This window comes from Zosterops lateralis (assembly GCF_965231275.1).
Source record: "Zosterops lateralis genome assembly, chromosome: 1".
NCBI lineage: Eukaryota > Metazoa > Chordata > Aves > Passeriformes > Zosteropidae > Zosterops > Zosterops lateralis.
The window spans coordinates 122,330,918-122,403,006 of NC_139762.1; the positions used below are offsets into that span (position 1 = coordinate 122,330,918).

General features: G+C 36.4%; 1 protein-coding gene across 1 annotated transcript; it reads right to left on the minus strand.

Moving 5' to 3' along the window:
* Positions 1-28,908: 28,908 nt before the first annotated feature.
* On the minus strand, positions 28,909-52,306 carry PEX2 (peroxisomal biogenesis factor 2). The gene is made up of 2 exons (XM_083870224.1): positions 52,223-52,306; positions 28,909-33,432 (listed from the first exon to the last, which is right to left on the minus strand). Exon 2 carries the CDS (start codon positions 33,411-33,413, stop codon positions 32,499-32,501), a length of 915 nt encoding a protein of 304 aa, XP_083726350.1. The 5' UTR covers positions 33,414-33,432; positions 52,223-52,306; the 3' UTR covers positions 28,909-32,498.
* Positions 52,307-72,089: the final 19,783 nt, after the last annotated feature.

Genomic DNA, 72,089 nt, shown 5'->3' on the forward strand with positions numbered 1-72,089 from the left:
AGAACCAAAATATTCCAAATCCTTTGTCAGTTCTGACCCAGATCATGAATACATTTGCCTGACTAAAGACTAAGTTTGAAAGTAATGTTCTAGCACTTAGCTCTGAACTTTATGCAAGTGTGTGAGTGTTGTACTAGATAGGACCTACATTCTTCAAGTTAAATAAACATAATGAACAGACACAAGTTATATCTTGGAACTCTATGCTTTCTTCATATTTTTAAATGTTAGGAGGATTAATTGGAATTGGGAACTTTTAATCACCTTTGTTGTAAGCCAATCTCTTCAAGGGGCTTCCGGAGCAAAGCAAGCCACAGCCTGATGGATCGTTTCTAAAGGGATTCCATTGGCCACACATGTACTCAAAGCTGAGTCTTTTATATTTTCTGTGACAAAAGTAATCCTGGTTAGGTTCACAAGGTGAATATAGAAAAAAACCCAAGAGAATGAGAACTAGAAGAAACTTGTATTTCTCATTTTCAGGCTTACCATACACAGTGTTTCCCACCTTCAGTCATATGGGAATTCCTCTCCCACAAAAATAACTGAGTAACCAAACCTTTTTGCTCTTCTTTTCTCAGGAGGCATGAAACAACTAGAAGCAGTCAGAAATGCTGGATAATCCTAAATAAGAAAACTCTGTGGAAAGCAAAAACAACTCTGAAAAACTTTACCTTCATCGTCTTCATGTAAAAATTGACTTTCTTGTTTAATGCTACACTCAGTTTTTAAAAAAGCAATAACAAAGAAGAAATTTACAGTTGTTTAAATACCATGGACAGGCTTTGCTAAGCTGCAGTGCTTTGGCTACTGATAAAACAAATTAGCATCAGAGTAAGAATAGGACAAGATAGTGCTATGACAGAAATAATATAAGGAATACTAAGAACCCAGGTGTACATAATTAAGATTGTAATTCAAGCAAAGGGTTCTGGTGACATCATTTATCAATGTCACTGCGAACTCTCAATGGAATTACAGCTTTGTATGTAGAATTCAGATATACGCGATTTGTTAGAATACATGAGGAATGTTTCTATTAAAAGTAGACAGACAATATGTTAACCTCAACTAGTGGTGGTGACAGGATGAGATAGAAAGAGAAGAGCTTTAGAGCTTTTTTCCCTATTCTAGCACAAAAGAAGGATGAAACAGTCAGAGCATTCCTAAGACATTTGGAAATTAAATTTATTTAAAATACTTACTAAGGATTTTTTCACCCCAAAAAGAAGAAGAAAAAGTTTCAGTTCTAATGCAATTGAACATGTCAATAAAAAACAGGGTTTTACTGAAAAAATGAAAAAAGCAGTAGCCAAAACTACTGATTTCTCCATTTCATTGTGTAGCACGAAATCACATTAAAATAAGCTCAAGAAAAAGATTTCCATTAAAAGGATGATATAAAATATTTACAATTAAACACACAGTAAGGCAAGTAGTAAATTATTAATTGCAAATTAACTCGGTTTTAGGAGGAAAAAGGAGTGAACATTGATGCTTGTAAATACATGTGCTGAAAGGAGATTACAATCTTTACTCTTTCTGAATGTCTGATTCTAGTTTTATTCTTATAACCAGAATACTTTTATGAACATAATTATGAAAGAGAGGGTCCTCAGTCTATGAGAATTTTTAAGGCCTTAATTGAACTTAAATGCTAATTAATGCAAAATCACATTCTTGTATTATGGTCCTAATATCATTTCAATACCAAACTACTTTTTACTCATTTACCTTGTGGATTTTTCAGCCTCACCCATATGACCACAGACCTTGCACAATAAAAGTGAATACTATCTCCTTGAGAAAGCATCACTCAGGAAATAGTGATCCAGAAATACAATGCAGAATGGTGTGAGGCTTGATGGTGTGAGATTTGACTATTAAATGATTAGAGAAAAAGATCCTAATCAATGCAGTGAAGAAAAGGTTTCTTTTGACTTGATAAACTTAGTACTAAATCTCACCTACATGAAGTGCCTACAGCTAAGCCATAAAAATTCATTAAATTAGTCAAGGCACTGTGGATTTTTCAGTTTTAGTCACTTTCTGAAGTACTTTAATTGAACCCTATAAATTGCATTCCATTTTATGTGTACAGCAAAACTTGTGATGCTCTTGAATACAATCTAAGATGTGTCTCTGGATTCTATATGGTCACTGATAATATCACCAATTTTTCAAGTTTGTCATTGCAATAATATCTCAAAAGATAATATATTCTCTGAAACTTTCAGGAAGTGCTGACTGACGTAATGCAGTCATGGAGTATTTAATTCTCATTAGAGAGTTGTGGGGGTTTTAGTTCTCTGTTGTTGAAGTGCATAACTCTTATGAAAAGAGAAATGCACAACAAATTGAGAATTTCTAGGGTAGCAACACTTCTAGTCCAAGTTCACAAGTCTCGAAAGTCTAGCTTTGTACATAATGCTTGAAGAGAATAACCTGAACAGTAGCAGTTTTGACCTTGAGTAACTTAATTTGGAAAGGAAATTTGGCCATACTAGCTCAATGCGGGAGTTCTCATCAAGGATTAATGCAGAGGATCAATATGAACTTTTTATAGCAGACTATTTTTGAAAGAGGACAACAAAAGGTTAGAGTACTTTAAAACTTGAAAAAGCAAATTAGTATGACTTAAAGTGGGCAGTATAGGAATGAGAATGGAAAAAGCAGGGATCTTGACTTCATGCCAGCGTTTAGTAATACCATACAACAAAAATACAGAGAAAACTGACTTTTAAATTATATTTTTGTATGTTTTTGCAACCATAGCTTAGTTTATAAACATTTGGCTACTCTGTCACCTCGTCTCTTCATGGTGGTGCTGAAGGACAAACACTCATGATTGCAATTGACTGATATTACTGTCACAATTTTTCTATTTTCTACAAGGTCAAAATTGCATATAAACATATGTCTTTATTTGAAAATTTAAAGACTTAATTATCTCCTAAACAAAAGAGTTATGGAAAACACATAAACATAGCTCTTCTTTGAGTTCCTGTACACACAAATTCCACTCCTGAAGTGTATGAGCTCCTGTAATGGGGAATCAGGCCCCTTAATAGCCCTGTCAGTAGCAACAGATATTTATGCATGACCTTACGTTACCTTACCTGAGGAGCTAAAGGACAGATTGATCCACTTACTTCCCCATCACTGTCTCCTTTCCCTTTGCCTCTCCCTTAACTACAAATCACATTCTAATATGGCTTCTTAGCCCAACTCACATCTGATGTTTTTCTCCACTGTCATGTGGCAGACCCACAAGAGCTGATTATCTCCCGATGGACCATTTCTGTTCAGCAAGCTCCATCAGCACTGGGGGTGTTAAGAAGGTCCCGAAGGTCCAGCTATCTGCAGCCATTCCAGTATAACTATCTGTGACAAATTCCAGTGCATTTTAATCCATTTTAGAATACTGCTACAAGCCTGGTTAACATCTTTGTAGATGGCACTAAATATTTTAAGAAATGTTATCCAAGCTTTATGCAAAATTAAAAATTTTCTAGCATGGCTATTTAATTTGGGGTCTCAAATTTTCTGTTTCTGACACTTGCTAAGGCAAGTTTACAAGTGTTTCCTTTCCTTAGGCCTCTTCAGTCTTGACCTGTGCTCTTTTGAATCAGAACAAGATAAGTTCCTTAAAGACAGCAAATGGATTTGCCAGATAAGCTATCTTCTTGAGATCTTCCTCTCATCTTCCCCTTACATGGGCTTTTTCCCTGAGGATGAGTCAGTGGCACCAATTCTCTTTATTCAAATGGGAGTGGGAGGGGAAAAGGGTATTTGTCAGACAATGAAATTTCAGTTCTTTGTTCTCCTTTTCCTCACTCATTTCTGTCTTTTGTAATCTCTGCCTCCCATTTGGGTTCCTATACCCAAATATTTGGTATTTCTGCCCTTTGGACTCCAGTACTTGTCTTCCCTCTCCTTGAAGCTGACTGTATGTTTAAACAGAGGTGAAGATATTTCAGGTGATGAAGGGGGAAAGACCATGATCCTTTTTCTCCAAACCTCTCCATTCTGGTTTGGAAGTTAACTGGGGTTTAGTGGTATTTTCAATAATGGCTGGTTGATGCACTGTTTCCAAATGTGAACTCTGCTTTCAACAGCAGAACAATAAAGATGTAGTGCTTAATAATGAAGAACAGCATTTTTTATTTTACAAAACAAGCCTCTCAGCTTCAGTGGTGTTATTCATGAATAACACCTTGTGCATATGCATTATGAGACAGTGCTTAATTGAATGATTGCATAATATGTTGTTCCACAGAATAAAATATGAAATATTCATTAGGCCAGAGAGGGAGTTACAATGCCTGGTGGTTAAATCACTCACCAGGGAAATCCAGCTCCTACTCCTTCCTTCTAGTGAATATGTAAATAGTTTATACAAAAAGGCTTTAAAAGCAATTAGGATTGTTTTCCCCAAAATCTACTATACCCTCATGGCTAGCCTGCTGTCCCAACAGGCAGGAGTATGCTCTGACTGGGGCATGGAAGGACACAGTTAAACACAGATCACCTACATCTTTTCAGGTAGTTAGATCTGCCTTTACCTGGCAACCGGGTTTAATGGAACCAAAAACTGTCTACTGTGTTTAGTTTTCAGGAAATTATTGTCTTGGTATAGGTGCTTCATTCAGGAAAGGATTCCCAGATGTGACTCCAGAACAGAAGGAAGAACTTTATGCAGTCTAAATCCACACTCAGTTAAGTCCCTCCGTGAAATATGGTGTTAGCAGTCTGTGCATGTCCTTAGCTGAGAGTGGAGGGTTCTCCACCCACTTTTCACTGCTTTGAGTCAACTGCCAGGAACCCAGCTCACTTCAGGCCTTGAATTGGGAAACAGGATGGTGGTAGGATACCAAATATATTGTAATAATCTAGTTGGTTATTGTAATAATTAGCTAGTTAGTTAGTTAGTTAAATCCTGTTGCAGATTTAACCTTTGCTAATCTGCGAGGTGGAAAGATCTTCAGGAGACATATTTAGGTAAAATAATACTTAAATAATGCCCCCAAGATTATGAGATCTTAGTTTGATGTCATAATCATTGTGCCTGTTGGAATCATAAGAAAGCTTATTGAAGACATAGGGGGAAAGAAGTTTGAAATGGATAAAATTAGGAGGAAAATAATGCTTTTTAAAAAAATTAATTGGAAAATTATTTACATCTCAGACAACAGTCAGCACTATCAAAAGATATGCATGTGCTTTTTGAGTTACTGGTAAATAGCAATAAAAAATGGTTTTTGATTTTGTGTGGGGTATCACAAAGAGGCAATCTCCTGGCATATTTATTTTTGCATTTATTCAGGAAATAAAAGAGAAAGTGAGATTGGGGAAATAGCTCACTCTGGGGAGATAGAATCAGTCAGAATAAATAAATATGCCCAAAACAATAACAGAAGCAAATGTGGCACCAAATATCACTGATAGACAAAGAATGCATTAATTCAGCATTGCAAATTACTTTTGCTTAAGGCAGATTTACTTGGTATACCCTCTTAATTATTGCTCTTCTCATCAGTTTGCAACTCAAAGCACATTCTCTCAGTAGCAATTAGGGAATGATATAATTATATGAAGCTTTAGGAACAAGAGAAAGCTTCTGAATCAAAATGATTGAGAATTTTTTTTAAAAAGTTTGCATTGTAACAGATGCTTCATGCAGTGCCCATCTGGAGAACCCATTCCACATCTTTGGAGGCTCAGGAAGCAATCTGCATTAACAGACATTTGATTTTTATATCATCTTTTCAACCCACCTTCTCTTTGAATGCACAGCCTCTTTCCAGGCATGGAGAAGACAGAAGTAGGTGGCTGGTGAATTAAAGGGTTCAGCTTCTTGGCTTTTGTTCATCCATGGACTGGTTTCCCTTGAGGACATTCTGTTTATATATACACATAGGCATCTATAGCTCTTGAGAAAATCTCTCTCACTACCTGACTGGTCCTAGAAGAAGCAGCTACTGTACAAAGGCAGGCAGCAGAAACATTTGTGTATTTATCTGTTTTTGTGTGTCCAAAGTATTAGAGGTCTATTAACATCTGTCTCTCACAACAGGAGGACAAAATCTGAGAGCACATCATCTGCCATCATCACCCAGGGACCAGGAGCCTAACTCACTCTTTTTTTCCTTCACTGACCTTCATGCACTGATGACCTCAAACATTATTAAGAACATTTCTGTCTAAATCCACCTTTTAGTAAGAAGTCCAGGTTGTTTCAGCAGATCAACCCAAAAGATATGCAGGTTCATAGAAATCCACTAATGTGAGTATTGATCAATATATGTGGACTGGCTAAAGTTCAAGGTTTTATGAAAGCAGTCACCACAGTGAACTTCTCCTCAGTTTAAGAGTTCATAAGAAGACAGAAGTTTGCTGCCTTATATTCTTTTGGCCAGTGAGTTTAGGATACTGTCCACAAATGAAAAATAGTGAAATGCCTTCTCTATTCAGTGCTACAATTAGTTAATTCAGCTAGAGACTAGAATAAATACTCAGTAAAGCTGTTATTACTGTTAAAATCATTAAGATGACTGCAGTGTTAAAAAAAAAATTAACTGCAGACACAGTACCTTTAATACTGTGGGTAGTCACTTTGAAACTGATACTTCCCCATCTGCTGTGTTTTACGTAATGACCAGACCCATTTTCTTCTTAAAGGCAAAACAAGAAATAGGGTACTTAATTTTGAAAGATCCTGATATTTTCAACTCTAAGAGTAGGTCTACAGTCAGCCATAACAGCCATTTAACATAGGTTTATATTTTATGGAGCAAGTAAATTTTCCCAGTTGCATAAGTAGCAGTAATTTGATTTTTAGAAATAGTAAAAAAGAAGATAAACATTTCTCAAATCAATCAAAGAGGGAGAGAGCTAAAGACTGGAAGAATTTGCCAGCAAAGAGCCTATTTATTTACAGCTGGACTCTGGAATCTTGATTTTTGGTAGAAATTTTGCCAACATGCAAAACATCTAGAAGTGTGTAAATATGAGTAACTTTATTCACCTGTCCTAAGTGGAGAAATCTGTCCTAAAATATTACAAATTTCCATATTTCATCTTTTTTTTTCTTTGGAATAAAAGGCAAGCTGTCATTGTTTTCTTTTGCACTAGCATTGATCATCATTATTTTAGGAGTATATCAGCCTAAGAGATACTTTAGACAAATTTTAGTAGGTCTAAGTTTGGGATAGTTGCAGAGTTTCTCAAGAACTGGCCAAAGAGAATTCAAGTGGAGCCTTGGCTTACGTATCTACAAATCAGACATATGAAAAATGAAGACAAGCTGCCTTTTCAGCTTACAATTCCTTTGTTTCTGAGAATATTGCTTTAAAAATAAATTTATGCATTATAGTAATGTAAGAGTTTCTCAAACTATTCACATGTGACAAGAATGCCATGCTACTGTTGCCTTCCATGGAAGGCAGTTAATTCATAGAGAATATTTTATTTCATGTCAATGTCAAAAACAGGTATTAGAGCCATTATCATCCCAAACTGCGTCCCTGTCCATTCTAAAATGATATTAATCTGAATCCAGCATGTCAATAGTAACCCAGAAGACTGTGGTTGGGACTGACAATGCCTGTGAGATGACACATGAATATGGAGTGGACAGTTCCAGTAATATCCATGTTCAGCCTATTTTTCAGAATGGTACGTCAGACTATAAACATATTGTCTGGCTGACAGTGTGCATTTGGCTTACATCAGAAATCCAGTTTTTCTGAAAGTTCATCTGTTCCCTTTCAGGTAGGTGTTAGCCCAAATGAGGACCATAGCAGGGAGTCAGAAGATAGCTCTGATTCATTCAGGATGAGGGATTGGCCCTATGAATGGATGAAGATAAATCCTGATAAAACATATGGAGGGGGAAATAATGGCAGAATTGAGAATAGGACAAGAGGTCATAAGTACAGCCAGATCATGTTACAGCAAAATGACTGTGATTTCAGGACACAACACCAGAAAGTTTAGGTGGAGGAATTTGGCTGATTTATAAATTAACTGAAAAGAAAAATCAGGTAACTACTCATTTGAAGTATGCTTTCAATAGAATTCTATGTTCTATTCAAAATTCTGACTTGAGAAGGAATTTAATGCTGGCTGCTCCAATGGAAGCAATTATTGATAATGTGGGAATTTGGCTGGGGTAGAAAAGCTGTTGCCTCACTGCAGCACATTTCCAGTGAAGCTCATTATTGACTAAGGATTCCACTTTATGATAAACTGTAAACAGAAATGAGAAGGGAAGAGAAGACTGCAAAGAAAGTTGGGGCTACATTTGAGTAAAAGATACAGCCTCCTTTTCCATTTTTCAGTCCTCTTCAGGGGAAGGGGGCCCATGGATCTCAGGAGTGATGCTAAGGCCATGTTAGCAGGGCGGAGGGCTGATGGCAGTTTGCCACCACGTGGTGTGGATTACAAAGGAAGTATGACCTGCACTGGACGAGTCATTGCCAGATGGTTCCCAGATGTGTTATTTATGAAGTCACGGCCTACTTAAACCACATTCCTGGTGTCTTGTCTTCTTTTCCTGCAATGTCCAAGACATTAATGAAGGAATGTATGAGAACCAAATAGCAGACCAGTTGTCAAAAACCAAATGGCAACAGAAATCCTTTCCTGTCTCTGGATATATGTAAATACATATTAGATTAACAAAACCAGCTTTAAACAGCTGATCTCTGAAGAGTCATAGAACTGGCAGCAGTGCAGTTTAAGGACAGTACTGATCTTCGCCTCATCATTCCCTCGTGAATCTCTACCATAAAACTTACCACATTATCCTTGATGAGTCTGTTCTTAAAACTTCTTCCTTCCAAAGAGCCCTCTCTCCCTAAGCTTCCTCAGTGCAGACAAAAAAAAAGTCTTATGTATAAAATCTAGGTCATTCTTTAAAATACCAAGTAAACCTGGATGAATGCTGTAGTGCTTCAGATGACCTGACAATGTCAAATATAGTTTGTGGGTTGATTGGTTGGTTGGTTGGTTTGCTTAGATTAGTCAGGTCTGGCAACATGCTGATGTGACTGACTGATCATGCAAGTTTCTTACCAGAAGGTAATTTATTCAGCTTGCGTAATGCGTCTGAGGCAATGCAGTAACGGTGCATTAGATCAGAATTTTCTATTGCTTCTGTTGGTGTGGGGTTTTTTTGTCTTTTGTTAGAAATGAATGGAATATGATTTGGGTTTGCTTTTTTTTTTCCCCCCCAGTTGCTATAGTTATGAGAAATGATTCCTGAGTCATTGCTAAGAAGGTAGAAAAGAACACTGCAAACAAGCAACCGCTTTGTAACATCCTAGAGACAGAACTGTAGCAATATGACTTGACATACAGAATAACATCACTTGGCACAAGTTTTATTGATTACTACCTACCATGTGATGGGCCCTCAGGTTTTAATAAATAAGCTGGAATTCCACTGGTACAAGGAGTAATAGAACTATGTTTAAAACAATTCAGAAATATTTATTCTGAATACAGAAAGCTCATGACAGATTATTTTGCATACAACATTTTTATGCAGCTATTCAAAACAGACAGCAACCTGTTTGCTTTCTATTCCCAGGAAGTATGGGATATATATTAACATTGATTTTTCATTACAGTGAGCTGTGTTTCTTTCTCAATTTATTCCCTTGGTGAGCAGCTTTCCTAGGTGGAGGCCAGTGTAAATGAAATCTGAATATGTCTATAATATGAAATAGTGCTGCAAATATATTTAGGGTCAATGGGATTTTTCTATTTATGTAGTATTCTACTTTAATGTAGATACCAAGAAAAATGAACTCCTATAATCCCTCAGAAAAATACAGAAGAGCTAAAAAGGATGTGTGCAGCACATTTTGTATGAGTACAAGCACTCAATGATAGAGATTGGTCGTCTTCATTATGACAAAACATTTTATATCATTCATTTGGCTGTTAGAAGAAGAGAAAAAAAGATTGTTATCATTATAGAAAAACTATGGAATCTGTTAGTTCCTTGTTAGAAAGATTATCCTTTGTTAATACTCTACGAAGCTAATACTGTATGAACTTGGGAAGGGAACAGTGATACACAGATATCTATGTTTAGGCTGAAGGCATGTGGCATTTTATGCACACATTAGAGGACAAAGAAATCACAGATTAAGAGCTAATAATTTGACAAAGAAGTGAGGGAGTAATTTATTGAAACAAAACCAAACTAACTATCTGGCTTTTACCATTGTTTGAAATACAACCTTCATGCACAGATATGCAAGCCAGGTTAAAATAATTTCAGAACAATAATGACTGGCAGGAAAGAGCACATCTGTTGCATCACAACTCCCACAAGTGGAAGTTAATTGAACAATGCATTAATATAGTTTAATTATGCCAGATATTTTTAGATATTAAATTCTTACAAAATTTACATTACAAAATAGTGGACAAAATTAGTTTATACCTTCATAATCTTACCTTTCCTGATTTCCAGTTATAACTTGATTCCAGTACAAATTCATCATTGTTGTTAACTTTACAGTAAGTGCAATAGATTTGATCAGTGTTTGATTCATCCCAATATGTTTTTATGAGGAGAGTACACAATTTCTTTTTTTTTTTCATATTTAACCTGTGTTATACTAGGACTCTCTCTTGTTCAGAGAAGTGCTTTGTTACTTAGCTTCCATCTGAGTTGTGTAAAAAAATTATTAATATGAGAAAGCACAATTCTAGTCCAAACTTTTTGTTCTTAAGCCCTCAATACCTGATGGTGAAATGTCTCTAAGGTTTTCTACAACTTATGTAGAGATACCAACAAGGATAGTGCAGTTTGGAGTATTATGTGTGAATACATACAAGCTGGCAACAGGTAATGAGCTAACTACCAACTTAGTCTTTCCATTACATCTTTCTTTGCCATTGCAGTATGACCTAGACTGAATCTCCTACTCACCTAAGATTTTCTGTTCCTCCTTACACAGTCTGAGGTTCATTTTGATCTCTGAATATTCATACCAGCCAATATGCCTGAATTGCTGGGAGCTCAGAATAACAGCTCCTGTTGTTGTGAGCACAAAAACACCAGTAAAAGATGGTTAGAAAGAGGGAAAGAGACTTGACAATGAGAGAAGATAACTGAGAACATTAACATGAAATTATCAGGATGAAGGGTCAAGTTTGCTGAAGACACAAAAAACTGAGGAGTGGTTTGTCAGAGAGTTGCGTGGCCATCCAGAGGGCTGACAGGAATCTCATGAAATTCAAAAAAGGGAAGCAAAAATCCCTGCCAAGCAACAACCCCATGACCTGGTATCTTCTGGGTGGCAGCCACCTTCAAAGCATCTATGCAGAAAAGGGTCTCAGATTCCTTTGTGAGCTGTAATGTGCCCTGGCAGCAAAGAAGGCTAGTGGTATCTTGGGCTGCATTAGGAGAAATGTTGTCAGCAGGTCAAGAGATGTGATCCTTCCCTTTTCCTCAACGTTGGTGAGGCCCTGCCTGGAGTACTCTGCCCAGTTTTGGGTTCCCTGGTGCTGGTGACACATGGGCATATTGGTGAGAGTCCAATAAAAGGCCAGAAAGATGACAAGAGACTGCGTCTCTCCTCTGAGGAAAGGCTGAGAGAGCTGGGACTGTTCAGCCTAGTAGAAGTCTCAGGTGGCCTCATGAGTATCTGTAAACACCTGAAGGGACAGTACAAAAAGGACAGTTGGGGTCTTTTCTGTTGTGCCCTGTGCCAGGACCAGAGGCAAAGGACACAGCTGGAAATGCAGAAAACTCTGCCTGAATATCAGAAAACACTTTTTCACTGGGAGTGTGACTGAGCAGGGGCACAGGTCTCCCAGGGAGCTTGTGGAGTCCTCCTCCTCAGAAATTTTCAAAAGGCATCTTGCAAAACTGTCTTTAGGAGGCCCTGCTTGAACAAGGGGCTTGAACCAGATGACTTGCAGAGATCCTTTCATCCTCAGCTACTTTGTGATTCTGTAATCTTGAGTGAAAGGAATTTACTATAGTGAAAGTGCATTAATTAGTCTACAAACAATGCTATTATGTATAGGATCTATATATTAATCAATATCAAAATTATCAAAATTAGACTTTTTTTTTTCATGATTCTTTAAAACATGTCTCTATAAATAAAAATCCTTTATATGACAAACAAAATCCTTCACCATTATGCATTTTATGAAAGTTTTTTTTTTCACTCTATGGGATCCAAAAACATGACCATGACTAACCTAGTATCAACTTCCCACTTGTTTCATTAACATTTGAAACTTTGTTTTGTTAAGTTTTCATTAGTATTTTTTGAAACCTAGAAAAAAATCTAAAATTACAAAATGGCAACATTTACCATGCCAAATGATTTTAAAAAGTACCCAACTTACACAGATTTCTAATTTAGATGCTTTTATCATCCTTAGGTTTTAAATGTTGGGCTGTAATATTGACAAGATAATTTGCAGAGCATTACTCATGCCATTTAGCTTAAGTCTTCACTGTTTCTTATTTCCTTTTTCAAGTTTTTAAAACACAGATGATTACTCAAAGAACAAGTCAGATCCTTTATCACAGTGAAAATTACCAGTAATAGATTAAATTTATAGATATTAGGAAAACATTATTTTAAGTTACACTTACAAGAGTGTTTGTTGCTTTACATAGCGGTTTTCAAGGGTTTTATATAGTTTCTATAATTAATGCATGTTGTTTGACTGGGGAAGAAAAGAACGGTTGAAATCTGAGACAATATTAAAATACTTTAGAAACTTTGAAGCATTATAATAGTTATTTCAATAAAACTACTTCAAATATTTCTTCAAGAAGGAAACAATTTGGAGTTCAAGTTCAGCAGCATAATAACTGAAAATGTATAACAGTACTCTTATTCCCATCACTAAACTATAGATTACGGTCTTTTTCAGTTGTTGCCATTATAAATCCCTGTTCCCAGGGGTGCTAAGCTATCATAAAAATTTGCTTTGGGCAATGCTTTGAGATAAGTTCTTCAAAAAATGCATGGGGGATTGGCTTGCAACTCCCACTTGTGTTAATAGGAGCTATCAAGGCAAATCTCTCATGTATTCATGGGAGAAAAAGCTCCAGAGTATAAAAAACTTTCGGCCTGAGGATTATTTGTTTTTGATATATATCCTAATAAAAATATGCTCTAAAACAAAACACTTCAAGCTAGTGATCTCAGTTATTTGCTGGGCCTGTTAACAGTCAGTAGATTTTGTTAAATTGAAATTCCACTAATGAAGCCTGCAACATAAATTATTTCCTAAAAGTTTGTGGAAGAAAGAATCACAGTTTGGCTGAAGAAATATAAATTTTCAAGGAAATAATAATTAATTATCCACACAGAAACATAATGTACTAAGCTCTATTCTATTTTCTATCTAATAAAAAATGCTGATAGAACTTCACTTGGATACACATCCTGTTCTTTAGAAGGTGAGGATATAGATTGGTGTGGCTGATCTGAGTGTAAGTGTCCCTTAACTTCTACATGCATCTTCACATTTTCTACTTTGATGTAGGTTAGAGTGGTATATCAGCTCATCTTCCTTCTTCTGGGAGAAATTCCATTCCCCCAATTCCAACAGCTCACATTTCATACAGTCCATCCATGCATCAGGTCATGGGTTTACTATAAATGAGTGTGCTGATAAAAAAACTTGACACACTTCATCTTCTAAAAAAATCTGGCTATGTCTATGTCTCTCATGTCTGCATTCCCCAACTAGCTTGGCAGTAAAATATACCAGAAACTTCCACTGAGAACCATAATTTTCAGTTCTCTGAAGTTCTCATAGTCATTTACATTAAAAGTACAAGTGTCTGGATATTGCAAAAGAAGAAACACTACACAGAAATATCAACTTCATCAGTTTCAGAAATTTTGAAAAGTAGATTAATTTTATGCATTCTGAATCATTTCTTGAAGGAATTCTTTTCACAAACTGTTATGAGATTGCAGAGAAAAGAAAAATTAACCTTACAATCTAAGGACCACCATTGTGAGTACCACTTTTCTGCCTACACAGTCTACATTATTTTTCCTAGGCAAAGATTTCTATAAGAAGATGCTTATGTCAGAGGTTGACTATGTCAGCTCAAAATACTTCTTCAACACAATTACAATGCTATAAAGTCATCTCATGAGCTGGGGAAAGTAAACAATTCTGCACAGAATAGGTAAGGCTAAACATACTTCTTTTCTGTAGGCAGATATTACAGGTCCACTTCTTTATGCTTCTTTTCATATCCATACATCTTTCTGGTAAACAGATGGCAGAAACTTTAAATAGCACTTGAGGTGAGATCTCACCAATGTCTTCTACAACAGAAATCCTACTTTCCTCTCTGTACTGAAGATGCCTTACTCGTCACCATCTCAGATCATCTTTTTCATTTCAATAGTCTCTTCACATTGCTTGTTCATGTATTCTATGTGACTGAATAATAGTACCAAACTTTATCTTCTTCCTCCATTATTTCCACTCTGTAAGTAACAAGGCCTTGGTATTGGCCTAAACCCCACACTACTACTGTTGTATGTTGTTCCTTCTCTTTTTATTTCAATGTTCAGTTGTACATTTTGCTCTGATAGCCTGGACCTCTTCCGTGTTAATTTAATATCACTGTAACTATTTTACTTTTCTTACAAACAGTTTCCACGAACAGTATCACCTGCCCTCTTTTCTTACCCATATTACAATTCTTGCACTAGTCTAGCTTCATTAACTTAATAAGCAACTTCCTACAGGAATTACTTTGCAGTAAATCTGATGCCCAGATATATTTTAGCTAGTACATTTCCTTTGTCTAGAAAACCCTTTAATTTAGTCAAGAAAGGTACAATTACCCTGCATGATTGGCTTTTGCTGAACCTACTTAGATTTTTTTTTTATTTCTGATTTATATAATTAATTATACTATGATCCAGATTTGTTCTAAAATCTCCATGAGGTAGGGTTACTATGTCAGTAATTACCCAGATCACATATCTCCCTTCCTTAAATATATGCAACATGTTTGTTTTCCTGCAACAAATACAATACGATTTGCAGTCTGATGGACTACTTAAAAATCCTTGTTACCAAATTAATTTCCTGCGAGGAAATCATGAGTTGAAATACGAAAACAAAACTTAAACAACTTTTTTTTTTGTGGTCATGTGGAAAAAAACTTAAATAACAAATTTTTGTGGTCAAGTGGGAGGTTATCAAATTGCATTTTCCTGACCTCTTTGGTATGCAATGGGTAACATCTAAAAAATAAATAAATAAGTCATGAATATTTATCATCTGTCTACTTTTAATGTAGCCCATCGAATTTAAATGAGACAAAGGATTAAAGCTACAATTTAAAAGCTTAAAACTAGAAAAGCTTATTTTTAACCTTAGGACAGCCCAGCATTTAAATAAGACCAATTGGAACTGGGAATGAAAATGAACTCTTAATTTTGTTAATCTCCTTACAGTGTTGTACATTGTTCTGAGTCACCAAAATATGCATAGCTTCTGAACAGCCTGACACTTTGCTTTGCATTTCATGCTATATTTTAAGAAATATGTATCATATATCACTTGTTAATGGTTTCTGTGGGAGGAGATGAGTAATTAAGGACTTGTGAAATTGGGGCAGGATACATTTTTATAACTGATAACATAAGCTCACAGGATGGCTGCAGTTCAACAAAGGGCTTAGCTTGCTCTGTTCCATAAATAAGCACAGGAAATTAGATTAAAATTTTAAAATTAGATTGCCAAGATTTTCAGAAGTGACCATAGTATCTGTGTGTCTTGCTTTGGGACCCCCACTATGAAAATATTTGAGTTTTAGAAAGATTTTATTTCTTCATCCTGAAATATATATATATATATATATATATATATATATATATATATATATATATAATATTTTTTTATTTTTTGAGAAGGATTTAGCTAGACTTGGAAAAAAACCAAAGAGAGCAAGGAGGACTACTCTTATAATTGAATTGTCTTGTTGGACATGTTATATATAGCACATTATGGAATATAAATTTTCTTTATAAGGATGAATTGTAGTTACATAAATCCTTCTGTATGGGTTTTTTTAGTGTAAAGCATTTGTTTGTAATATTAATAGGCAGAAGTTAGTCCTTACAGTTCCTCCCTCTTCACTATTGCTTTGAAGTTTCATTTAGAAATTTATTGAATGTTTAAGTTTCATTGGTTTTCTTTCCTAAACATCAGTAGAATATGAGACAATGCCATTTACAGTCTTGGAGATTTATCTGGGTTTTGCAAATAAACCAGGTCATATTGTTTTGGGCTTAGATGCTTGAGTTGCAAGCAGAGGAGGGAGGAATGGAGACATCTTTCCTTCTCTGGTGTTTAAAAAGATATCTGATATCTGACAGCAGATATCCACTCAGTACAGCTAACACACTGAAGTGGGCTTGAAACTACAGTTTGTGACTATGTTGTGAGATTCAAGGGTACTCTCCAAAGCTCAAACTGTATTTGGATTTGGTATTGTTATAGAACCTGAGCACTCCACTCCATCTGTCTACTGTTTGGTTTCCAACAGGAGAAAAGTGAAGGCCAAGAAAGACACTGGAGTGGATGATGAGGATAACATGGGAATTTTCAAACTACATCTTACCTTGACATGTGGACTCTATTTACTACAATAGATCCAATTTTTAGGAAAGCTTTGGAAATGGTCTATACCAAAAGTTTTCTCTTTTGCAGAATGAGATTTGGGAAGATCTTGGGCATGTATCTGCATAACATTTTTAAAAGAGAATGAAACATATACTCCAGAGAATGAAACTTTATTGCCCTTTTCTTAAATTCTGAAGGATTTTTCTATTCAGTACTATTTAATTGGTTTAATTGTTTATGAAACAATACAGTAAAAAAAAAAAAAGTTGAGGATAGAAAACCTCTTAATATGTGCTACACATGAACTGCACATAAATTAATGTTAGTAACATAGTAACATAAAAAAACAGAAATAAGGAAAAGGGTTGAACAAATAGCTGGATTTTTCCTCTGCCACTGTTTGAACCATTCCTACTGTTGCTACCATTTCAAAATTGATCCTCACAGAACTGCAACACCTAAAACCTTATCTAATTATCTGCATTTGAACACTGTACAGGGAAGACAGCTATATGTACAAATATTTTATGAAAAAGAAATCTTAAAATTTTTATCAAGAAGATTGCCAACTGCTTAAAAATGGAAATTGAATATACCAGTCTCTATTCTCCAGTCCTCCTCAATTTCCTTGAATTATAAGTCTGTGTAAAAGGATTTGGGTCACCTGAACAAAAAAGATAAATGGACAATTATCGCAGTTGTAATTGGAAACAATTTAGGTGAGCCAACTGGAGAGGTTGGAGGTTTTTGCTGTTCTGGTCATATGGAGGGCAGGAACAAACATTTGTGGATACATATGAAAAATGTTAAGTTTTGTCAAAAGAAAAAAAAAAAAAAAAAAAAAAAAAAAAAAAAAAAAAAAAAGGAAATGCTACATACATGCCCTTAGAAAGTGCCCTCGCACTTCTAGCCCACTGCATGAAATCAGTCTGAGAAAAACACATGAGCTAGGTTTGTCACTAAAAATAGTGTGTCCTGAACTGGCAGCACTTCCTTTTCTTTCTCTTTCTGTCCCTAATAGACAGATATACAAATTACAAATTACAGTTCCAAAATTAAATGTCCAAGCAGCACCTGGCATGAGTCTGTATGTTGTCTAATTCCACTCCTGTGACGCTCTATGTCAAACTGTATTGATGGCACCACAGATTGGCTAAGCCTTCACAGTTACTCCTTCTGCCAGTCCTTCCATGTCTCACAGAGATCAATTTACACATTTAGCTTTTTTGCATGAAATTAATGTAGTGTTTGGAGGGTAAATTCTGTTTAAGCAAGCAGTTGAACTCTATTAACAGCTTTGAAGGTGGGAGTGAAATAGCAGAAAAAGCCACATTTACTTTGATGACACTCCCACTGCTCAGCCAAAATGCAGGAAATGCAGCTCCCAATGCTGCTCAGAGACCATATGAATGATTTTGTGGGTATTTTGATGGAAGTGGAGATAAAGACTCAGAACAAATTCATTGTGTGGAGGAGGAGCTGTACAACAGCAAATCTTTCTCCTCAGCTACCGAGACTTAAAGGCAAAGTTCCTTTGTGTGTATCTCTACACCATAAGTCATCCAACAGTTACTGTCTGTTAGGTATATATGCAGAATATTTCAGTCAGTATCCTAAACTCTTCCTGTAAAGCCTGTCTGTTTGCTATGGGTCTGTACAGCAGTTCCAATCTAGGAGGCAAATAAATAAGTAAAATTATTTCTTTAATTTGCTAAAGCAGGTGTTACCCAAAATAGAAGATTTTGTTTCTCAAGAACAGTATATGACTGATTTCTTACAACAATATATTAAGGTTTACATTCTCAAAGGATTTTCTGGACTCAGGCCCCAAAAGCAAGTAAAGTGGTGTATTGTAAGCTAAAATGGAAGTATTTCTACTGTTACTAAAAAAATAATGAAATTAAGTATTTTTCTTGTGTCACTTCTCAGATTTGAACATAAAGGCACAAAAAAGTCTATTTTTTATTAGCACACAGTAAAATAAAATCTCACCATTTGTAGTGAACTTTAAAATCACTTGGAAATTATGTGATTGAATATAATTTAGGTCCAGCAGATAAAGATGAAGAATAAATAAGACAAATGCAGAAACTATGATATTTAACAATGCATCAAATGCCATCATCTCTTATTGACTCAGTTACCCTTGAAATCTATGGAAGCTGGTATCTCCCAAAGGTTGAACTCCAAGAAGATAGAGAATAGGCCATCAACAGAAGAAGAACGAAGAGATCTTAATTGACAAAGTAGTTCTGCCAAAATTCTACTTCGTTACCTTTTTAGTTGGAAAAAAAAAGGAATAACTTTCTCCCATTGGAAAGCACAGTGATGAACCTACACAGAAAAGAAACAAATCATTAAAAGGACACATAGATGTTATAAACTCCTACGTCTTTGACTGCTGACTCTCCTGCAGCCTAATATGGAGCTGGTACTGTCTTCTCACAGGCACGTGTGAGTTGAACTTCCAGGAGGGGTAAATCACAGAAATTAAATCTCTCACTTCTACCCATTGTTATATTAAAAATATGGATAAAGGCAGGTGCATCTCTTACTGCTTCTTTCTGTGTTTTAAGTATGATGCAGAGTTGTCAATGGATATTTGGGGATCCTGGTCTCTGTTTGATGAAATGCACCTTTCAGGAGACATGGGTGATAGCATGGTTGCTTTATAAATCCCAAGTTCTCTTAGACAAAGCTGGACATTGTCATGCTCTGCTCTATATGTACTGTACTTTGGGATATGTGTAGTACCAGACAAAGACATATCTAAGAAATTTGCAGTAGTAATGAAGTTATTGGTTGAAAGCAAGGTGTCTACATATTCCATCCTAATTCTGGTTCATTCTCCTGGATTTAGGTGCTGAAATACTTTTTTGAATATATTCATAGAGCCTTATTGTTTCTGTTTGAGAACAAATCACATTTATCTTATTTATTATTTAATCTTCTTTGTGAATTTAGAGCTTAAAATAAGTTCTCCCTTATATGTTCCAAGGAATTGGAAGTACTAATTTCTACATATCTGCTTTCCAACCCCATATAATAACTATGATATTCATCCAGCAACTGCTGCTCCAAGGTTCCTGAGAAGAGGAAACTGCTAAGTATTTCAGCAAATAAGTCATCTAAGGTGCAGGAGGAAAGACAGTACAAAATCTTATACAGAGCTTTCCGTTGTTTTTTCCTTGACACAATAGAAATTAATTATTTTTGCTAGTTGTTGGTGATTATTCGTGTTGTATTTCTAGTGAGTTTGGATTCATTAACTAATATACAGATTCAAGATCTGTGTAAAATTAAATTGGAATATAAACAAAATAAGCAATCCAGAATAATATCATACCATATAAAGATGACTAAATAGTGACACTATCAGAGTTCAAACAAATACATTTTGTTAGTGTTTTTAATTTCTTGCACAAAATAATAAACACTAATATTTTCTTATTTACTTTTCTTTCTGGTAGGTGATAAAGGCACTGTTCAGGAGAGGAATCTGTAGTGTCAGCCCTTTCCCATTTGTCCAGGAGCCTTTATTCAGATCCGAAACAAAATGGTTAAGTAAAAAGCAAAAAGGCTTGGAGCTGTTAATGGAAGCAACTATAAACTTTGGATGTACAAACTATTATTTTCACATTAGTGCTATCTCAGTCTTTTTTTTTTTTTTTTTTTTTTTGTACACACAAGGTACACTTGCTGTTCTCCATTACAAATTAGCAAAACTTTTTTTTCCTAACTGTATTACTTGACTGGATAGTGGAAAAATTATTAGTTGTACATACTGTTTCTTATACTCTTTCTCAAATTTAAGCTGATTATTAAAATAATATCTTTAATATTTACTTGTTTTTTTTAGAAATGAAATGCTATTTCAGGTTACCCTGTCTCTGTATAAGCTGTCATTTCAGCTAACACACCAACAACATATTTTTCTTGCACTGTAATTGTTTTAGGCATGACTATTTTCTCATTGCATGTAGCTACTCTTGCTTATTAGAAATAATACGTGCTGTATTTAGATATAAACCTATTCATAAAATATTTCATTGGAAATATTTAATTTAGAATTAGTTAAGTGATGTCTTGGTAAAAAGAAATGTCTGGATTTATTATTTATCAAGTAAAACCACCATAGAAATATTTTATGCTTTTATGATTATTCCATATTTAAGATGGAATGATTAGTTTATTTCAAACTATCATTATTTCAAGAGCATTTTGTGATTCCTGTTCTGTTACTACAGATTTTTTCTCTAGAAGACTTAGCAAGACTTGTATCTAGCATAAGATTTTGTTGCTACTACTAGGCTGAATGATCAACAGCCAGACATCGGACCAGTATCTCATTTCCTGTTTTCTGCAGGTGTCTATTGACATATAGGAAGCAATTTCTTCCTGGCAGTCAAATTATTTTACTTGGTTTGGATGGACAATCTTGTTGACTGGTTTCCTTGACACTGACATGAATCAATAAGGACACAATCCATTCTATGTTCATGAAGCTGAGGTGGCCATCACAGTAAACTGCTTATTATGCATTACCACTTATACTTAAATGTGAGAGAGGAGAGACAATGTCTCATAGTTTCAGATTCCAAGCTATGTAACAAACTAGGACTCCTGGTTATAAGAACCTAAGGATCATAAATCTTGCATGCAAAATATCATGTTAGTGTTTTCAGGGTGTAATACCTGTTTAAATTGACATAAATTAAATCAACATGTGGACACTGTTGGAGGTTTTGGTATAATAAATCCTAGGACCCTTTGGTTCATGCTTTAATAAGTTACCTTTTCATTTAGACTGAAGTTTCTTTACCAGCAATTTAATTTATTGCTTAGTTTTCTCTCATTTAATGTGCTACATATACAACATCTTCTCCAGTATCTTACCTTTAAATCAATTTGTTGCTTCCAAAGCAGTTGTCTCATTTTACCTAGTTTCTATCACATCTACATGAGACTCTAATAGCTAAATAATTTCCTTCTTTGTTCTTTTGTTTTACACTTACTAGGTTTACACATTAGAAACTTCTTCTCTTCCTTCTTAACATCTAGAGGCTTCTAATCAAGTACTCCTGAAACTGTTGTGTCCTTCAGTTTAACTGCTTGACTTGGTTAGCTTTACCTTGAAGACTTTCAATTCTCAATGGCTTTTCAACATATAAATTAAATGTTTCACCTGAAATTGGATTGAACGTAGATGCTTTCAATACCTTTACTCATTATCTGTTAAGTATGTTCATTAATCAACATTTCCTATTTTAAATAAAAATGTATTATTCTGACACTTGTGATTATGGTCTCCTAGCAACTTTCTCCAACCTGTCCTTTTCATTTCTATGGTCTAAGGCCAGAAAGGACTGAAGATAACCCTAATTCTGCATGTGGTTTAATCCTCTTCTCCATGTGGTATAACTTAAATTTGTTAAAGGAGCTGATATCATTGGACTAATGATAAAGTACAATATTAAACTTCCATTCTACATGTCAGTGTAACCTATATCACAGAAAGAAAAATCTTTTCCCACACATTCACTTGGAGCCTGCAGTTAGCAGGCTGATTGTTTTTCACACAGAAAACGCCAGCAAGGCATCTTAAAGGAAAAGCTTAATTCAATAGGTTTTTTCAATACCTCAGTAAGAATCAACTTTTTTTCATTTTACATGCTGCTCTCCTCAATCCAAGTGGCTGCATGAGGTAAATTTTCTTGTCCCCAGTTGCCAAGTGCCTTCTCATTTTTCAAGTCCTCCTTAAGCTTTTCTCTGAAATTACTTCCTCTTCTTTTTATGTCCATATATCTATAGGGTTTTTTTCTCCTGGAACACATTTTTGTGTCCTGTCACAGCTCGTTCTTACAAAATTGTGTAAGCTCTTCTCCTTAGGTGCCTGATCTTACAATCTCTGGCACCCTGTGGGACAGCTGCACTGCTTTCAGAAGAGGGAAGTCTCTGCAACAGTAGGTCTTCAAAATAGTAGTTCATAAACCACCATATATCTTTATATATGTATAAACTTACATATCAAGAAACCCATTCTTCCTTGCTATCAGGGAAAATTTCTCATTTTTCACCACACTTGAATTTAGGGCTGAACAGATGTTTGTGCTGGTTTGCACTTACTCCATAGCTCCATCTTCATAGGTACACAAGGAGAAAGCATGACTAATGACAACATCAGTGTTCATCATTTCTATGTAAACCAAAGCTGAAATTAAGTATCTGATCTTGTTCTTGAATTAAATTTGCTAGTCATCCATATTGTTAAAAACACAATTTAATACAGACATGCAGGAAAAATTCTGTAGATTTTTAAAGAATGAGAGCCTGCATATGCTCAGGGCTTTAGTATGGGGTCGAGCTTTTCTTTTTACAATCTGCATAGGGCAAATATAGGTAGCTTGAGTGCACTGTCTTCTAGGAGGTATGAAAAATTCAGTTTTTCTTTGTTGAGACAGTCACCGTCCTGGTCCTTTGTGGTCTGGAGCCAGATACAAGTTTAGAAAGAAGGAGCCTAAGAGACAGGCTCTTAAGTCATGCTTAAACCCAGTCTAGGCTTTGCCCTGTTGTCTTTGCAGAAAAAGAACTTGAATGGGAATGAAGCAATTATTTCTGTAGCACTGTTTTTAAGAAATCATGGATTGTAGCCTGGAAACATGGGCACCAGCAGTTTGAGCTCCTTTGCTTATTCAGTTACAGGAGGGAAACCACTCAAGGATTCTGCCTGGGTAAGAAATGAACTGAATAAGCAATAAAGAAATAGAGAACATGCTGGGGACCCCACAGATCCTTCTGCACACCTGTGATGTCAAAGTTGAAACTGATGCTGCTTTTATGACTCCCTATTTCGACTGATGTCTCTCTTTTTTGTGGGGGTTAATGGAAGAAGGCTGCATGCATCTAGTCTGTTTTTATCTACTATTGAGCTCAGTGACACTGAACAATCTGAGAATACTTGCAATGCATGGAGAATACTTACCATGTGAAATGCATTAGAAATGACTTAGAAATTAACTCTCTGTGGTTGTTTATAGATACAAATACATTCAGTTGGGCTCAAGCATTCAAAGCCATCTTCTCAAATACACTCAGTTGGGCTTAAGCATTCAAAGCCATCTTCTTATGGCGGGTAGTGAATTTACTAATATAGAAACTATGTCATAGAACTATGCCATGTATACAGGCCAGACTACCAAAAAACCCAGGTGCAGATAGGTTTAATTTTCTGGTGTAGGTAGAGCATAGCTGGTAAATGTTGAACTTCTGAACCTGATCTGGTCAACAAAAATCAGTTGGATCTGTATTTTCCTGTTTTCTCAAACTTTCAACAAAGGTTTCTTCTTTAGGACCTTCACCATTCATTTTCAACATCAAATTACATACTATTTTTTTGGATACAGATACAAGATAAGGCAATGAGGTAGTGCTCATTGAAACACTTTCAATCATTTACCAGCAATTCTGGATAACCAGGGAGGTCCTTGTTATGGAGAGGAGGTTGGCAAACCTGCCAGGGAGGTTGGCAAATGTGACACTCATCTCCAAAAGGGACAGAAAAAGGACTTGGGGAACTACACATCTGTCAGCCTGACCTTAGTGCCAGGGAAGATCATGGAGCTGATCATCTTGAGTGCCACCACATGGCATGTGCAGGACAATCAGAGCATCAGGCTAAGCCAGTCTGCTTTTGTAAAATGCAGGACCTGCTAGAGCTTGTCCTACCTGATGATGCAGCCTCACCTCGAGCGAGTCCTGTGTGTAGTTTTGGGAGCTACAATATAAGAAAGACATTAAGTTGTTAGAGAGTGTCCAAAGGAGGGCAACAAAGATGGTGAAGGGCCTTGGGGAGCAGCTGAGATCACTTGGTCTGTTCAGCCTGGAGATGACACTGAAGAGAGAGTTGTTAAGGGACAGGCACCAACCTCTTCTCTCTGGTGACAAGTGACAGCTGACCAAGAAGGCCAATGCCATCCTGGTTTACAGCAGCAAGACTGTGGCCAGGAGGACAAAGGTAGTGATTTTTCCCCTGTATTTGGCTCTGGTGAAGCCACACCTCAAATCCTGTGTTCAGTTTTGGGCCCTTCGCTACAGAAAAGATACTGAGGTGCTGGAGCATGTTCAGAGAAAGGCAAAAGGGCTGGTGAGGGGTCTGGAGCACAAGTCTCATGAGGAGCAGCTGAGGGAGCTGGAAGCATTTGGCCCGAGGGATAGAAAACTCAGGGGGGACCTTTTTGATCTCTGCAACTCCCTGAAAGGGACCTGTGGTGAGGTGGGAGGGGGGTTAGTTTCTTTGCCTGAAGAACAAGTAATAGGATAAGAGGAACTGTTGCACCAGGAGAGGCTTAGATGGCATATTAGGAAAAGTTTCTTTACAGAAAAGGTTGTCAAGCATTAGAACAGGCTGCCCAGGGAAGTGGTTGAGTTATCATCCATAAAAGACCTGTAGATGTGGTACTTGGGGAGATGGTTTGGTGGTGGACTTGAGTGTGTTAGGGCAATGGTTGGATTTGATGATCTTAGAGGTCCTTTACAAATTAAATGACTATTTGATTCTGATTCTAGATTGGATCTTGCCGGTTTTAGCTCATTGATTCACACATTTGGAAGAATGTTCTCTCTATCCTATGTTAAGAACAGTAGTAATGAAGAAAACAAAATGGGAAATAGAGGACTTACAGAAAGACTAAGCTGTATAGAACAGTTACTTGCTGACTTAATGCTACTATCAGCTTCTTCTCTAAGGGCTAAATTCAACCCCATCTTGGAGATACCAATAAAATTAATTTCTCCTATTGGAAAAAAAAAATAAAATCTTTTTCTGGTTCCTGCTGCTTGCCAGCTACTATTTTGGTTTCTCTGCTTCAAACTTTCTCCATACCTTTTCACTTTCATCTTAATATATTCCTTTGTCTCCTTTCCCTCCTTCAGCTATCAGAATTGAATTTTGTATCTACATAACTTAATGCAGTGGAAATATAGTAGGGTGGATTCTATATGTTATACAGAATAGAATTAAACAAAATTGCACACACTTGCAAGAAGTAGTTTTAAGGTCTATCCTTTATTTCTGGCTCATTGTGAAAAACAGAATTGAATTAACTAGTTAATTACTGGTTCTTAGAAAAATAAGCTTTTTTTTTTTTAAAGAGAAGAAAAAAGGTAAGTTTTGTCAGACAATGAAAATTAGTGGCTGATTACTCTGGGAAATTTCTATATTTTGAAGTATTAAACAATAAGGAAAGAATGGAAGAAAGGAATGAAAAAAGCAAGAAAGAAGAAACGAAGGAGAAGAGAAAGAATGAAGAAAAGAAGGAGAGACAACTATGTAACCCAGTTACATTTTGTTTAACCTCAAAGGAAGATTTTGCTCTCCTGCAAGTTATTCACTTATGCACTTGCTATGAAATCAGCATTGTGAGTAAGTTGATAGCCTGTACAGGGAAGGAAAGAATGGCAAGTTGATTACTTTATGGTTATTTCACAAAACTGATGAGACAGCAAATGATATTCAATCCTATTAAAAAGACTAAGCACAGCTTTTTTTCTACCCTTAAAAAAATTCCTATGTTCCTTGTGCTGGGATTGGATGATATGATTCTACAATTCAGAGAGTCTGCAGAACATCTGCAATGAAATTGGTTTTCTGTGGAAAACTGATGAATCACTTACTGCCAATGACTGGAAGGAAAAGTACTTGTTTATGCCCTTATGTAATGAATTTTTATGAGGTGAAGTTTGCTGTTTATAAAAAATATACTTTCAGTTGCTGCAGATGTAAAATAATAGAATTCAGAATTTAGACCACCACATTACTGAAAAGGCAGTCACTAACAGAATATCATCATCTACTTGCAAAATGCCAAAAAAGGGCTTTTACTTCTGTAATAGAATTAAAATTTCCATCCATTCCATAAGGTCTTACAAAAGGGAAAAAAAAAAGACAATATTAACAGTTACCTTTGTTAACGTATTTTAAAATAAAATGAATACTTTTACCAAAAAAATCATGTTCTTCTTCAAAAAGTAGATCTAAAACATCATGCTCATGAGGAGTTCCTGAGAAAGCAAGCAATGTCTCTCTGTAATAATGGAAAATCAATTACATGCTTTTCCTTGAATGTCCCCCAATATCTTTAAAGCATGAGTTAAAGTAATAGCTCAGGTGCAAGAAGTGACCATTTCACTGTGAAAAGCAACTTCTCACAATCATATGTATCTTAAGAGAATTTTATGCATGCAAATTAATTAGTGGAGCTAAACTCTTTTATTCTTACATTCAGCAAGAGTTGAGTTTGATTGCTACAATTTTTCAGTTTCTTTTAAAATCTTGAGACATTTCAGTAAAGTATTTCACAAGTTGAATATTATTTCTTTTTGGATCCTGCCATGAATTTCCAGTAATAGCTGCAGGTGACTGGAAATGTGCAGATATCTATTTTTAATGACTAATGCATTTTGCATTTCTGCAGCAACAGCTGTTTTGCTGTGTATGTGAAAAACTTTCAAGTGCCATTTTCTTCATACATCTAATCTCCGTGTCCTGATATCTATATTGGTACTGCAAGTATGGATAACACACCAGTTTTTCTTGGTCAATATATATTTTTATGAAGTTGGGTTTTTGCGGCACTAAGCAATGGTACAATGAACAACTTGCATTTTTTTGTGCCTTGCCACTCTACTACCTTTAAAGTCGTTGCAGGGTGACTGCTGTTGCTGCTCTCAGTTACAGAGATTGTGAAAGGATGCAACAGAGACAGCATGCAGCAGGTCCAACTATACCTTCTGCAATGGCAAATTTGCTTAAACCTGGAGACAATCAGCCAAACACAACTGAGCTGTCACCCCATCTTCCACAATGCATGTAACAGAAACTGCCACTTGGCTAATTGCCCATCTCATGCTTGCATCTGCAGCGTGCTCTGGTCATTCAAGCATTGCTTTTGGAGAAGAAATACCACACACCACATGGGACCATTTCGTCCTCTGTATATGGAATGAACAGCAGTGAGTGGAGAGTTTTTGCATACAACAGGCCCTCTGAAATTTTCATGTTCACCCTGCAGCCACATTCCTCTAGAGCTCTGGTTCTTGTATAGAGCACTTGCCTCCCATTTTGCCCTATTCTTATCCTTTTTTGTTTTAATACAGAATAAATCAGGGATAGGTTGTTATTACTGGTAGTGTAGCTGCCATGGAGATGTTCAATCCTTTATGAAAAGTATCCTGACAGATATGAGATGAATGGCAGCACACTGGCCAACTTTATTTTACTTTGCACCAGTTTCTTCTCTTAGGAGACCCAAGATCAGAGAGTTATGCAGCTAAGGATTTTGTACTTATTAAAAACCGCCCGCAATACATAGAACTACGTGCACCAACTGCTGCACAAGTCTGTCCACATCTCCTATCTGAAACAGATCTGCATTTTTGCATGCAGATCAACAGACAGTTTAAGAATTCTAAAACCCCAGGTGTGCTCTAGAGAACAGAAAAGATGACTAGCTGGCTTTAGCATATGCTCCACAAACATGTCTGTGCATGTTTGTGATTCATCTGGTGCCAGCCTGAGAGGGATTCTACCCACAAATGTCTTTTCCTTGAATGGTATTTGGCCACTTTGCCAGGCTTGCGCCAGCTCCTCACTTTGGAAGTGGACTCCCCTGGAATGGCAGAAACTGAAGACTGTGGTAACAATTTAGGTGGATGTTTTAATGTTGCCAGCATGTAAAACTATCTTGGGAGGTTGAAGGCAGGCAGCTGTAATCTATCCAACAAATTCTACTTAAGAGTTCTTCCAGGCAATATATAAAGGGTTGAAGGACTATTTTGAAACTGCTTCTGCTGTTTTAGTTGCATGCACTGTGACTTGCAGCAGCTGAGGCTACACCATACTGTATTAAAAGCAAATGACCATCAGTTTTATTATCTGTCATGGCAAGAAACCCAACCCTGTCCTTACCCAGTCCTGCCACAGGATTTTCTTCTCAGTACAAGGCAACACAGCTTCCCAGCAAACACACAGAGAAGTATAACAGCTATGACTAATCTGCTCAAAAGAAATGTGAAAAAGATAATTTGTTTAAAACTAAAACTTTAGAAAGTTTTAAAGAGAAGTCTAAACTAGTTTCTCACTTTGCATTTTAGTCTCATAAATGGCAAAGTATGAAGTCATCTACTGAGTAAGAAATAACCACCCTTTCAGAAAAACTCCCTTAAGAAAAAGGCAAACTTCAGAACCTCCAGTTAAAAAGTATCATTTATTTGTCAACTTGGTTTTCATAAGAATGACACATCCTAGATAACAACTGTATTAGTATTCTCAAAAAAGAACATCATAATAGGTTGTATTTAGCAAATACATATCTTTCATCTTTCTTCAAATCATCTCTTTACTAATGCTGAGATCACCCTTGTCCATCATACTTCACGAAAAAATAAATATTTGCAGATAAGGCAGAAATCAAATACTATTCCTCTCATTTCTTTTACAGAAACTCACATTTTTAAGTCTTCTATAAAATTATTTATGTAAGAACTCCCTTAAAACATAGAGTAGATGGAATGGTGATGGTTTGTGGAAGTAAAAATCAGGATTCTCTGATTACTTTCCTCTGAATGCCTCCTGAATCACACCATGCAGCAACTTATAAATCTCAGTCAAATGAAGAAATGAAAAGTTTTCTAGTAATGTTTATTAATGTAATTAGACTGTTTAATTTTTCCCTTCGTTTTTTGATAATGAAAATGTTAATGTAGTACACAAAGTCAACAGGAAACAAAGATAACTGGTAATACAAGGCTGTAACTCCTATCCAAGACTGAATAGAAGTTCTGATCCTTTAGCTTCCTTAAATTCTAAGCATTTATCCTTTTCACTGATGCACATATACCATTAGAATGTACTCACAAGTATATTCTAGTGGTAGCTGAATACTAACCCCTTTTGTTTAAAGATAAACATTCCAAAACAAATTTTATTCCTTCTGCTGCAGGAAGTAAGATCGGATGTAGCAGTCCTTTCTTAAAGCAGAGTTTAAGCCCGAAAAATATAATGCTTATGAGGACAAATTATCAAGATAATTAATATGTAAAAATCATTATCCTTTGATTAGTCTACAAATTATCTGCTTTTTTTTCCTGTAATATCTTCAGCTAAGAATCTTCTGCAGCTTACAGATCACAAGACAAACCAAAACAGAATTAAAATATTAAAGTATATATTTAACTTTAAAGTGCTTCGGGAAAATGCTGAATATTGATTTTGAAGTACTAAAAAAATGTAAGCTGGTAGCAAATAGTTTTTCAATATTCAAGATGAAACCCTGGCCTCATTAATCTCAGCTGCAACTGAGCAAAGGTTTTACCATATGGGAGATTAAAAAAAATCTGACATAAACAACCATTCTTTACCCAAACTACCTACTTGTGAGGTGCTTGTGAGATCACCACTACCTGTGAGATGCTTAGTACCTGCTTCCTTGCATGGAAAATAAAAGAACTAAACCCCCACCTTAAGATCTAGAGTCTTAGGGTAAGAAAACTGTTTATGCCACAAGATGCTGACTTTACAGATTTTGTTAATGCTACGGGCTACAAACCCAACACAGTGATGAGGATGTGCTACAGAAGCACAACAATTGTTTTGCTAAAATAAGGCAGCATAAGTTAAGTATTAAAAGCTTAATTCCAGAAAAAAACCCCACAAAAACAAAAGTAAAGTGCAATATAGCAGAACCAGCAGAAAACAGCTGTACAACTAAGGTACTAAAATGCTTGAAACAGGTTTTGTATTTATAGTGTGGCAGGGATGAAAAACAGAGTACAAACTTTACCTGCAGAAAGCTGCAAGAGACAAAACAAACCTCAGGAATTTCAGCTACCCATATCAAACAGCAGGACAGAGGCAGGTGGAATGAAAAAGGAAGATAACATTCTTTAATATTCAGGAAAATGAAACATTTCTAAATAGGAAAGAAGCTAACTCCTACATAAGAAGGACGTGACATCTAGCAGAGGCCAATACAGAGAATCCATGCTCTCTCGATAAAATATTGCCCTGAGACTTCTGAATAAATGAAGAGCCCACAGCAAACAAAGGTCTGCTATGACTGTAAATGACAAACATTGGATTTTGGATGCACATAAGTCTTAATTAATAGACCTAGTTAAAGACTGAAGTACCAAAAATGCTGATGATGTTTCTGGAGACATTAGATCACCTTGAAGTCAGGGTTGCCAATACGTTTCTTTGGGAAAAGCTATCAAGTGATGTGGAAGGACAATTCATACAGCATTCTTCAGGATCAAGAAGTAACTTCAGGATACTCTCCAAATGACTTGTCAGCTTTCATACTCTAATAAAAACAGGTCTGCACCTGCTGGTTCTAATTGCAGTGGCAAATAACAGAAATATGGCAGGTTGCTAATATACATATTTGACAGCAAATAATATTGCAGCACAGTATCTGGAAGCACTTGCTCTGAAATCTCTGTTGACTCACAGTAGCAAAATTAATGAAGTTTTGGGCTGCCCACCTGCTAACTATATCTAATTACATCACATGAAAGCACTGCGTGTCACTCTAAAGATCAAACCCTAGAATTTAAGATCTTCAAACAAACAGGCTAGTGGGTTGCTCTAATCAGGATGCAGAATGAAGGATGTAATAAACCATTTCATAAAAGTAGATCAAAGATACTCCATCAGCTGTTATCCTGATATTTTTGGGGCTGATTATTGATGATTGCCAATCAAGAACAGAGCCACCATAAAGCTACTTATTCAATTTAACTGTAAGTGTTTTTGACAATTTAAGATTGAAAAGAGGATGAAATGCATTTCTGTGTAATGGGACTGTTCCGGATAAGACTTCTTGTTAAAAACGATTGCAATTAAAAAGAAAATAATCTTATAAACCAGGTTGAAAGTAAATGGATAAAGTGTTAGAACAATTAAAACATTGCAAAGCCAACTAAGAAAGCAAATAGTGAAAGCAAAAAGCAGAAAAATATCTATTTTAATGTATGAACCTGCATATAACTGTGTTTGGTCTTCTTCTGTGTGAAAGTGAACTCTGAGATTTGGCACCAACCTTGACCACAGCAAAAAAACTTGAGTGGCAATTCCTACAGACAGCATCTTGTGAGCTAACAGTTTTCTTCAGTATCTCTGACTCAGAAGAATGTGGGTTACCCTGAACAGTTGCCACATTTTGATGGATGATGGGTTTCATCCCTCAGCTCCTGAGGGAAGAGGTGGAAGGCAATATATATGTAATTAGAGGTCAGAGACATAGTTGCCTGAGACAATTAGTTGTCATCTCACAAAAGCCTGGAAGGTACACTGTTTTGCTTACATCTTCTTTGCACCTTTGTATTTTTTTAGTGTTAACATCATACTGGGAATTCAAATTTAAAATTATTCTTTAGGCATGAAAAGAACATTTCCACTAAATCCATCTAGTAGTTAAGCTGGTAATGGCACTGTGTCTGGGTAAGTTAAAGATTGCTAAGCCAAAGTTTGACAAGTGCCTTATTCAGTTGTAATATTCTAAACTTTGCAAGTAAAAGTTCCTATTGAACCTCCTGAGAATGCTGTTGTTTCTCCCACACACCACCCAGAGTAAATTCAACTACTTTTCCCATACCTGCTGAGAGGGGTAGGGTATTATGGCACTGTTACTCAATAAAAACCTAAGACCAGTAAAAATACATGTTAGAATAAATTACAGTTTCCAAAGCCATCTTTAAGAAGTCTGTTTTCGATAATTTCTGAATTCTTCCATTAATCTCTTCAATACATATCATGTACAGTATAAAACTAAATCAACCTCACATCAGACACGCAATTCAGTCATTTCAATTTTATACTTCAATGGCTGAAGATCATGTACCTCTGAGCCACATTTAGGACATGTAAAATACATATCAAATAAAAAGTTACTTTTAATACAGTAGTAACAGAACACATGTGGACAGCCTATGGTATGTGGCATGGTAGGCCACTCCCCACACAGTGAACATTCCCTGCAGTGAGCTGCTAATGTGTTTTCATTATTGGAAAGACCTGCGATAGGCAGGCACCAAGAAGAAAGCTTAAGTTTCAGTTTCTGTACATTAATGAGTGGTAGTAGATATATCAAAAATTCAGCAAAGCCATGCCATAAGAGCTCCCTGTTCATGTATTCAAATCCTATCTGACGAACACTTTGAGGCTTGCAAAAAACCGACCTAATTCCTAGAATACGTTCCGTAAGTGTCGCGAATGTTCCTTTCCGAAGAAAAATCAGAAAATTTAGAAGTCCACAAAGCTTAAGAAGTCCAGATCCAAAACTAATATAGTTCTTAATTTTGCAGAAAGATTGCTGTTGACGATTGCTAAATAAATCATAACATCTTTCTTCCAACCATCTTCCACCAACAGTGAAAATTAGATACCACAACTTCTGGTGTTTGCTGAGAGGTTGGTATTTCTCTGTCTGAGACAAGTTATTCTTGTATTGAATATTGAGAATAGCCTGTCCCACAGTTGCATTCTTGGAATAGACAGTGAATTTCCATAATATAAGAGATAAAAATGCTTTTACTTCTGGTTCAAAGTGAGCCAACACCCCTGGTTTAAATCCATGAAAACAGCTGGTAAACTGGGACCACACTAGTTGTTCCAGGGCTTTGTTTAGTTCGAGAGCATCAAGCTGACTTATTCTGAGCACAGCATTCACACTCTTTCCATCTCCAATACTGGAGGCCATTTCTTCCCAAAAAGACTTCCTAGAAATAAAACACAAATAGATTTTAGTATAATGGAATTTTTCTTATTTCCATTTTTGTTAAAGATAACAAACTTGTAATATACCAGCAGTAGACAAGAAACAACAAAGTTCTCAGAATGCTCTATAAATATGTTATTAATACACTACAATTCTTTACATTAATATAAAATTAGTATACATTTAAATGAGTTTGAAATCTCATTTTTAGAAAAAATACTTGACTATTTCTCACAAACAGATAACATTTGGTAATAAAAAACTGTTTAACATTATCTAGATATACAGAAAAATCCAGTTTTTTTGAATATATATATATATATACATATTAATAAATGTAGATATAAATTTTTAAAAATTATTGCGTAAGTGTAATAGTCAACTGAACCTTAAAATGGTCCAGAAAGAAGAACTGTAACACTGTATGGTGTTTTATGGAGAAATAGGGAAGATGAACATACTAACCAAAAAATCTGAAAAAGAACAGTGAGGCAGACAAAGTGTTGCCATATGAAAACTTCAACTGCCACAGCTGAAAGCAAAACCTTAGAAATAGTGACAAATTTAAGGATTACATAAAGATATGGAAAATTAAGGTGGAAAAGAATAAAATTTTCTCAATAAAGGCAGTGAGTTGTTTGGAGAAAAATCATATGAGATTAAAGAAATATTCAGCATTCAGACATAAATTATTATACAGTACTTCACTGAAGTCTGCATATATTTTCTAGAGTGTTTTTGACAGGTGTGGTATTGTGCTACTTGTCGTATAACATTTCCAGGCAAGATGATTAATATACACTAGCAACAAATGTATACTCCTCTTGCTCAAGCATCATAGAGAAAAATAAAAATAATTTTTTAAATGGCTTCTTTTAAATGTTGTTCCATCTAGAAGTCTGACTGAGAAATAAATCCAATAAATTGCCAAAGCAAAATAGAGGTAACACCTCAATTGTGGGGTAACCAATTTTTGCTTCCTTTTGTCAACAGAAAATACCCCAAAGTGATTCAGAAGTGTTTACAGACAGTATGCAGCATATTTGACTTTCTAAACCAGATTGTTTGCATAACAGACCTGCAAGGATTTCACAGCCTTCTGGAAAAAGTATAGGAAGTAGTACCTTAAATTCTTATTTATAAGAGAAAACTCTTATAACCATATAAGATTACTGTGAGTAAAAGATGCTGTAGAGGGTCTTGGTAGCAATGGTTGCTAACGATGCCAAGAATACTAAAAATAAAATTCCTTCAAACAACCAACCATGTTTGCTGAAACAGAACACCCCAGAAGTTTTAAAACACAACATAAAACATCATCTGTGGTTTTCCTACTGTTTTCCATATTTGTAATTAGTTATCACTGCAAGGAAATATGACTTTGTCTTTAGTGTAGGGGGTATAACAGTAGTTTCCAATTAACTAAGACTGCTACATGGGTAGAGCATGCAATACCTCCGCTCAGTTTTTTTAAACTCCTCCTTCCTTATTAGCAGGCAAAACATGGCTGAAGGTGGTATAAGGCCACCTCCTCTGGGCAAACAGCTACAGGGTTCATTGCATGAATGCACAATAGCTGGAATACCGGGATACAAAGGCTGTATACCCAAGCCTGTATCCCTCGCACTTAGTCTTTTCTGTAGCAGGAACCAAAGCAAAGCAAAAAAACATTTTCCAGTATCATCCAAATAACTTCCTTCCTCTAATTTATGTTCAAAGGGTCAATTCAACCCCTAATGGATTTTGCTGCATGACTTCAAAAACTCCAGCACCAATGACCATCCACCCTCCTATCCCTGATCTTTTCAACTCCACTATCACTTTAGGAACCAGAGTCTTTGATAACCACCTTCTCTGGAACCTGTCACTGGTTATCCACTCATAACCCCTAAAAATCTAATGTCCTCTTCACTTTGTCTTCTATTCATTTCACTTTGTTCCACTTGTTTTGGGGTTCTATATAACTCACAACACACAAAAGCTCCTTTAAAAATGCTAAAGTTACTCAAAAGCGACATCTTATCTAACTACTTCCTTGATCCATCTACTAAGACTATTTTCCAACATCAGTTCAACCATTCTATCCAATTGTTTTTCAATACTGCAGGTGCTATGAGTGATTTCTATTGTAGGCTTCTCATAAATAAGGTAGACTAAACATTTGCAGATTTTTCCCCCATTATAGCTATATTATCTAAAGAAATCGGAGCAATTTATGAATGGGTCATCAGGAACTTTCTGAAGACAAAGGAAAACGTGTCAAATCCAGAGAATTCGTGATGGATCACGAAACACACGTAGGCTGGGAGCCCATATGGCAGCACACCTGCTTCGAAAAATAGGATGTGGGGATTCTGACAGGCAGCAAGCTGAACACAAGCCACCAGTGGATCCTTACAGCACATGAGCATGTGTATAGCCAGCAGACTCAAAAATGTGCATATTAACCTCCACTTGGCATGGGTGAGTCTACACCTAGGATACTAAGTCCAGTTTTGCCTCTTTTAGTACAAAAAAAAAAAAAAAAAAAAAAAAAAAAAAAAAAAAAAATCAACAAAGTGGAAAGAGTCCTGTAACTAATATCATCAGGGAACCCCAGGTCCTGATATATGAGAAGAGCTTGAAATAATCCATATTGTTCAACTTGAAGGATAAGGCAGCTAAGAAATGGTCTATGAATAATCTTCTATTTCCAAAGGGTTGTAGGGAAGATTAAGTCAAAGTTTTCTGTGAGATCCCATGGAAGAAAGAGAGGCAACTGTGTGTTAAGTCACTACATGAGAAATTCCAATTGGACCCAAGGAAGCTGGAACCTTTTGTCTACAGAGACTGAAATCTCCATCCTCAGAAATTCTTGAAACTTGACCAAAATAATGCCTGAACCTACCCGTTTTAGCAATTAATTTGTTCCCAGTTTCTAGAGGAGAGTAGACTAAAGGCTGTAAAAATCTTCTCTGGGACTTGGAGCTTGAGCTTCCCATTGCCTCCCTGCAGAATCTAATTGATTTTTTTTTCATGTCCATCATCCTATACAAAACTGTATTTGAAGGAAATAAGTTTGTTGAATCTGTCAGAGTGCACTGGACCTTTGTATACAGAAAATGGGAACCACTTTTGAGACAACACACCTGAGCAGCACAACTACTGTTTGTTAACCTTTAAAATTTTGCCAAATTCGTTGTCTTTTCGAAAAAAATCGGAATCAACACCATATATACTCTTTGTTAAAATTGTGTCTTGTTTAATGCCTCTTCCTGAATTACCAGATATGAAACTGAACTTTAAGTCATGTTTATACAGACTATACGGAAAAAGAAGAATACCAAACGACAATAAGGATGCTATCCTTTAAATTATGCTTGTAAAATGGCTATGTGAAACTAAAAAAAAAAAAAAAAAAGGTTTCTTTTTGATGAACAATTAAGTTTTCTCAATTCAAGCAATAAATCTGGGCATTTTTCTGAAGTTCTTTCCTGCCAAGAACACTTAAAGCTTGCAATATAGGCCATGGCTGTTAACTGGACCCTGCAAGTTACCCAAAGATTATATCCTATATTCATATACTTCTGATTTTAATGTGTAAGCACTTTTCAGTGTGCTTAGTGTTCTGCTATCCACCATACTTTCTTCTGAATTGATTTAAGGTTTTATTGAAATTATAGGGAAGATATTTACTTCCTATAGGCAAATATTAAAAGGGACAGTTTGAAATCCGCATTGTCCTATGAAAATGTCTTCAAATGACCTACAATCTGAATAAGAGCAACAATTTCTTTGAGAGAAGAGCCCTAAATTTTAATCTCAATTTTGCTATGGCAGGAAATTGTCCTTTAAAAATTACTTCTATACAAAGTCTTTGCGGAAATGTGTTGTTTTTCAGTTTATATTGTTTTTCCAAACAGTATTAGTACAGTAGAAATAAATGAGAACTATAGTATCTTAAAGCTGGATAAAAAGACACCCTGTAAGTGCTAAGATCTTGTACTTTTAAAAGCGCTTGTAAGTGCTTTTATCTTGTACTTTTTTTAATGTTATTTTTCCATTCTATATTTTGCTGAGCTACACAGAATACAAAGAATGTTAGTTTTCCTCCATGCTTTTTAATTAAATTCTTTTTGTTAAATCCTTACTGTTATCCCTTATTTTATGTTGCTTAAAACATAAGAACTCAGAATCATAGACCCGATAACAAAAGGGACAAGTATCAACATTCAGATGTATAATAAACTTGATGTGTGATGAATCTTTTAGATAAATACTCTTTCAGGCCTAAGAGTAAAGACTGGTACTTGTAAGGTTCTCCCTTTACTTTATACTGTCAAAGATATTGCGTAGAAAAAAAAATTGCCTGGCAGAAAAAAAAAAAAAAACAACCAAAACCCCCCTAAAATTTTCCTTTCTTAAATGACCTATATTTTGTCTGTTTTGTCTTTCTTTAACCAAACAAATAAACAATCCCACTTGTACAGTACAAAAAAAAATTACTGTATATCACAAGGGAAAAAGGAATTTCTTCTGGTATATATTAGTGCTGTTATTGAGCATTGTAGAAATTATGAATGAATATATTTTATTTGGAAACATGTTATTGACAGAAATCTATCAATAGTAATGTGAGTATTGTCAACAGCCTGTCAATATTAATGTAATTATAATTAAGGGGATAACATGGATTTTAGCTATAATACCAAGTAACATCTCCTGCATCGCTGCTATCAATACAAGCATTATTATTGACCTGTTCTGGGACTATCAGTAGGAGATGTATTACCATCAGGCATATTTGTCAATGCATTCTGCCCACAAAAACTCTACATTTAAATTTACAGGTCTGTAAACTTTGCCTGCAGAAATATACAAATCCAAGTAACCTCTTGGGTGCCATTTTTTCCACAGGGCTTTTCTGTTGTGGATGAGTAATCAAGGGGTTTCTATCTCAGAGCTACTGCAATCACATTCCCTGCTTTTCTAGCATAATCATTAGATGACAAATAGACATGTACGCAGAAGCCCTCAAAATAATTTTAAGTATGATCTGTCAAATCACTTTCTGAGAAGCAAAATAAAAAACATTTAATAAATTAAAAACCAAAATTTGTTCCTAACAGTTGGCAGCCAGTCACTCAGTGGCGTCCCCCAGGGACCAGTGCTGGGGCCCTGCGGGAGTCGGCCTGACTGGGACACGCGCTCACCTTGAAATCAGGAGACTCAAAGATTTCTCACAGCCACCCCCACTGCAACACAGTGGTATTGACTGCTGTTCAATATCTTCTCTGATGGTCTGGATGAAGGAACGGATTAAGCCCACCATCAGTAAATTTGCAGATGACACCAAGCTAGGAGCATGTGACAATGTGTTGGAGGGTCAGGAGGGCTCTACAAAGGGACCTGGACAGCCTGGACAGATGGGCCCAGTCTAGAATACAGTTTAACAAGTCCAAGTGCTGAGTCCTGCACTTTGGCCACAGCAATTCCCTGCAGCACCACAGCCTGGGGACAGAGTGGCTGCACAGGGCCCAGGCTGGGGGTACTGGCTGACAGCTGACTGAACAGGAGCCAGCAGAGTGTAGAGGTGGCCAAGAGTATCCCAGCCTGTGGTGTGACCAGCAGAACAGGGAGGTCACTCCTCCCCTGTACCTGGCACTGGTGAGGGCACACCTCGAGTGCTGTGCCCAGTTCTGGGCCCTCAGTTTAGGAAGGATGTTGAGACACTTGAGCACATCCAGAGGAGGCAACGAGGCTGGTGAGGGACTTGGAACATAAACCCTGTGAGGAACGACTGAGGGAGCTGGGAGTGTTCAGTCTGGAGAAAAGGAGGCTCAGGGGAGACCTGACTCCCTACAACCTCCTGAAAGGTGGCTCTACCCAGGTTGGCATCTGTCTCCTCTCCCAGGCAACCAGTGACAGAATGAGAGGACACAGTCTTAAGCTGTGCCAGGGGAAGTTTAGGTCAGGCATCAGGAAAAAATTCTTCACTAAAAGGGTGATTGGGCACAGGAATCATCTGCTCAGGGAGGTAGTGGAGTCAGCATCCCTGGAGGCGTTCAAAGAAAGACTGGATATGGTACTCAGTACCATGGCTTAGTTAATGAGAAGGTGTTAGGGGACAGGTTGGACATGATACTCAAAGATGTTTTCCATGATGCTCAAAGATCTTTTCCAACCTAGTTTATTCTGTGAACTTAAAATTACATTTAGGATGCATAAGTAGCACATCTAACTACACCGAGTTTGTGATTTAATTCTTTTACAGAATCTCTTGTGTGTATATAAAACATGTAGTCTAACACTGTACTTACAGAGAGATGGAATGGACTACAAGAGACCACCAAACCCTAACATAGCACCAACACAGGCTTAAAAATATATTGACACATGTTTAACTACCAAGAAAGCTAATTCCACAGTTTTTCTACATAGTCTGTTCCAGTGTTTTATGACCCTAATAATTACATAGACTATTTTTCTCATTTTCAGTATAAAGCATGTTTAGTATAAATCAGGATGGTTTTCATTCCATAGCAGAAATCAGGAACAATGAAAAAATTTCCATTTTGCTGCATCTTCTCAAGAGCAAAAATCAGCAACGTATGTGAGAGGACAAACTACCCACAGATTTGCCAAACTACACAGTATCTGTTTTCCTACAACATGCCTGGTATGATCCTCTAGAAAAGCCAATCCAAACCAAAAACACAAGTAAAATCTGCAACAAAAGAAACAACTTTTTTTTTTTTTTTCCCCAGAAGCAATTTACCTTGAGATCTACTGTATCTTCATGTCTTTTTCTCTCATTTTTCTACCTGAATAATTATTTCCTGTTTTGGATTAATGTATTTTGAGTTTTTCATGTTAAATACTTGCATTGTTTTTCATCTTGTTGATTTTACACTTTCCAAACTCATTAAGAGTATTTTGCATTCAGATCCTATGTTTAAAACAAAGGAAAAAAGAAAACCCTAAAAACTTTCAACTTCTCTCCAGTTTTTATCATCAGTAACTTTTCTAAGTTATGTGTTCTCTTCCATCATCCAACTCACTAATGCCTTTTCATCTTGACAGGGTACTGTAGATAATTACTCTGTAAAGGCAATCTTTCAACTTGCTGCTGATAACATCAACATCTCATGGAGACAATATTGATATTACGTTTCCCTAGTTGGCTCATGTAGGGAAAAGGATTTTATTAAAATCAAGCTCTATTGTACCTAAAGTTTTCTTCTTACTAAGCTTGTTTTTCTTATTTAGAAGACAAAAATATTGAGTTTTCTTACAAACAGGTCTCACCAAACCGCACTGGCTGCTTTACCATCTCTCTTCTACACATTGTTAGATACAAATTAATTGCTAAACTATTTACTCCTGAACCTTTATTTGGAATCAAAACTGACAGTTTCAATAATTCTCTTTACAGAAGAATAAAGAGGCACAAAACCAGATACACACAAACCTATTTTGGTGGCTATTTCCACCCTCTGGGATATTAAATAAATAAATAAAATCAGCAGTGCCTAATTCCTCAATCATTCTAGGATGAATTTTATTAGGATTTGCCACTTGAGCACATCTATATTAAGATTCCTTAGGCTATTCTTTATGTGCTTTGGTTCCACTCTTATTTCCTGTCTAAGATTAATTTTATGAAAGTAGCAGGTCACAATATATCTCTTTTACAAAGTATGAAGGAAAGAATCAGTCTTTGAAAGTCTGTTCCTTGTTCTCCTTTCTTATTTAATAACAGATCTAGGTAATGGACTTATCCCTTCGTGCCTTCTTTTACTCAGATTTTTGGACCGTCATTGATTTTTTTCTTGTGCTTTGTAAATTGAAACTTATTTTGTTCTTCAGAGTCATTGATTTTATTCTTACATTCCTATGCTATTCATTTATATTCATCGCTAATTTCTGCCTGGACAACTCTTAATTTCCAGGCCATGGAAGATTTCCTGATACTAAGTCCCTTTTAGCCTTCACTATCACTATTTTAGGTTATTATTATAAACTATCACAACACAAAGAAACAACAGGATAGACGTTAAAGGTAACAATTTTTCACCCTTTTCAACAGACTAGATTCTGCCAAGTCCCCCAGCACTGAGATCAATGGTCCAAGTACGGGGAAGCAGTGCAGAGAGTGGGCATGCTAAAACCATCTCCTCTTTGGAGATAACACTAACACACAGCTCCTCCTTCCTTCAGGAGCTACAATACATGTGGTATTGTGCATTCAGCATTGCCATACTGGATGTGTGTGAAGGCAGAAAAGCAAGCCATAGCCTTGGTTTACTATCCTTCCTTTGATATTCATTAAGTTAGGGTATCAACAGATAGCAATGAAAACTATCTTTCCACCCATCACAAGAATGCTGAAAGGATGTGGAGTGTTCTACCTTTTTCTTTGTGAAAATGTATATAATTTAACTGTTCTCTTTGGGTACTCTCAATAGCAGAGGATATTTCAGATGTCAATTTAAAATAAATAAATTTTAAAGACGAGAAATCAAATGATACATATTCAGTTAATTTTAAAATCTTCCTTTACACCAACTCTCATAACACAGAACATGGACTCCAGCTGCTCAAAGCCTCATGTCTCACCATTAGTTCTCATCTCTTTCTTGCTTATCAAGTGCAGAGAGAAATATCCTCAGATCAAAGTCTAATTGGGAGCCCCAACTGTGTTGTCTCTTAATCACTGTAAAATTAACTTATCACTATATCACCACCTCAAATAACCTTAAAAATGATTGATTTTGTATTACTGTCTGGATTTCTATATACTTAAGACAAAGCCTATCACCTTCCAAAGAACATAAATTGATTCTTTCTTTAACTGTTTGGAGTAACTACTAACACTAATTGAAACGTCAGTAACACACTGCAATCATAGAAACTATTATTTATTTATTATATTCCTGGGAGAAAGGACTATTTCTCAAAACAGACAAATTCAAGGAAAACACTGAATAATTGTGCAATAAATCAATCCCATAGATAAAATTAAGAAATTTAATTTGGAGGTTAAGTGAGCAGCTAGTAAATAAACACAGAATCCTAAATGCTACAGTTACATTTAAGGTCCAAAGACCAAGCACAAGACAAAGATACATTCAAATCCCAGGCTGCTTTTCCAATTTTAACTCAGTAAACTTAAATTTCATAAAAGGAGATACAAGAGATTAGCCACTGCTGAATGCCTGGAGACAGCAAGGAAACATAACGATAGCTCATTGATTTATCTTCCATAAACTACCTGCCAGAATCAAAATATTAGGGCTTCAAGTTACAAAATCAAAACCAGCTCAGAAAAGCCAGAATTGATACAACAGTAATGAAGAGCAGCAGGAAAGTGCTGCACTGTTAGAAGTTGTAAATCAGTCCTTTCTGTCAGCATCTGATGGAAACTGAAAATCCCACATCGGTGTAACACATCCCCTGGATGAATATTAGCAACCAAGACTATTACTGGCCACTCCTAAAGATATTCTGAATGCTAAAAGCTTCTACTGACTTCAGATAAATTTGTCATCAGTCATCACTCCTAAAAGACAGATTATTAGATCCAAAGAATCAGATCTTATAATTACCTCATAACTAATATTTAAAATACTACATTTTAAAATTTGTGATGCTAAATTCAAGGCTATAAAACCTCAAAGTACATTTGTATTCCACATAGCTCAGAAGTCAGAGACAGCATCATCAACTTTTTTGATATGCCCTAATTTTCATTTATTGGAATAAACAGGAAGATAAGCACATAACAAGCTAATGTTCCATCACTATTATTCTTAATCCCATATCCTTTTTCTCTTCCTTCCTCATCTTATTTCCTCTTTTGTCATCCTCCTCCTTAGTACATTAAATTACAAATTCATCTCTAAAGGGACGTGTCAGCTCCACTTATAAATTCTCATTCTCTGTTACACTAAATGAAATCTAGCTGTTGTTTCTTTTAAAGCAATCAGTGATAAAAAGTGTAAAAAACAAAGCTGCATTGTAACTTGAAGATTTCCAAAAAACATGGTTACAAATCCCTTGATCTAGATGCTGAGCAAAATATGTGCCTAGTACACAACAGACTCTCTTTTCTTTGGAACTAGGTAATGGGAATTATTTGGAGAAGTGCCTTACCTTCACTGTTGATGAACTAAAATGACGAAGAGTGATTTGGCTGAAGTAGTTGAAGAGAGTGGCAACTGTGATGGTTACCTGGGAAGAAACAGCCCCTTGTATGGAAGGGCAACATCCCTGACTAAACCACTATCAGGAGGTGTAAAAGCTAAGCAAAGTTGAGAATTAAGTTAATAATGTAGGTCTCAACTGCTGATGTGATCAACAGATGACCATGAGACAGCTGTTTGAGTATTTGGCTGTATTTGAGGACATTTTGGGTGTGATAAGGATATGAGGTTCTGGTAACAGGATGGCTAAGTAATACTGCAATGCATGTGGAGCAGTGAAAAGAACACAAGGCTTAGCAAATGTGCCATCCTTTGTGTAAAGCAGGTGAAGCATCACCTGGTGGCAAAGGTATGCAGCTCCATTTCAGAATGGTCCAATGACAGAACATGAATGCACAGCTGTAAGCACAGTGAGGGCAGTTACAGCCATAACTCTTCCTTTGCTGGTCACTGTTGCTTTTCTGAAAACTTGATCTTATACCTCATGATATATGGAACATCTGCATTTCCTTGTTGTAAGGGCACTATATCTCACATCACCTTATTTGTCAAGCACTGTGTCAATCCCAATATTATGCATCTTTTCCATGCCCCTCCTTACATTTCTTCCATTCAAAATTATTTAAAAAAAAAAAAAAAAGTTATCCAACTTAAATTCTCATTTCATAGCTCTGTGTCTCTGTTCTGCTCCTACCTGTCTGATTCATATGAATGGATCACCAGGTATGTATGGAGATGCCAGGATGAAGATTGAGAAGATACAGACAAGAGATTCAGAAGCAACACCTGCTCTATATACTCTGATAAAATTTAGCACAGATGACAGAACCCTGCAATTTTGCATTAAACACTTTATGCTTATCATTTATGAAACACAGTCACTGCCCAGATTTTATTCCAACCTTCTTCCTTTTTACATACATATGCATACCAACTGCACAGTCATGAATATTCAGCAATATTCGAGTGTAACAATGCTGATCCAAGTACTGCACTGCAGAAACGTAAGGTCCTTTAACCTTTTATTAGAAATATTTATTAGATGAGATTGGTAAAATCTCTCCTAAATGTCTAACTAAGTCATAATTAACCTCTGTCCACAACTGTACCAAAAGGAGGACTCTATGTAAAAACAGTGTTGTTACAGACTGTACATATTTATGATTTGCTAGAACCAATGAAGTCCTGTATCAATAAAAAGACAAACCTGTTCACTCTATGTCTTAAGTTTTGGCTTTGTATTATATGGCATAACTTATGAATAATTGAATCTAATTATAATCAAGACCTCTCAACTGGCGTAAGGATAAAGAAGGTACCTTACTTGACATATGTGTCTCATTTTTCAGGCTTGTGCTCTATAAAAACCTAAGGTAATTTTTGACAGCTACAGTCACTGTCTCCTATTTTCCTTCTACTGTGTATTCTGTCCTTATCTTACCGAGTAGCATCAGCACTCACCTGAACTTCTATTGAATTGTTTTTGCATGTTGAACTGGCAAAAGCCAACCTTATTTAAACTTATTTTCCTGCAGATTTAGTACACAAACAGGTCACCACAGAATCAGATAAGATACATGAAGTTCCAGTAAAAAGAACAACAGGGTCAGGAAAAATAGGCAATTGAGAAACCAGCTGCTTTTGAATCTCAGCCTCACACTCTTACATCCACCACCAGTCAACAGCAAGACAGACACTCGAGCTTTTTGTTTGACTGGACTTGAACTGTTCTTTCTGTCTTCAAGCTCAACGTGCTGAATGTGCAAGCAAAACACTACAACACTGCAAATATAAATAATGAAACTTTTAGCTGTCTTTCAAAAATAAAAAGAAAATAATTATCCATACAGGTCTACTGGAGGATTTATTCAGACTTGCAAGTGAGAGGCTACTCTGTTTAAATAAGTAACACTATGTGATTCCTCCTTACTTTTAGCTTTTTTCACTTGTACTTAGAAACATCTGGCATACACAATGACTAGCAGGGGTGCTGGGAAAACATGATGTGCTGCTCAGTGTCCCCAATCCTTGATGATTTTATTAGTTGGTAATTATGGGAACTTTAAGCACACGAGGGAAGACTGATACACTTCCAGCACACTTCTCCTCAATCCTGTAACTTCATTAGCATTCTAGAATCAAGTGAATGGTTGCATAAATGTATTACAAGTAACAGTTTAGAAGAGGGATAATAATTTCCTTGCTAGGCAGCCTGAGTTGTATGCTGTTACAGCTTCTGAAATCCCTCTGCAATTCCAATGTGTATTTCCCTTCATGATTTAGTTATGCCCCACAGTGTCATGGCAATATATTAATTTCCTTTTCAGGAGAAGTTTTTCCTCCTTAGCAAACCCCTCCTGTGATACTTTTTGTCTGCTTCTCTGCCTATAGAATTAGCATTACCTTTGAATACTATTATTTTAATGTGTTTTTTCAAGTTTTCTTAGAATTTAAATTTTGATTAACTCCTTTCTTTTCTAGCCCCACTCACAATATTAGTAAGAACCAAGAGTGGAGATAAGGAGTGTCAGAGACAAGATATTTAGGGGCATTTTTCCCAGGCAGCTACTGATACAAACACAATCAATATTAGCAGCATTCGACTTCCTCCTAAAGGCAAAAAACCTCCTCAGGTCCTCCCTTGCAGGAGGAGGAGGAAGTGCCCAGACTCAGTCAGAATCAATCTTGAATCAAGTTTTGCACCACTGCTACAATTCCTCTTCCTTTCTATATTGTGTATGCCCTCTTTTTCCTCTGCCTCAAAGTTCTTAATTTCTCTTATTTTTCCCCCTTACTCTGAAAAATCTGAGTTTAGTTCCCTTTTCAAAAGAGTTTGAAATAAACTCAAACTTCTGAAGTTCTTATATTCCACCTCCAAACCAAAAAAACCCTACCTGCCTCTCTGAGAGGCATGTTACAAATAGACAGCATCCTTTCCTGAAGATTTTTGTGAAGTTCAGACATGAACTGATGATGCTTTTAGTTGTAAGCCAGCTGTATGGCTGCAGGAACAATTTAGCTCTTGAAGAAGCTACAGAATAGAGAGCCTGCTATCTTCTCTGTGCACATACAGCACAATCTGATTATGAGCCTACATTTTTTAGCACAACACATTGGCCATTTTTATTTTTTTTTATTTTATTTTATTTTCTGCTTTTAACTTTACGGGGAGTGCTCTATAGCAGCCGATGTTGAGAGCACACTTGTTAGTTAAAATGAGAGGAACAGAAAGGGTGTGACTCTCTTCAGTGGTCTCAGTGAAAAAATATGTGTGCTAATAGGCGTCAAAAAGAAAAAAGCTCAACTCTATCTCTTAAAAAAAACAGACCAAGAAAACCCAATAAAAACCTCAAAACAGCATAAGCAGCCTGCTTGAAAACACCATGCTGAAGTAAACTTCTGCAGTCCAACAGAAGGAACAAGTTGGAGTGGCTCTCCTCATTAACTGCAGCAGCAATACAGTGAGTCCACTTCCAATGTGCTATCATTTAGCTTGAAAATTTAAATTCACTTTCTGGATGCTCTGAAAAATTGCATGAATTCAGATGTTTTTCCTAAACAGTTAACATTTGGGAACCATGTCTTGCTAGGGAAAAACTGACATTAGGATATTCCACTGAAAGACTGATTATAATTGACAAAATTATCATCTTCTAACTGCACACATTGCATCATCCAGATCATTAATGGAGATGTTAAACAGGGCTGAACACAGTATTGACCCCTGGGGTACAACAGTAGTTACCAGCTTCCAACTAGACTTCACACCACTGATTGCCATTCCCTGTGGTCCATCTGTTCTGCACGTTTTGTGCTGACCTCACTATTTGCTCACCCAGCCCATATTGCAGCAGCTTCTCCACAATGATGTCACAGCAGACACTGCTGAAAGACTTACTGATGCAAGTATCTCTTCCCTTGTTTGCCAAGCCAGTCATTTCATTGTAGAAAATTATCAGGTTGGTCAAGAACGGCTTCCCCTTGGTAAATCTATGCTGACATTTTCTTTAATGTGTCTTAGAAAGGTCTTCAGGACTAGCTGCCCCATCACCTTTCACCCTTCTGCAGGATCAAGGTAAAGCTGATCATGCTGTAGTTCCCTGAGTACTTCTTCCTGTCCTTTTGAAAACAGAAGAAGCTTTCCTCCAGTCCACAGACACTTTTACCAGTCCTACAATTACTGAGACTGTTTTCACGATATCAGCCAGCTCCCTCAGCACTCATAGGTTCATTCCCAGAGTGTTATCTGTGTCCTATTTACTTAAGTATTCTCTAACCTAAACCTCTTCCAAATGTACATCTTCCCTACTCCAGACTGTTCCCTGTGCTCTACAGTTCCCGAAGGTCTTTGCTAATAGAGATGGAAGCAAAGGCAGCCTGCAGAACCTCAGCCACATTCCCTGTTCATTCAGCCATGAGACCACACTTTCCCTAGTATTCCTCCTGCTACTGGTGTATTTACAGAACATCCCTCACCAGATTCAACTCCAGGTGGAGTCTGACTTTCCTAATCACATCTGTGCATGCTCAGACACTGTCTCTATACTGCTCCGAGGTAATCCATTCCTGCTTCTGCACGTTAACTTTTAATGTCTGACTTTTGCCATGAGCCCCTTGTTCAGCAATGCAGAGCTGCTGGCATTTCAGCCTGACTCTGTAACTGCTGGGGTGGACTGCTCCTGAGCTCTGAGGAGGTGATCCCTGAGCATCAACCAGCTTTGCTGCATCCCTCAGGGCCTGACACAGGAGGATTCTTCCAAGTAGATCCCTGGAGAGGCCAGAGCCTGCTTTCCTAAAATCCAGGGCAATGATTTTACTTTCTTATTCTCAAACCAGGCTCTCAGAGAAAGCCGGCACTAATATCACTGACCGACTGAATAAGAAACAGATTACATTAATTTCTGTCAGAGACCCTATGGCTTAAAGGAAACATTGCTACACTGGCACAAACACAGTGAACTACTTTATTGAAAAAGTTATTACCTAGAGAGTCTTAAAGAAAGCCCTCTCTGCCCAAAAATCATTAAATACCTAAAAGGTTTAAGAAGTAAGGTACCAAAAATGTAATACAACATATCTTATTCTTCAGTTAGATTGACATAAATTTAGAATGGATTTATTTGTAATATAGGAAAACATTTTTATTAAATACAGTGCTTTTAATTCAAACATTTATTCACATTTCTTCTTATTATCCTAATTATGATTATTATTGGAGGACACCATGGTTACAAGATAATTCAATGAAATCATATTTATGTCTGAATCTTATCAGTTAGTCTTAGCTGGACACAATTTATTTGTTTCTTTACAGCATCTTGATTGTTGTTTTCACTGAATAAATGCACAAATTACATGTGCAACAACAGCGCTGTGGAATATTTTAAAGTTTTGCAAGGGCACGCCATTATAACCAATAGAGAAATAAAACACGTGGGTAACAAGGTATTTAAATTATAATCTCAAATTGTTGCCTGGCTTTGTCTACTGTTTTATTTGCTATTAATTTTCCTTCAAGAAGCTGTCCACCTCTTCCCTTCTTTGTCCCCTCCTCCTCGTCTCTCTAAACCTCATGGCTTCGAAACTACTTTCATACATTTAAAAAAATAAGAAAAAACATTCCCACTCTCATATTTTGAACAAGTAATTAAATGTTTAGAGTTTTTTCCTCATATGCTTCATTACTACATCCAGCTATATGTTAATACTGGATTCAGATATCACTCTCTACACTTTTGACAATTTATATACTGAAGAATCATTTATTTTACACCATATTCTTGCTATTGATACTATGTAGGCATAAACCTGTTTCCTTCCTTCCCAAATATTCTCTTGGTAGCAGTTTTTAGCCATTTTCAAGACTGTCACCTCAAAAGACTATAAAAAGAGAAGATAAAATCTCTTTCTTGACTTACACCACAGCATTTGATGTCAAAGAACAAATTGAGGCCCTTGGATTAGGAACAGAGTCAAAAATTATCAGAGTACAAAAATTACCTTTCCTACTCAATTCCATGACTGGTTCAATCAAGTCTTTATATATTAATAATATCCATCTGAAAGTTTTTGTTTAATTTTGTTTAGTCCATTACAGCAACATTTATACTTCCTGCATGTTCTGGATCGCCTGAAGTATCAAAACCCTTCTGTGAGTCACTACAGTCTTTAATGAAATTAAACCTACAGTCTTCACCTACAGACATGGGTGAATAATTAAAGAATCTAACAGGAGACAAAACAGAGCTGTCAAACAAACAAAAAAATCTCCTCCCAAATCTAAACACCCTCCTTGCACAGAACAGACATGTATCCAGACTAATCCCCAATACTCTAGGAACATGAACTGAGGCGTGCCATTCTGGCTACCTGGGAGCCCTCTAACAGTGGGGAGATTCACAATGCACCTGAAGGCCCATTACTAAGAAATAGTTTTTTAAAAAAAGAATATGATATTTTCTACATCTGTACCATTATACTAAGAGTTCTAAGATGAGTTGAGATATGTGAGCATGAGCTGATTCAAACACATGTAAGTTTGCTACTATTACTTCAGTTTTCAACATTTCTAAGAGAAGTAAAAGATATTTTGACACTCATGCAGAGAGAGATCTAATTTTAACTATTTACTTAAAGCAACATTAATAGGAACTGATTTTTTTCATTTGCTGAAAAGGATGCTGTTGACAAATAAAACCCCACAAGTCTGAACAAAGATAAGCCTAGGAGTTAATGGATGTAAACACAGAGGCAAAATGCTAAATGCTAAGCAGAGTTACTTCAGTTGCCTTGGCCCCAGTTTAATGCAATTTCACAATACTCTGTACTCAGTAATAAACATCCTCAATTCCTACTTTAAAAACTGCAAATATATATATACGTGTATATATATGTGTGTGTATTTATATACATATATATTTATACATATGCATATATAAGACTGGGGGTTTTGAAGTATTATATACAAACAAACTCTCACTACATAAAAAGGCCCAAACACTGCACCTCTTTCAGACTCTCCCCCAAAAATCCAAACTAGTAGGCAAGAAAGAGGGTGCAATACAAGATCCTTGCAAAACTTTCACAGACAACAGCTTTAAAAATATTCCACCTTCCAATTCACAGACTCAATCAAAAACTTTACAATATGGAGAACATACAATCATCATGGTACTTAAAAATGTAAATCACAGAATCCTAGAATTATCAAGATTGGTAGAGACCTTTAAGATCCTCAAGTTCAACCATCAATACAGCACTAACTCCTAAAAAGTATAATAAAAAAGTAAAAAAGTATTCTTACTAACACCTAATGCTAGAGGCACTAGCCACCAAAGTAGACATTACAATAGTGACATGATCATCTATTTCTGTACTAATTTCCAAAAGAATTAAAATGTAAGTGTCAGATCCCTTCAGTACTCTTGATTATGTGCCCTACTGGTTTATTAAATTTCCACTAAAAATTAAAAATGAAAAAAAAGCCTTTTTAATGAGCTAATTTATACATTTTATAGATGTGAATTTAATCCCATAGCAAGTAATCGAAATTGAGGACTTCATGCAGTACAAGCAAACACTAAACAAAACCCCAAAACATTTATTTTTCCTCTCTTTACTAGCTTATTTACTACTTTAATTAAGTACCAACAGTGACACTTTCAGTTGTTTTACTACTAATCATTAGATAAACTAGTCATGATGGACAGCCAAGAACTGAAAAAGAAGCTGCTGCTGAGGAGGAACTGCAGCAGAAAGATGGAAAAAAATCTGTAGAAGAAAATATTGATAAAACAGATTTTCAAAAAGAATAAAAATAGCATTAGTATCAAAAAGAAAACTTTATCAACAACTGTTGCTAAATTGTATGTCAAGAAAAGCTCCAAAAATATCTGACAAGAAGTAACTTCTCATGAAATCAAATGGCCAAGTATTTTGGACTCAAGTTTTAGTATAAACTTAATAATTTAGTACAAGTTTAAGTCATACTTCATCTTTTACCTTAGTGAACACCTCCCTCACACTGACAGGTAAAAGATGACACAAGAAATGCACAGTGCTGTGGCTTCCAGTATGAACTATAAGCAGAAATTGTCTGTTTGTCAAAACACTTTGGCCACTCAGAATAAGCCCACATTTATTTCGTGATCAACCAATGGTTTGTTACTTACAGGCTGCACAAAACTGGATTAACAGAAAATGGTTTCTTTGCCACCTACAGTAGGTAGTCAGAGGAATGACCCTTGAAGATTCTAAATGTTTCAGTCTCTCAGGTGTATCAGAATTCAGATAATAATATTCCTCTGACAGACTATGACGCCCTCTCCGCAGGGGTCGTCCCCAGGCTCGTTCTGTCTCACCGCAGGCCGGGCCCGGCCGGAACGCTCCGCTCTCGCTGCGGCACCGGGGCCGAGACTCACGGACCGACCGGGGAGTGCGGGAGGCCGGACACAAGTTTTCACAAGCAGGCCCTGCGTGAGCTCCGAGGCCTCAGCCAAAGGCACTGCCCGGCCCGCCGGGCCGCGGGAAGTGCTGGACGGGCTCCGCCGAAGGGCACGGCCCCTGCACTGGCTCCCGCCCGCCTCCTCCCGCCCCGTCCCGACTGACCTGCGCCGCTGCCGGGCCCGGCCCTGCGACACTCCGCGGGTGCACCGGGCTCAGCCTCCAGCCTGCCAGCGGAGCTCTGCGCGGCCCCGTCCCGCCAGCCGTGTCACTGCACAGCCGTGTCACTGCACAGCCCGGTCACCGCACAGCCGTGTCACAGCACAGCCGGGCCATGTCACCGCTCCGCTCCGCAATGGGCCGGCCGGCGCCCACCGCGCCTGCGCAGGAAGCGCCCCGGGAGACCGGGACGGAGCGCGGGAAGGGCTCTCCGCACGGCGGCCGTGCCGGGGCGGACCGCGCGCTGCTTGACTAGCAGCCCGAGAAACAAATCAGAGGCCCGGAGTGAGGCGGAGCAGCCAATGGCGCCGAGGGGGCGGGGCAGCTCCGGGGTCGGTGATCCCGGGTCGGTGGGGCCTGAACGGCGGTGCCGGCCCGAGGTCGCTCGTGTGGGAGCGAGGAGACTCCTGGCCTGGGGTGGCGTGGGGCTTGGAATTGGGGGCAGTCTGGGGTGGAATCCACGGGGAGGCGTGAAGCCTGTGGAGCGTTTTTGGGCAGGATTCGCAGGGCTGTTGAGAGGATAAACAAGGAGACTGGGGAAGGAACGTGGCCACAGCCTAAAAGCGCTGCAGGGAATCTCTTCAGCAGTTGCATTGTTCAGTCGCTCGGTTGGGTACCGGCGTCCTGTCAGGTTTTTTCCCTCAGTGGCTCGAAAGTGTTTCAAGTGATTCAAAAGCTATAATTTAGTTGCGTTGTACACCTTAGGTGAGGCAAACCGCATGTGAAGTTGTGTATTGCTGTTCTGGAAAGCAACCTAAAGAGATCTCTCTGTGAACAGATTGGGGGGAATTGGCAATGTTTATTAAACGAAAGTTGAAAGATACTCAAATAGTGATGTATTTATTTCCAAACCATAACTATATTTAGTTTTGACATACTTACAAACACAAATTCACAAGTGACATTAAGGGCCGTAGTTCCTCAGGTAACTTGCTGGGGTTATCTCTGCTGAGGAGGCTGAGGGGGTGTTCCATAGGCCCATATCGTTGGATTCCGTACTATTTTTTCTTAATGCATGAGAAATTAGATAGCACTCTGGACTACCTCAGGTATCACAGAACAAAATACAGACATTTATGAATATCAGGATCCTGAAAGAACAGTCTCATTCAATATTTACGTGTAGTTGTTCACCATGATAAAGCAGTTAGGCAAAACAGATGGCTAACTTTGTTAGTAATGAGTAATTCCTCGTTTAGAATACCCGTTTGAAGTGAATAGGGCTAATTCAAATGACTGATTTCACAAAAAGGGGATTTGATCTTTTCTGTATGAAAAGTGCATTTTAAGCAAAATGAGGTAACTATCTTTAGAGCTAGAAAGATTCTTTTGTTTAGTGGAAGGACATTGTAGTGGGAAGCTTATTGCCACTAATAAAAGTCAATCACTCCCAAATATTTAAATAGTATATTTAAATATATACACCATGGTATTTGGGGAATATTTTTGCTTTGTTTTTAAAACAAAACCATGTAATAATTTACTTCTGCTGAGGAGTAGTTAATTGAACCGTGAAATTAATTTATTATCATTATTTTATCATTAAATATTTGAATTAGAAACAAAGGAAAACACTTCCTTGTGTGGGGCACTGTGGGGAGCCTCGGCAGAGCACAGATCACCGTGGTACAGCAACTTTTAACTGGGGGAGAAGTAAGGGCAAGGGTACAGCGAGGAACCAGTCAGGATAAGGAATGGCTCTGCATGAGATAGACAAACTGAGGGACAAGTCAAGGAGGGGAAGGAGGGAACAGCTGGGATCCTGTCCAATCACTCAATGAGCTCACTGGAACTTTCTAGACCCAGGGTGAGGCCTCGAAGTGACAGACAGGATCTGTCAAAATGATTGACATAACAAAATGATTGACAGGTAACTATCACTGAGGTAAACCATGGGGGAAAATCAGGGGGGTACGAAGAACAAACCATTACAACTTATATAAAACACTACAAAGCAAGGAACAAATACATACAAGGAATGGATAAAACTAAAACACACCACTACAGTATCATAGGGCAACCCTGAACAGGTCTTAAATGTTGAGTAAGAGTTTCAACATCAGTTCTAGAAGCTGACTTTCAGAATAGTCTGTAACTCGTGATGAAGACACCTTTTCTTGTTTACTCCAGTTGCTGAAATAAGCAGCAAACAAATAGGGGTACTTCACATCTGAAGTGTGTCCTCATTTCTGCATTTCTGTACTCATCTGACATACTTACTCCTGCTGTGACTTCTGCTCTGTTCATATGGAGATCATCTAGCCTTCATGCTCCTGAGAATTCTCCTTCTCTCCTCAGGCCTGGATGTGGATAAAGACAGCAAATTCATTGCTGAACATGTTGTTTTTACAGACTGAGTAATGTTATGGTTTTGGAAACTGGAAAAGAACATGCTTGCTTTAAATATACTGCAGTGGTAGTATATTTAGAGAAGGGATTTTTCAGGTATGCTCTCTAAAGAAATAGAGAACAAACTAAGATTACCTTTCTCTTTGAAACACTTTAAACACCCCTTCCTCCATGCAAGGAATACTTAAATTGTTGTGGTTTGCTGCTGGTTCAGTAATCAAAATGTTATTTGTAGTGTCTTTGTAGTAGGCTGCACAGATCGGGAATTTACTCGCTGCTGTTAATATTCTTCCTGAAGCAGAAAACCACAACTAAGGGACTGAAATATGAAGAAAGACAGGGGGATGGAAGAAAAATGAAAAGCTAAAGCATACCTTTGTCCAAGGTTTTCATTTGTGTCTAACCTTCCCTGTCATTTCTACCCTTCTAATTCTTTCAGGATATGATAGAAAAATGTCCCCTCTGACTATAGAAAAGCACTCTCAAATTTCTGTGCCAGTACTTGAAACACGGTGATGCTTTTAATGCAGACATTTTCCATGGCCTTAACTGCTCACAGGTCTGTACCAAACCGAAGTAGCCACTGTGAATACCTAGCAAGTACTGTTCATAAACATTTTTATAATGTTTGACCTTAAGAGTGACCTGAAGATTAATGGATATGTTGTATCAGTTTTAATGGGTCTCTTCTCCCTTGGATACACACATGTGACTCCCATTAGTCTTAATGGGAGTTATATGTGTGCCTAGAGGTTAGACAAGATCTCTGAAGGTGCTGTTATGCTCTCTTGTATTAACGATCTCATAATTGCTGAGGTGCTGCACCTTTGCATTGAAAGCAAACTAATTAAATTGGTCTAGTCTAAGTTGGTACACTAGCATACCTGGCACGTATGTGTGTTTTCCTGTGGGTCCCTCAGTACACAGAGGGAGAAGCCAAATCAAATGTGGAATTTAAATTTTGCATGCAACTTGACTTTCTTTGTAATTGTTTTTTGTAATCCAAAATGAATTCATGAGTTTGATTCGTAAGAAAGATGATTGTTCATGTGAATACAGAAGAAGAAGAAGCTGAATGTGGTGTTTTATTTTATCATGAAAGCATGTATTGAGAAAAGGGACTGAATTGATTCTTATTTTGATGTTCCAAATCATGCACTTTGAAAGACAGTTAGGTCTAGAGGATTAACATGAAGCTTGATGTTGAATTTTAATTATGGCTTTGTTACTCATTTCTTCCAAGAGCCTTTTAGACAAAGCACTTCACCTTTCTTTGATTTCCAGGTATGTAAAATATCTGCTTGCTTCTTAGTGTTGCAGACATAAATTAATATCTGCTCTGTGCTTTGAAATTTCAAGATTGGTATCTTTAACTGTATTCTGCTGGCATAACCATTGAAGTACAGAAGGAGGAAAAAAATCATAGTAACCACCTGATACAGCCAAGTAGAAGCTTTGGTGATGATGCAGATCTCTTGAGGGGAGTGGTGATTCTGCTCCATAGTTTATGATGCATAAAACTGTATTGGTGATGAAAATTTTTTCTACTTTATATATGTATATGTAATCCATCTTTGGGGCTGGGTTTTTCAGTGAAAACGATTGTACAACGTGCAAATTGACATTGTATAGATATTTTACATTTTTGTCAGTCAAAATAACAATTAGAATTTGATGGTCAGGGTGGAAATGTGTTCACTGTATTCCGTGGTTGTCTCTGTACATTTGAAAATCAACCACGATGTAGTTTTCTTTGAAAATACAAATTTTGGAGAAGAATGAATCTTCATATTTACATGCTGGAGGAGAAGAAACGTTTATGTGCTAACCTTCACTTTTAAACTTGGTTTATTGTTTTCTTTTTTTCAGGTTAAGGTATTATACAAACTCAATTTCACAATTTGGTTGTAGTATTTGAGAAGTAACAGATCCTGGGGTGTTTTTTATTGTTTTTGGTTTTTGTTGTTGTTGTTGTTGTTTTTAGGTTTATTGGGAGATTTATTTTTTTTTACCTTATGTGTTTCTTAGTTTCTAGTGGAAAGTAGCAAATATCTATCTATCTGAGATTGAGATGGTAATGTTTTTAGCTCTGTAATTTAAAATACCTGGAAAAATCTTGTGAATGGTTTTGTAAATATATTTCCTTACATTTGACTCCAGTGTATAAAATATATGGCTCAAAATTTTCTTCCTCATGTAAATTTCAAACATTAATTTCCTTGGGTTTTTTTTTAGTAATTTGTGGTTAGTTCTCCAATGCTCTTTAAAGAAGAAATAGTTAATCTTATTAGTATTGTATTTTAGGGTATGTAAGATACTTTAAAAGGAAGTTGAGAGTTAAACCAAATCTTAGCTAATTTCAGTTTTATATGTATGTTTATCTCTACAAAAGAATGAACAGGTCTATTTTGTAACCATGGGAAACTGAATTTTCAAGGTCTTATGTGTTTCTATTTACTTAAGATTCTTTGACCTAAATTCTGCTTTAATGACATACTGTAAACTTTCAGGGATAGGAGTTGTGTTTGATGTATTTTTACAGTATCAAGAACTTGCACTCTTATGAGGGAAACTTCTTTTGGGGAAAAATAAACTCCAGCCTTGTTAGATCTATAGATCAATTGTCTAACCAGAATAAGCACCATCATCAATAAAAATTAGGTTTTGGTTTGTTGTTTGTTTGTTGTTGTTGTTTTTCCAGAATTACTCTGCATATATTATTTTTGTCAATATAATGGTTAACTGAGAGTGAATAATTTATTCTGTCCCTTATATTTTAAGGGTGATCAAATACTGGAGCAGGTTTCCCAGATGGGTTATGGAGTCTCCATCCCTGGAGGTAGTTAAAACTCAACTGGACACAGCTTTAACAACCTGCTTTGAGTCAGGAGTTGGACAAGATATCAAATATACATAATTCTATAAATTATGTAGTTGACTTGTTCATGCTTTTTTGTAAACTAGCTTTCAAATATCAGTTCAGATATTTCAAATGATAATTGAGATAGAGATAAAGACTACTTAATCTTGAATGAAAAAGCATATAAACTGAAGCAGTTAATCTAACATTACTGGCCACATGAAATATGAGACTAACAATTGAATATATACAATGCACTGTGCACAGTCTTCTCAAACTGGAAAGACAATATACAGTACTAGTATGCAAGCTGCCAATTTTTTAGCCTCCTTTGACATGCTACCTAAGTAAATACTGCTGTAGATATTAATTGGCTTAATTATACGTGGTTACTTTTTATGTGTAAACTCTTGATTGCTTTAGAAACTGCTTTTGTGTTAAGCATTCACTGTTCTGATGTGAATAAAATAGTAAGACCTTATAAGAGAGCTTTTGTGTTAAATTTTAAATGAATCATGGAAATATTAGGTCCTTTACTGGAAACTTAACGTGTTGAAGCTAAGAACAAAAGTAAGGTATTGGGAGTTTTTGAATTATGGCCTGATTTTGAAAACTACTATTGAGGAGTTCTGTACATATTTTAGTTCTATGTCTGATATACTGAGGGTTACTGTAGCCAGCTGTTTTACCTCAGTTCTGTAAAAAGGTATCTGGGCTGGTAAACTAAAGTATGAGCTTGCATTTTGTGTTTAACTAAGAGTTGTAAGCTTGAGTGTTCTGAAAATGTAGATGGTTTAGGCATTGCCACCCTTGATTTTTGACTATAGCTGTTACTGAAGCAGTACACGTGGAAAGCAGATTCCTGATACCATCTCAGTAGCAATCCATCTGAACTTGCCCCAAGTGAAAAAGTGATTGGTGATATCATCTCAATAGCAATTTGTTTGCACTTGCCCCCAGGGCTCTTGAAGATTTTAAAACCTTGTCATTAGGTAGCATTCCATACAGTTGTTGTGAATACAGAGTATAATAAAAATTACTGATTATGGCTATGGAAAAGGTCTGGTACATTGCGTATGCCCAAATAATTTTCAGGATGCTAATAAATCACTCTGGATTAATGATTCCTGTATGATTTTTTTTTTTTTAATCAAAAAATAAAACTCAACAACCTATTGTTGCTTTTGGTAACTGTACTTTTTATTACCTTTACTTTCACACTTCAAACACGGGAGAAATGAGGTGATTAAATTTGTTAGTGGTCTATGGAAAGATTGATTTGATATGCTTTCTCAGACTTATGTTGATCCCAGGTAAGAAAATCAGTAACTTAGTAGAAAAATGGTATATGTCAGGGTGTGCATGAGAATAGGTTAAAAAGGGTTAAAAGCTTGTCTTATTATTTTGTATTTTTAATAGAATAAAATTTAAATTTCACTGTGCTTTTTATTTTTGTTCATTTTCTCCATGGGACGAGGAAAAAGTACAACTCTGCATTCTTTTGTGAGTAAATAGTGTCCCATTCCGTTCATTCTGCAGCAAAGGTCACAGAAAAATGCTGAAGGACTTTAGTGCTTTTTAACTCAATTTTCATAAAACACATAGTTGAGATAAAGGGACTAATCTTATTCTGAGTGAAGGTAAGTAATAGATAAACAGGAGTATTTCTTGGGTTTTATGGGGTCTATGTTAATAATAATTTCATCCCTCTTATATAAACTTTGCGAATTATTCTTGTTTAAAATAAGAGATTATCACCAAACATTTCTTTGGAACATAATTAAAGAAAAATATAAGTTGGATATTCATGTACTTACATATGCAAAATCATCTATGTTTTGCAGATGTCTAACAGCAGAAGCAGATCTGGATTTTAGAGGAAACCTGCATTGTATTCTGGTATCAACAGCAACCTAGATCACATTGGAATCACATCAGTATAATGTTTTAGAGCCTCTGCCAATTTAAAAATCAAATTGCTGCTAGATTTGTATAGAACAACACATTTGACTGACAGAAAAGGCTGTTATAGATGGATGTGATGTTCTATCCTTGTATAACAAGGGGTTTGACTGACAGTTTAACAATAGTACACTTTCTACCCCATATATTCTAAATTATTATTATTACAATACAAAACATTTTTGCACTTGCTGTATATAGATAACATGTACACTTTTTGTGTAATAACATTCAAGAAGAGAGGGTTTCTTTTATGTCTTAAAGATGATGACAATTAATGAAGGCTCCATCTGACACTTACAACCAATGTCAAGGCTTGCTATTGTGGTGCATGGTAATGTAAAAAACTATCAGGGTACTTAGCTCCTGGTGAAGGATCAGCATAACTCTTGACACGTGCTATGTGGTGGATGAAATAAATCTCCTCGGAGAGCAATGGAAATATTTCTTGAACTGAAGACTACCCTTTCTGTTTTATAATCCCTCTTTTCAGCTTTGCACTTCTTTGCATCACTGTAAAATGCAGTCTTAATCTAGCAAGTAACTGTGTGAAATGGTACCTATTAATGCAACAAATATGCTTTCTGTGCTTTGCAGTCAACATTTCTCTAAAATTAAAGATTCTTCTTCAGAACAATAGTTAGAGATAAGAAAGATACTCAATATTCCTTATTTGGATCTTGCTAATTTTGGGGAGACCATATTTTAATATTTATAATTTTCATTTTAAAAATCTTTTTCAACACTTTATGCAGGCATCTCCTAGTTTGTGTCAGTTTTTACAAGAGCAGGGGCAGTACCATGTGTCTACATTATATTTGATGGTAATAAAAAGATCAATATTAAAGTCTAAACTTCTCTGTAAACTTCAGTTTAGTGTTGTATGCAACTAAGGAAGATGGTATACTCTTTTATGAGCCTCCCAAAAATGAAAAATAGAGAAATAATTGAGTGGAAAAAAATGAGGCCACTGATCAAAACACATCTACCTCTTATGTTTTTTATTATCTAGATAAGGAAAACATGATAAATACAAAGATTGCTTTTACAATATGGATTTCTTTTTAAAATTGGCTTACTGTTAAAGATATTTTTCTTAAATGACTTTGTATTTGTTAAGGGAATTAAATAGATTATGTTTTTCACCTCATTATGTGTGATCAGTGGGACCTTGGTATCTCACATTTATTCAACAAGATTGTATTTTTCTGTGGAAGGACAAATTCAGTGTATAATTTATCAAACAATAGAACTATTTATTGGCTTAGGGCAGTGATGATATTTCCTGCAAAGTACTAAAAAGGTCTTCAAAGAATATTTGCCCCATTACTAGTGGTGCCATTTCAACTCTTTGGCAGTTTTAGGTGCAATACCAAGTACTTCTCTAGCAGTGACTTATGATTTGAAGGAAGGGACTAAAGTAATTTGGGAAATAATATTATCCAGTTAGAAAACAATCCCTCAGAAAAATTGTAGTTTTATCAATATAGACTGCTAAGTTTTAAAGTGAAGCCAACTAAAAAAAAATCCATGATGTGGAATTATATTGATCGTCACATAGCTTATTATGATAACAGAGACATCTGGTACTTAATTTGAGAGAGCACTAATGATAATCATCTATACAGGGGCCAACTTGTAGAGGTTGTTAAAGCACAGGCTTTGCTGATCACTGGAGATGGTTGAGTTTGCAAACTCAGACAGTTCCAGTTTCTGAGTAGGATGTGCTACATTGGTACAGAATTGTCCTCTACCTCCTCTCAGCTGCCAACATGTTTAACCCACCTTACTTTGTGTCCTGATTTTGCTCATTGTCCTTCATGAGCAAATACAGGTCTAAAACTGTCTCATCTTAGTTTCTTCCCCTTCTGATGATTCTTTTTTCCCCCTCTGACCTTTTGTATCATTGTTCCAGTAGCAGTTGTCTGTCTAATCTACCTAATTGTCTTTGGTCTTCCGTGCCTCTTTTATGCTTCTCTCATCTGTGAACTCTCAGTGCTCAATTAGTGAATGAACAAAAGGCACAGAAGGAAATGTTCCCTTGCTGTCTCTTCTTGTCTTTGGCATTGTAACAGCTTGGAACAGGGGCAACTACAAAGGGCTAGATAAGCTCCTTCGTCTCTAGCTTGGAGAATACTCAGTAGGGATTTTTTTTTTTTTTAAGAGACTTTTGCTTTTGGAAGGAACTTTCTGCTTAGCATATGCAAAACATAATTTATAAAGATTCACAGCTTGTCCAAAGGTGGGAGAATTTTTGCAGGGTTCATGAAAGCACAGTATTGAGATAGGGATTATGGGAGGAATTATTTTAAGTTTCTATGTTAAATTGTGATGAGGTTTACTCTTTTAAGAAAACTTCACTTTCAATAAGAACAAAGCATTTTCTTTTTACTTCATTTTTAAGTAAATAAAACATTTTTCTTACTGTTCATATGTATAATTCTTTCCTTTCTTTAACAAAAAGGAGAAGTGTAGTCTCACATGAGCAAAGAAAAGTGCCAAAAAGCAAGGATTTTTTTATTTGGGGAGTTGAAGTATTAGGATTTAGAATAGGTTAAAGTCTGATGTCTTTAACCATTTACCATGCAATGAACACCACTTACAGGTATGTGTGAGAGAAATGTACACATTTGTCATGTTACCTTATTTTTCTAATTAAAAGGAAAAAAAAAAATTAATCTCCGTAGCAGAGACATTTTCTCTCAGAATAAAGACCTGATTCTGGAGTCTCATAGATATTTAATTTGCAAGATAGCATAATGAAAATATGTTAATAGCTTTTTCAACAAGTTAATAGCTTTCAAGTTCATACTAATTAGTTTGTTAAAATATTCTATTGGTAAAATACTTTCTTTTTCCCCCCAGTAAAAGGTAAGAATGTAACACAGTCTTATAACAAGTATCTTGCCAATAGTAAGGGTAGAATCAGTACTATCAAAATTATTAGAAAAAATAATTAACAAATGAGTCTTGAAGGAAGCTACCATAATTGTCATCAAAGATAACTTTCTGTCATTTTTACAGTGAAATCTGAGAGAGTGTAGGAGGGGATCTTGCAGAGTTAAGTAAGCATTCTTGGGAACAAAGATGTGAAAGCAGACTTCTCACGGTGTTATGCTTGGTCTCAGTTGTCCTGCATTCCTGGCTACTTACACCGGCAGCTGTGGAAAGTGGTACTCCGTTGTCTGCTCATCATTGGTAGCCAGAACACCATGAAATTAAAGCATACATATTCACATTGACAAGATAACCCATACCTCTAATTTTCTATATTATTTCTCTGTTAGAGTAGTGTAATACTTTGTTCAATCAAAAGTAATGAATAAATTTTCTTTTACCTTTCTTTATTTCTTTTTGGGGGTGGGAGCAGGGAGTGAGTATTTTATCTCTTGATGATTTTTGAATGGTCTTAGAAGTCTGGAGAGATCCCAGTTGACTGGAAGCTGGTCACCATTGTCCTGGTTTTTGAAAAGGGCAAGAAGAATGACCCTGGAAACTACAGGCCTCTTAGCCTGAAGACTCATTTTAGTGCCTGGTAAGGTTATGCAGATTATTCTGGCAGGTATTGCACAACACCTGAAAGACAGTGAGCCATTGGTCACAGCCAGCACGGGTTCATGAGGGGAAGGTCCTTCTTTTCACACCTGATTTCCTTTTATGACAAGGTAACCCACCCAACTGATCAAGGGAAGCCATTTGATATAATCTTTTTAGATTTATTTACTGCTTTTGATACCATTTCTCACAGGATCCTTGTGGATTGAATGTCCAGCCCACAGCTGGATAAACACATCATGGGATGGGTGAGCAGCTGGCTCGTGAGTCAGGCACAAAGGGTTACAGTAAATGGGGTGACATCAGACTGACCTGTCACTAGTAGGGTTCTGCAGGGCTCCATCCTCAGCCCTGTGCTCTTCCAAGTCTTTATAAATGATTTGGACACAGGACTGGAAGGGATGTAGGCAAGTTCACAGATGATATAAAACTTGGAGGAGCTGTTGGCTCCCTTGAAACCAGGGAGGCTCTGCAGAGAGACCTTGGCAAATCAGAGGGCTGGGTAATCACCAGCCTTTCACAAGGGAAAGTGCTGGATTCTGCACCTGGGATGGGGCAACCCTGGATGTAAGGACAGACTGGGGAATGAGAGGCTGGAGAGCAGTGCTGTGTGTGCAAAGGCACCTGGTGGTCCTGGTCAATGGCAAGTTGAATCTGAGTCAGCAGAGCCCTGGCAGCCAAGAGGGCAAACCCTATCCTGGGAAGCATCAGGGACAGCAGGCAAGGGAGGGGATTGTCCTGCTTTGCTCTGCTCTGGAGTGGCCTCACCTTGAGTCATATGTGCAGTTTTGGGCACCAAAATATAAAAAAAGACATTAAGAAATTATAAAGAGTGTCCAAAGGAGGGCTGCAAGAGTGGTGAAGTGCCATGAGGGGAAGCCAGATGAGAAGCAGCATTTGAGGTCCTGTCTTTTCTTATGTTTCTAATTATCAGTTCTTCTTATGGAACAGCTGTTGTAATTCCTAATTATGCAACTTACTGTCCTCATTTGGAAAAACAAAGATTAAGACTTACATGTGGTTCAGAGTTTCTAGGAATATGAAGTTCTGGGCACCGTGTGAATTTTCTTGTTAAAATTCCAGCTTTTTGTTCATTCAGACTTCTCTCAAATTTCCTACTTTATTGCGACTAATGTAACACTTCAGAAAACTCCCTCTGTCTGAACAGAGTGTCTCATTTTTACATTGGTTATAATTGGCTAGGTCGCTTTGCTTTAATATTTTTATCCTGATAGTATTTTTAGTTTGTTCTAGAAAATAATTTTCTGGTTCCTTACCTTTTGGAGCATATTTTTTTCTGTTGGTCATTATAAGGTTTCAGCATTTTTTCCATCATTTAATCTTCAGGCCTAACTCTTTATAGTTATTAGTTTCATGTGAAATCTGGTCTGGTCAAACATGATACTGTTTTAGCTCACTTGTAGGAAATTTAAAAAATCCAATGTGGTATAGGACATCGAGTTTTAAAATATTGATATAATAATTATTCATTATATACTTGAAACTATATTGGTGTTTTGCAAAGGAGACAAAATCCTGTTCACGTGGGGAAAAGGATGGAGCTGTAGAAAATGATAAATATTGTATTTTCACTGTGAGTTAGAAAAATAATTTGACTTTTCCCAGTCTTGGTGGCAGTCATGAATTTATGGAAGGAGTTGAATGAGGCAAAGAAGTTTGTATAGCAAACAGGGTAAGAATTGTACAAGGAGCTAAAATTTGTCTTGGTAACCATCCAAAAGCTATACCCTAACGGAAACCACGTTGTTAGTGTGTTACAGAACCTTTAACCTGTAGTTCAGTCTAAACTTTTAATAAAAGTATGAAACCTTGCCCTTTTCCTCAGCTGTTCCTTGGGGCTACATTTTAAATATTTTTACTCTGTTTAGTTGGGTTTTTTTCAGTACATATTAACTTACATAGACATGCCTATTATGACAATTAGGAAGAAAGGAGTGATGAAATAATGTTGAAAGATTAGGAAAAACTGAGTATATTAAATCATGGTAAACGCCAACATTTTGAATGAGTTTTTAATTTTTTTTCTTTTGTTTTCAATTAGTTTGTAAGAGTAAGAATACTTCAGGCCTGAAATAACCTGAATGATCAAAATACAATTTTTCTTCAAACAGCTGAATATTTTGCAAGAATACTATGATGAAATAGTCCAATGATTTTTTTTTGTGAAAGTAGACTGGATAACTAATATAAGATCACTTTTCCAGCTTTATGGTTGCTTATTATTCTGTCTTTCTGCTTCTGTGTTCAATATGTATGTTTTGCCCATATGTTTCTTCAAAAGTTTGGGTTTACTGTTTCTCAAAAAAATATTTGCTAAATTGGATTAATATTATCACCGTGACTGATATAACTGGAATGCTAATTTAACTGAAAAAGTTAATGAAGAGAGTTAGTAAAACTTAGAGCAACCTAGAAGAGGTTTCTGGGAGTAGGGTCTTGCATCTGGTAGAAAGCTGAGCAGTTTGATGCATGTTAGGTGAAGTTAGGCAGATTTAGATAAGAATTTTATACGTAGGGTACTTAAGCATTGGAACAAATGGTTTAGGAGTATGATAGGCTTTTTAGAGTCTGAAGTCCTTTAAACAGGAATTGGAAGTCATTCAGTACAATAAACTGTTCTTTTAGCATGATTTCATAGATTTAATTTGGAATCATGTAATTATGTTGTCTGCATTATTCAGGAGGTCAGCATAGGCGGTCATGATGATTTTCGAAGCCTCAGGTTCTCTAAATCCACAATTTGACCTCTTACCTATGTGAGAAAGAGCAAAATAGTTATCAAGGAAGGTGAAGGAAGAGCACAGTAGACCTGAACATGAATGATACTGTGACAGAAGACCTGTCATTCATTTCTTAGATAGCTACTCAGAATGATGTTCCATAGGTACAGGTCTCAGCTAATGGGAGGAAGATACTGAAAATAGGAGCTGCGAGGGGATTTTAAAAACATATCTGCAACTTGCAATGCAAGCCTATTTACAGTGTGCTACTAATGAAGTTATTAGGAGTGAAACTACTGGTTCTATATATTATTTTAATATGACATGTAAATATATTAGCTGATGATGTAGTGGTAATTTGGTTGTCTCTAATATGAACACTGTGTTGCATGGCCTTACTGTGCCCTTCGAGTGTTGCAGTTGACTTTCTTGAAAAGATTTTATTTTTTAGGAATTTCTCCTTTTCATGCAAGGAAGAAACATTAATTAAATGTAAAGTGCATTTTGTTTTATTTTGGAGCAACTGTAACACTTTTCTAGGGAATTCTTGCTTTTAACTAGTTTGTTAGTTTAGTTTGATAGTGGATTTTGTGCATCTATTTTGTCTCTGACAGAAAAATTCATTTTTACTGCTGGTCAAGTCAATAAAAAAGAGTAACCAGCTAAAACTGCTGCTAATATGACTCTGCCTCTCATATTTTGACTTGTGTGCAGTTGGTAGATGTATAGACTACCAGTATAGTTAATCATAGCTGGTTTATCTTTTTAGAGGTAGAAGGTTTGATTGAGAATGTAAGGTGACCACTCCCTTTAGCTCCTTTAGTATGTCTTTGAAAAGAAAACAAAGTACCTGAGCTGCCAGTGGAAAGATGCTTGCTTCATCCTTCATTTACAGTCTGAGCATTACAGTCTGAGACATTACATGTCTGCTTTTATTAGGGCATTCACATGGTGTAATGAATCCTTTTCCTTGTTTCCTGTGGATAAATTTACAAAAATGACAATCTCACTGAAAGATGGGAAACCTGATCTGTAAGTTCACAGTGCATCAACAAGAATGTAGGATGGGAATGTAGAGTAAGGGAAAAGAAGTTGGTGCTAAGTTCTGATGTCACTGAAAAGTTTTTCATCATCATCCTCCCTCATTCTTCTATGCTGGGAAAGAGAGAAATGCTCCTGCCTCCTTGGGAGGTTCTTCCTTCTCCTGAAATGGAAGTCAGTCTCAGTGGAGATGAGAAGCTGCTATCTGAACTCTGGAAGAAGAAGCAGCTGTCAGTTGCAAGAAGCAGCACCACTTCCTCCTCATGGGGAGACAGCAAGAGTCAATAACCAGGTCTTGCAGCTTCTCAACAATGTTTACATATGCAGAGAGCAAAATGTGAATATGGGATAATATATGTTTTTAGAAATGTCTTCTTAAAAAAAAAAGAAGAAAAAAAGTCTTGACTTGCATTTGCATAAGAGTACCAATGCTTACCTCTACCTCATTTAATTGGAATGTAGTTTCCTCAAATAAAATATTCAAAATGAAGAGCTAAAAACACAAGAATCTATAAAAGTAACTGAAATACCATAAACAGGCAAATTGCTCTCCATCTGAAGCAATTTTCATTGCGCTTATAAATGACTAGATAGAGTGTGCTGTCCAAGTGCCATATCATTTGTTAGAGTCTTCTGTAGCTCTAGCTACTTGTGTAAATTTTAGCTGAACTGACAAGTAGTGTATCACTCTTGGGCATGCCTGATGTTTCTACTCTGAGACCATTTTCTAGAATTATAGGAGGTAGCTTTGCTAGCTAGTGATGAATTTATGAAGGCAATACCCTGCATAAGCAAACAGTTTGTCCATTTCAGCCCTGAAACATAGAAAAACTTAAAATGTAAAAAATGTTGAAAAAAAATTAAAAATGAAGCATTCTTCATTTCAAGAACAAGTAGCTTGAAAACTTGTATGCAAAAAATTAATTCAAACTTTAAATACATTTTAAATTTGCCACTTAACTTATATAAATAACATACATATATTCATCATCTATGTATATATGATTTCTGTGATTTATACTTGGAATTCAGTATATATAAATGAGATAACATAAGAGCTTGTGTTCCCTTCCATGGAGCAAAATCAAGAGTGGAATATAGGGCACCATACAAAATGGTATTTCTATTCTTTAGTGTCAAAACAAGATATGGATAGTTCATTTATTTTAATGTTTGGTTTTAACTTGGCAACATTTTTTGTTCTTCCAAAGATGTTAAAAATAATTTTCATCCTGTGCATACAGAGCTGCAGACTTTCTGTTCCATGTTGCTGTATGTTGTGAGTAGTATTTTTTTTGTTGTTGTTTTCTGGATCTTTTGTAAGCCATGATTGCCATATTGCACATTGCTTCTTGCAGAATGTTTCCTGGAGCACATAATTAACATTGTGCAGTAATTTGGAATAAGTGATGTTAAACAAACAAGATAACATTCCAGTTATTTTGCTTTTTTTTAACCTTCACAGGTGGTAAATAGGAAAGGTAAATTAAATAGTTAATTTTGGGTTTTCATTTTTATTCAGCTTTAGTCTATTTTGTACTTTTATAGCAATTAGGTTTAGTAATCTTTTTTTTTTTTTTTTTTTTTTTTTTTTTTTTTTTTTTTTTTTTTTTTTTTTGTGCAGATTATAATAACTTTTCTTCCTGTATTGCTTTTCTTTTAAGATAATCACAAGATTTATCTTAGGAGTTCTAGTGTTTCTCTATTTCAAACAAGGTGCTTCACATAACCTCATTGTGTACCTCTTTTCTACATTTTTTGATATGAACTTGAGATTTTGTTCAGGATTTTTTCACTTGTCATGCATCTCATATTTTTGGATACATTTTATAAAGTGGTGTATTTAAAGCTTCCAAAGGGAAGTAGAAAAAAAAAATCCATTTTTCTTAGATATAAAAAATAATATGTGTAATTAAATTTAATATTTTAGCTTTGTAGTTAAATGGGCAACACTGTTCAAAAAACAGGTTTTTGGTTTTGTTTTACAGTGTATGAGAAGAGTATGTAACAATTTATAATAGCAATGAAAAAAAAGTCTTGAGATGAGAGAGTAAGTTTAGATTAGATATTAGGAAGAAATTCTCTGCTGTGAGGGTGGTGAGGCACTGAAACAGATTGCCCAGTGAAGATGTGGACCCCAATATTGCCTGGCAGTGTCAAGGCTAGGCTGGATGGGGCTTGGAGCAACCTGGTCTAGTTGAAGATGTTCCTGCCCATGGCAGGGGATTTGGAGCTACATTATCCTGAAGGTCACTTCCAATTGTCAGAAAGTGAAATGTCTTGATTTATGGCTTAAACATTTTTATAAGACTTTTGCCTATTATAGCAAAATTCCATAAGGAAGCTGCACCATGGAAGCCCAATCTGAATGGGGCTCCTGACTGAAACCCTGAACTGTGAGTCAAACTGCCTAACGCTATTTGAGATAAGGAAAATCGACACTATTTTTCAAAGCATCTCAGGTCTGGAAAATAATGGATAAGGCTGGGAGAGCATTGGAAGAGCCAAGCCCAGCAGCTTCAGGATGGAGGCCATAGCTCCAGGCTTATCACTTGCCAGGTTTGCACAGACTCCCCCCAGTCCCCAACCCAGGGGAAAGGAGGAGAGGTTTTAGGTTTGTGAAGTAGCCTCTGGTGAGAGGCAGCGAATGCCTCCCTTACACAAACTGGCTCAGCTGCAGGGCTCCCAGCATGGCAAAGGCACATCTAGAGGACATTCATGCAAGTGGCAGCGGAGGGGGTGTCATGGTCCATCCAACACCCCCAAAAGGGTGCCTCAGACTCTGCACCAGAGCACTGCACATGATGCAAAATGATGCAACTGACCCGAAATCTTATAAGAGACAGTGTCACATTTGTGCCCCTCAGGGGAGGTACCTGGGCATTCCCACCTGGCCCAAATGTATATTAATGCAGTGGATTCTATATTTTTTGGTGACGAACCATCACCACTAAGAAGACCAGATGGCAGGGATCAACAAGATGTCATTGTGACCCATGGAGTGCTGATATGTTACTATTTAATCTGTCTGCCTGCCCTGTCTCCCAGCCCTCCACCCCTTATCCTATTTCTTTCTTTCTGATTTTACTATTAAATAAAAGAGATCAATTCTTTCGTGTCAACATTTAACCTTGTTTGGTTTTAATCCCGTTTCAAGGAATATTTGAACCTCAGAATTCTATCCATAATCCATAGAGAGCTCACTTTGCTCATCTGTGATTACAGCAGATCATAACACCACTCATCCCAAATCATTCTGGGATCCTCTGATTCAATGGAAAGATCCCTGTTTTAAAAATGTACAATTTAGATCAGATACAACACAGATTGTGGATACACAGGAAAGTATTATATCCTAAATTTATAACTATTTCTTATCTTTATGGGTCTATGTATGGACTGAAATAAACATGGCTATGGATAAACTTCTAGTGATATAAATATATCTAGTGATATAAATTCATAATTATATTATGTAAACATGTTGAAGTACCTATGCCATGTCCAAAGTCCCATACACTCTGTCAGGAAGGAATTCAAGTTGGCTATGCTAATGGATTAATTCTCCTTGTGTGAATATAAAAGGAAGCAAAGTGGAAAAAAAGTGTAAAAAGCATGTTAACATTGCTATAAAAAGTAAAACCATAAAATATTTTTTAATTTTATGTGCTTTACAAAAAAAAAAAATAAAGTTATTACTTGATTGTATAGTACTTAACTGAATATTTTGAAAACTTTTCAAAGTAAAGCTTTCATATTTAGAAAACTGAAACCAGTCAAATCTATATATTTAATCTGCTATTAAATAACATGTAGTTCAAAACAAGTAAAATTCTAACTTTAAAATGTTCTACATATGGCATGTTCCTTATGATGAATAACAAGGTGTGACTGCTGGTTATCTCAGTGCTGCAAACCTTCCTGTCTGTGTTGAGGGATAGAAATACATGAGTCTTTCTCACACTTTGCAAACTCCTGCTCAGAAACACATTCATTTGTAAATGTGAAACCTGATTTATTTCTCCATCATGAAAACAATAGCCATCCCTGATCAAAGAATGCTTTTTCTGATTTTTTCCAATTTAAGTAATACTACAGATTATTATACAGATTAAAAAGAACTTTGGGGGTAAAGTCTGTAATAATGAATGTCCTCCCTCTTCCTGCTGCTGCTTGCAGTATGTAAATAAGACTTGTAAACACAGTCAAGATTGAGTGATGAGTGTAAGGCAGAGGTGGATACTGCTTAGATTATTGTTGTAGATGAAAGAAACTGTCATCAATGTAGAGCTCGAGACAATGGGGTTGAGATTTTACAGAACTCTTTTTCATCACTTTGAGATGCATAGTAGTTTGCAACAGGATTTAACAATGCTGATTTCACAAATCCAAGTCATACTAAAAAAGCAGAACATTGAGGTGAGCTGCAAACCATTTTCAAGCTGTTCATATTCCCCTAATGGTACCCTTTTAGGTTGTATGCACTAACACAGCTTGAGAACTGCTGGTGTGAGAGAAATTACATGGTTGGGCCTCAGAATTATATTTTATTCCTCGTTGTTGATCTTGCTATGGACATTTTCATTCCTAAGTAGCATCTGCTCTGCTAGTCTTAAATGATGAGTAGAGAAAGAGTGGGAACTTTGGAACCAAACCTTTTTGGCACTAAAGCTATGTGGAGATTGCTTAATGTGTGGATTGAGGACATGAGACAATTGCAGAGTAATAGACATTACAGATGGAAAAAGACCTGTTAGGTCATCCAGTCTGTCTCCTTACAAATTTAGGACTATTCCCTACAGAACATTTTCCAGCATTTTGTCCAGTTTGGTTTTAAATATCCTAAATGATGGAGATTCCACTACTTCCCCTGGGATGCTTTTGTGCTGCTTTGCTGGTCTTATTGCCAAATATTGTTTCATGATAGTCCGACACAGTCTTGTCTTTACTTTTTAAAATTTATAATTATAATTTTTCGTCCATTTAAAATTAAATTCAAATTCTTTAACAATTATAAAAATCAGTCATATAAATATTATGTGTAATTGTTAGAATCCCAGTGGCTGCCTGTGATGTCACTTAATCCTCTGTAGTGAAACTGTATTTTTAATTTTTAAATATTTTTCTTTACATGTCAGTGTTGCTGACTCTAATCGCTTCCACTGGCCTTCTCAGTACACTTATTTACTTACACTTACTTATCACACCTTCCTAGTGAACTTCTACAATTTCCTGGTGGTCAAATGAAATATTAGGAAATATTTTGGGTGCATTGGCATGGACCTAAGATTAGGGTTTCTATGTT

Coding starts and splice junctions, on each gene's coding strand:
- PEX2 (XM_083870224.1), bottom strand. CDS start 33,413: ATGGCCTCCAGTATTGGAGATGGAAAGAGTGTGAATGCTGTGCTCAGA.